The 66,570-nt window shown below is 45.2% G+C and overlaps 2 protein-coding genes across 2 annotated transcripts in view; both read left to right on the top strand.

Annotated features, from left to right (window-relative positions):
• NLK (nemo like kinase) overlaps positions 1-7,098 on the top strand; it is a 143,120-nt gene extending 136,022 nt beyond the window's left edge. The window contains exons 9-11 of the mRNA XM_061604897.1: positions 333-531; positions 3,982-4,075; positions 5,160-7,098. Coding sequence (XP_061460881.1) covers positions 333-531; positions 3,982-4,075; positions 5,160-5,214 — 348 coding nt within the window. The 3' untranslated portion in view covers positions 5,215-7,098. The remainder of the gene's footprint in view (positions 1-332; positions 532-3,981; positions 4,076-5,159) is intronic.
• A 48,110-nt stretch (positions 7,099-55,208) lies between these two features.
• Positions 55,209-59,427, top strand: LOC133374357 (sigma intracellular receptor 2-like). Its single transcript, XM_061605150.1, has 3 exons — positions 55,209-55,514; positions 58,665-58,809; positions 59,088-59,427. The coding sequence occupies exons 1-3, from the start codon at positions 55,395-55,397 to the stop codon at positions 59,336-59,338; spliced, it is 516 nt and encodes a 171-aa protein (XP_061461134.1). The 5' UTR covers positions 55,209-55,394; the 3' UTR covers positions 59,339-59,427.
• The last annotated feature ends 7,143 nt before the right edge of the window (positions 59,428-66,570 follow it).

The following is a 66,570-nucleotide window of genomic DNA, read 5'->3' as shown; positions in this document are numbered from 1 at the left end:
TTAATAAGTTGTCCTCCATGTCCAGTAAAGTCTTGGAGGCTGTTTGCAACAAAGCTATTTAATAGTATCAGAAATACAGTTGCAGAAAGTATTTCTGGTAGGGTGAGGGGGAAGTGCTGTTTATGAGCCAGCTGGTGCCATGTGAGGAAAAGTTGAATTATTCTGGAAGCTGGGTTTTTCAAACAAGCAAATGGTGCCCCCTAGTGGTTTTAGTAGTAGGACATGAAGGTTAGAAAAACGATATAATTGCTATTATATTAACAAATTACGAATACATGTGAGCAAAGAAAAATCTAATATATAATTTTGTTTTTTGTCCCCTCAAATTCCAGTCCAAAAGAATCTCCGCTAAGGATGCCTTAGCTCATCCATATCTTGACGAAGGGCGTTTGCGATATCATACCTGTATGTGTAAATGTTGTTTTTCCACCTCTACTGGAAGAGTTTACACCAGTGATTTTGAACCCATCACAAATCCCAAATTTGATGATACTTTTGAAAAGAACCTCAGTTCGGTTCGGCAGGTTAAAGGTCAGTATTATATTGTTGTTGTTGTTTCAATCCTACAAGATTTTGCAGCTATATTTTTTCACACATGTTCAGAACAGTGTTGTTGTTGTTGTGCATTAGTTCCCAAACTTCCCCCGCATGGACCACTTAATGATTTTTTCTACCTGTTGCAGCAGTTGTCATATACTCTGCTGGATGCTGTTTGATTTTTAATTGTATTTTTATTGCTTCTTTTGTCTCTTATATTGTATTTTTTTGTATTACAATTTGCATTCCATAGAACTGTATGCATTCCATACAATTAAAAATCAATATGAATATTTAAATGCGGATGTGCAGCAGCAGATCACCGGAATGAAGCATGCAGGCCCTGGTAATCAAGGACCATAATTTGGGGACTCCTGTTATAGGGATATCCTATTCCAGTAGTGGTCTGGGGGTGAGGGAGTCTACAGTTGAGACACTACGGCTGCAGTCCAACACATGTCTACTCAGAAGTAAGCTCCAGTGAATTCAATGGGACTTACTCCCAGGTAAGTTTGTGTCAGATTGCAGCCTAAGACAATGAGAGCACCAGAAAGTTGAGTACAGAGCTGTTTGTGCCATGCAGCCTAGACTCCCCACCCCCACCCAAAAGTAGCTGTGTGATGGAGGATCCTGACCCGTCAGCACTGTTGAAATAAGATTCATTTGCCATTCCAGTTGCCCCTGTGGTACCATCTTATCTGGCTCAATCAACAAAATGTCTTGGGCCAGCCCTGCAAGAGGGCTTGCATCTTGGTGTTTGGATGACTTTAAAGTGTTTCTCACAAGCACTGGTCTCTCTATACACTCTTGAGCTTATTTATCTGCTGCTGTTCCACAGTACTCTGTGCCCAAAGTGGCTCACAATAAACACTGAATAAATATCAAAATACATCTTCCTGTCTGGACACAATTCAAAAACATGTCAACAAATCCAAATTTAAAAAAAGCACCTTAACAATTCAACCAATAGAACAATAAATGTCAGGATTACAAATAAGATACAGTCAAACACTTGAAGTCATACAGTTATCTTTCTGCAGTTGTATGGACTATTTTCATGCAGTGTGTCATGAGAGTGCAATGTTTAATCAACTAATTATTTTTATTTTTTATTTAATTATTAAATTTATATCCCTACCCTTCCTCCCAATAGCAGCCCAGGGCGGCAAACAAAAATACTCTACAACATCAATAAAAACAGACTTTAAAATATATTAAAACATCTTTAAAAACATATTAAACCAAACATCTTTAAAAACATCTTTTTTAAAAAGCTTTAAAAACATGTAAAAAAGCAGTTGCAGTTGATAGATGCAGACTGGGATAAGGTTTCTACTTAAAAGGCTTGCTGAAAGAGGAAGGTCTTCAGTAGGCGCCAAAAAGATAAGAGATGGCACCTGTCTAATATTTAAGGGGAGGAAATTCCAAAGGGTGGGTGCGACTACACTAAAGGTCTGCTTCCTATGTTGTGTGGAACGGATCTCCTGATGAGATGGCATCTGCAGGAGGCCCTCACCTGCAGAGCGTAGTGATCAGCTGAGTATATAAGGAATAAGACAGTCTTTCAGGTATCTTGGTCCCAAGCTGTATAGGACTTTGTACACCAAAACCAGAACCTTGAACTTAGCCTGGTAGCTAATAGGCAGCCAGTGCAATTCTTTCAGCAGCGGGGTAACATTTTGGCAATACCCTCCCCCATTGAGCAATCACACTGCCGCATTTTGCACCAGCTGCAGCTTCTGGACCAATCTCAAGGGTAGCCCCACATAGGGTGCATTACAGTAATCCAGCCTAGAGGCTACCAGTGTGTGGACAACACTGGTCAGGCTATCCTGGTCCAGAAACAGCCACAGCTGTCTTACCAGCTGAAGCTGGTAAAAGGGATTCCTAGCCACTGAGGTCACATGCAACTCACAAGTATTTTTTTTTAAAAAAACTGCAAGTGGCATGCCCCATCTAAAGAGGCATCCCACTTCTCTCTTACATAGGAGGGAATACCATTTCTCTGGTGATACCTGGTGTAACACATTTTATGCCATCAAATAACATAACATAAAATGTGCTGTTTTACATAACAGTTACGTATTTGAATGTTTTATAGCCTACTCTTCAGTTCAGTAAGAATTCTTAGAGTGGCTTACAGGAAAGATTAAGAGGTATATCCAACTAAGTTTAATTCAGAGTTAACCCATTAAAATTGATGGACCCAAGTTAGTCATGTTCATTAATTTCAGTGGGTTTACGCTGAGTAGGACTAGCATTGGATACAACCCTAACAATTCACAAACAAAACCATTTTTAGAAAAGCAAAAACACAACAATACTATTTTAGCAGCCAGGGAATATCCATATAAAGCTAGATAGTCTAAAGTCCTGTAAAAATTTAAAAAATATCTTTATGGGGTGCTGAAAATCTCTTTGGTTGGGTGCTGGGTAAACCTCCTGGGAGAGAAGTCAGTAATTGAGATGTCGGCTGAAAAGTCCTGCTTAATCCAATTTGCTTCATATGGTGGAACTTGGAAAAGGGCCTCTGAGGACGATCATTCTATACTGGTGGGTTTGTGGGAGAGAAAGTTGTTTGGGTCCCAAGCCATTTAGTGCCTTAAAGAGTAAACTCAACCTTTAAAATTGTGCTTGGAAGCAGATTATGAGCACATGCAGCTGTTCTAAATCTGGAGATGTGTGTCCTCTCCACACTGGACCACAACCAGTGACCAATTTTGAACCAGCTCCAATTTCCAAGCAGTCTTCAAAGGCAGCCTCACGTACAATTACATTGCCATGACCCAAACAGGATGTTAACCAGAGCATGGATAACTGTGGCCAAGCTATTTCTGTCCAAGAGGGACCTTGGCTGGTGCTGCTTGCAACCAAGGCCCCTTGGGCTTCCAAAAACAAGGCTGAATCTAATGCCATCCCTCAATTTGTGGACCTGATCTTTCAGGGAGAGTGCAAACCCTTCCAGAGGCAGCTATGCACCACCTTCCAGGGCAGACAGACTGCCCACCATCTTTTCTGGATTGAACATTAGTGTATTGGCCCTCATTGAGGCAGGCAACAGCTAAAAATATAAAGTATGCTGCTTGCTTCAGGAGCCTACGTTTACCCATACTCAGGTTTGTCCTAACTTAATTGACTAAGGCTCATGCTATTAACATACGTTTTCTTTAAGCAGATGACTGCTCTAATTTCAGTTCATGTGATTGTTCAGTGTCCATTTCAGCAGGGGGTTGAACTTATGAACATTTTGGGAAAACTCATACTGGAGGTCTTGTGTTCCTGCAATACATCCTTATTTGATGGAGTAAATGTGGTGTTTCCCAAATTTCTTGCAGGCCTGCTTTCCCGCTGTAATGACCCTAGTGTGTGCTATACAGTTGGCATCAGGTTGTGTGTCAAGTTGGCTTTACTTTCTTCCTCCCCCAACCCCTTTTTGTTTTCCAGAAATAATTCATCAGTTCATTTTGGAACAGCAGAAAGGAAACCGAGTGCCTCTGTGCATCAACCCGCAATCTGCTGCTTTTAAGAGCTTTATTAGGTAACTGTATGTAGTCACATCTGATATTCATTCACTTTTCTTTAGTGGTATGGCAACCTTTTAGAAAAAACCTATATTTGAATTAGGGGCTCTGCGACAACTTTAGCTGCATGCAGAAAGGAACAGAGTATGCTTTGCGAGTTGTTCCCGCTGAGTTTTTCATATGGTTGTGGTCTCCTTTGACTTGATTGGGTGTGCTAGAAGTATGCCATAAAGTGGTAATTAGCCACTCATGCAGGTCATCCAGCAGAAGTGATTTGTATTTGATAGAGAAGAGGATAGGAAGCCAGTGGAAGGAACTGAGTTGCATGCTTTGATCAGGAAGAGAGGCGGATGACTCTGACAGGAAAGCTATGGACACAGGCAGAAGGACTAAAACATGAGGAGAAGACCAGAAAGTAGGTTGCAAAGGTCAAGTTTGGAGATGGATAAGACACTTGGGTAAGAACTCAGTGTTTAGCCAAAGGGACTAAGAGGCACCTCCTGATTTTGTAACAAAGGTCCTACAACACAATTCAAACTCAAAATCTGCCAGAGTGAGAGAGTTTGAATTTGGTGGATCTTGTGCTCTCCCAGCTGGTGCTCAGCCAGTGTAAATGTGGGAGGTATGCTAATGGAAATCCCTCATCCCGGCTCAACCAGTGTAACTGAAGCTGGCCTAAGTCCCAGACAGGTGTTCTGGGCAAGCGGTGAGGGCGGGATGGGGAAAGGAGAAACTTAACACCTATTCCAAACCCTGTTAAGCTCAGTTATCAAAACTTTGGCCCATGTTTAGCCAGCAGTAGCCCCTCCCAGAGGCTCCTGGAGTATGGAATAGAAGTACTTTTTGCTAGCCTAAGTTATGCTGGCATCCTATAGTTAGGATTGCTCTGTGACTATCTTACTTTGAACAAACTCGGTCACATACCTAAAATAAGGAGCAATGCTCTCTTTCCCAGGCTGTGGATTCTAGCTGCTGTGGGTCTCTCTATTCACTGAGCCCTCTTCCACAGGCATGTGAAGGAGTGCCTTCTTAAAGTGGCATTGGGCTTCTCTGTGACCTTTTGCAAGTGAACGCTGATCTTCTCTTCCTCTTGCCTTGCAGTTCCACTGTTGCTCAGCCGTCTGAGATGCCACCATCTCCACTGGTCTGGGAGTAAACGTGGAAGATGTACTACTGAAGACAAAATGTAGCTTTCCACTGGATTCTGGGATTTGCAATTATGGACATTTAATCATGCTTGTACTGTAATTTTACTAATGAAGTTTTAAATTAACAACCACTATCCTTGTATGATATATGAATAAGACTTAGAAATGTTAACTAGGCTTTTAAAATTCCTGTCACGGGTGGGGTTGTGCTTTTAGAAGAAAAATATTTTATCCAGAGTTGCACACGTTTGGATTTTTTTTATATGAATTGTAGTGCAGCTGTAATCTTGCTTGGCTCTGAACAAACAGAGGATTGAACCAAATTGGTGGGAAAGTGTTGTTGTTTTTTAAGGGGGGGGGGCTTTTTTCTTTTTCTTTTCCTTTGTCTTCAATTTAAAGTTGATAAGCAGTTTTGATATTGAGCCATTCCTAAGATTTGAGATTTTTCTAAAAAAAAGAAAAGAAAAGAAAAAGTTAGGGAATACACAATTAAAATCTGTGACCAATCATGAAGCCCAATCAGTGGCAACAACCTGTCTTCCATGGGCAGCGTTGCCTGGTGGGTCTGCAGAACCATATATATAGCTTTCTCACTAGCGCTGTGGTGATGATTGTGTGCTCTGTTTTCCAATCAGATGTTGTGAGGAGAGAGAATGAGTTGTGACTAGGAGAGATGAGACCTTCCCCCCCTTTTTAACCCTTCCTCCCCGGTATAAATAAATATATATAAATATATATATTTAATCTATTTTTATTAGAAGTTTTTTCTGCTCTTTTCTTACATAATCCACCCCCTTTTTACCCCCTCCAAAGCATGCATCTGCAAATGTTTGTGTAAATAATTCCAGTTCTGGGCTAATGTCAAAGAGTCTTGATATCCATTGCTGTGTATAGAGAGAGAGAGTGTGTGAGAGAGCGCACAAGAGAGGAAGTAGCTTGCACATTTTTAGGTCTGTGAAATAGTGGTGTGTGTTTTTTTAAAATCCTGCACTGGACAGAAATGAAAAGTGTGTGTGGGGGGGGAAGCACATAGGGAATTATGTTAATTGTATTTGTGTCCTTAGGCAAAGCTGTGGAAGTCTTGAAATGTCACAGTAGTAAATAACTTATTATTTACAGTAGTAAATAACTTTTATTACTTTTTGGCTAACTTTTTTGTGTGTGTTCTGTTCAAACACTGAATTATTCTGTGCATATGTATATATATATATGAACACAAACTGAAAGGCCTCTACCTCCTGGAGTATACAACTTGGTTTGTTTATCTCCACCTGATTTTTTTTTTTAAGTTCAGTGTGGAGACTTGAAACTTGAATGTCCCTTCCAACTTTTATATTTTAAAAAAGGCAAGAAAAATTGAAGAGTGTTTTTCACCTGTACAAATAACGAATGGATGGTCTTAAATTTTGAACATTGGTCTGGGATATTAAGAGAGAGAGAGAGAGAGAACCCTTGGTGTTTGTCATGGACAATTAACTGTTAAAAGTTATTGTAAGTTATCTGTATTTAGCAGAGTATTTTCAAGAAGAGTGATCTGAGCTGGAACTGAATACTATTAGTTTAAGTTATGTTTTTGGAAGTTTTAACTTCAATGAAGTAATTATTTTGCTGTGAAAGAGACATACATTGAATTTTTCAAACAAAGATGATGAAATATCTTTGTTTTTTATGCGGCTCCTGAGGATTTGAAACAACAACAACAAAACCAACTGAAGCATTTCAATTCACTTGAATGAGAAAACATGTTTTAACTTAATATGAGCCCAAGAAGACACTGGTATGAAAGGTAAAATCTCAGAGGTTGGTCTGTTAAATGTGGCACACTTGCGGGTCACTTTGTAAAATGTAGATTTTGAAGTACAGTGGTGGAAACATTAAATGTGATATTTGAAACAAACATAAACCCGTGGCTAAGTCTTCTGTTCCATTCTCCTATCTTCACGAGGTGGTCGTGAATTCTCTTGCTGGCTCAACCCTTTGTGAATCTTTATTCTTGGATTTGGGACTTGTGCAGTGTTTGCTACATGGAGTTGTCTTTTGGGCAAATCATTCATAGGCTGTCACTCAGCTGCCGGAGGCTCAGAGAAAAAGCAGACCTCTAGGGCAGGGATGGGGATTTTTTTTCTGTAGAGGGGAGGGCTGCATTCCCCTGGGGATGCTACCTGTTGTAGGCCTTGTTGTCAGTGGGAGCGGAGCTGGTAGTGGGTGGGGCTACTCCTCTCTCTTTCTAGTGACCCCTTTTCTCCGTTCTTCACTGCCCAGCAGGCTGCCAGAACAGAGAGAGATTGGTCTTGTCAGAGGGCTTCCCTCCCTCTTCCTTTCATCACTCCATCCATGTCAGTTTCCCCGACCTCTGAATGAAGCAGACAGCCACAGGTTGCCCACCCTTGCTCTTAGGGCGCTGTTCTTCGACCTTGGGTCTCTAGGCATTGGACTACAACTCCCATCATCCCCAGACAGCATGGTCAGTGATTATAGGAGTTGTAGTCCATCAACATCCGGGGATCCAAGGTTGAAGAACAGTACTCTAGGGAGAACACATACAACTGATAGTTAGAAGTGGCTTCCTGTTGCTTTCTGGACCCAGACTGAGGTTTGAGTTTTGATTCCTACAGTTCTAACCGGACAATAATTTTGAAACTGCTGCCCCAGCGCAGATTGAGGCTAGTGCTATTCTGTACATTCAGTAGAATCAAGTGTACTGCATGAGGTGAGCTGGCAGAGGGGAGGGAGGGTGAATGTGCAAGAGAAGTGAGGCATTATATTTTAAAAAAAAACACTTCCACAAGAAACTCCTTGTTGTTATGTGCCTTCAAGTCGATTACGACTTGTGGTGACCCTATGAATCAATGACCTCCAAGAGCATCTGTCGTGAACTGCCTTGTTCAGATCTTGTAAGTTCAGAAACTCCTTAGATACAGGTAACAAATACGTCCAGGAAGAATTCAGCATAGCTGGGATATCTGTATGCCATAACTCCATGGAGGTAATGAATTTGACGACTTGAGTATTTCACTCTTTTTAATTTATACACCAGCCCCAATGTTTGCAAAGATCTGATTGATAGTGTGTCAGCAAGGTGTAGAGGCAGAGAGGTGGTTGAATTAGATGTGAAGTAGTTGAGTAATGAGAACTCAGCCATGTTCCTTGTCTCTCTGCCCCCTCCCCACAAATCGTTAACAAAATAAAGTGAGAGAAATTGTGCATGTAATATGTGCAAAATTCAGCACACACGCGTTTGGATCACCTGGAACACAGAATTGTAATTCTCTTAGCACAAATAGACCTGATGTACTATCTTCTATGTGCAGATTGTTGTGAGTTTGGTTTATTGGTAGGAGGAGCATTAAAATGGGATTCCATCTAACATTTAGGTTGCTCATTTCATAGGTGTAAACATAATTCAAAGAAGGTGCATGCTTACCCTGATCTGAACTAGGGAAAAGTGAAAATGCAGTATGCTGGATACTTGCCACTAAGGCCAACTCAGTTGGCATTGATTTATTATTTAACTTTTAAAAAACCTTTTTCAGTACTCTTTTTTAAAATATTTTTCTTTAATGCAGCAGTCATTCTTTAATGCAGCAGTCATTCCATAATGAATTAAAGGGACAACTGCGTAAGATTAGAAGAGCCCTGCTCAATCAGACCAAAAGCCTTGTCTAGTCCAGTATCTTGTTCTTACAGTAGCCAACCAGATGCTTATAAGGAAGTTTGCAAGTGGGACCTGAGAACATTAGTCTCCTCACTTGTGATTCTCAGCAACTCGCATTCAGAGGCATCCCACCTCCATTACTGGAGGTAATACATAGCCATTTATAGCCGCTAGTCAGCAACTTCACATTTGAGTTTTCTAAGAATTCTCAGGTGGATGCTCTCTTGACCCATTTTTTTTATTTGTCAATAAGGCCTAGAACGTAATCTCATGTCACCACTATTTGCCTTGGTCTGTCAGAATACCTTCCTAAGAAAGTTAATTTGGGTGCAAGGATGTACCCTACATCTTGTGCAATGAGGCCGGATGAAAAGAATTTAGCTTCGCAATTTCCTTTTCCTTCTTAAGAACACCTTTTGACTCCCTTATTAGCCAAAGGTCCAAACACAGCTGTACCTGGTTTCCTCCTTCTTAATGTATTTAATCTTTTAATTTTCTTAATGTTTGGTCTTGAATGTTTTAGCTATATACAGTGTCTTGCAAAGGTAATCAGACCCCTAACTAATGCTCTCATATTACTGAATTGGTACAAATGGTACACTAATTTCGTTCTTTATGATATTTTATTTTGAAATAAGTAAGAAACATAAAAAATTGAAACATGTTGCTTGCATACAACCCCCACACATTAATATTTGGTAGAGACACCTTTCGGTAGAGACACCTTAAGTCTTTGGGGATAGGTATGTACCAGCTTTGCACACAGTGTTGGAGGGATTTCATAGAATAGTAGAGTTGGAAGGGGCCTATAAGGCCATCGAGTCCAACCCCCTGCTCAATGCAGGAATCCAAATCAAAGCATTCCCAACAGATGGCTGTCCAGCTGCCTCTTGAATGCCTCCCGTGTTGGAGAGCCCACTACCTCTCTAGGTCACTGGTTCCATTGTTGTCTAGCTCTAACGGAGTTTTTTCTGATGTCCAGTCGAAATCTGACTTCCTGCAACTTGAGCCCATTATTCCATGTCCTGCACTCTGGGACGATCGAGAAGAGATCCTGGCCCTCCTCTATGTGACAACCTTTCATGTACTTGAAGAGTGCTATCATATCTCCCTTCAGTCTTCTCTTCTTCAGGCTAAACATGCCCAGTTCTTTCAGTCTCTCCTCATAGGGCTTTGTTTCCAGTCCCCTGATCATCCTTGTTGCCCTCCTCAACCTGTTCCAGTTTGTCTGCATCCTTGAAATGCGGAGACCAGAACTGGATGCAGATGATCCCTAACCAGTGCTGAATAGAGGGGAACTAGTACTTCACGCGATTTGGAAACTATACTTCTGTTAATGCAGCCTAATAAAGCATTTGCCTTTTTTTCAGCCACATCACACTGTTGGCTTATATTCAGCTTGTGATCAATGACAATTCCAAGATCCTTCTCACATGTCGTATTGCTGAGCCAAGTATCCCCCATCTTATAATTGTGCATTTGGTTTCTTTTTCCTGAGTGCAGAACTTTGCATTTATCCTTGTTCATCATCATTTATTGCTGTCTGGCCATAGGCCTCAGACCGAAAATACACTTTTAAAAGTCAAATAAAATCATGAATATTATTACATACAATGTTGTCTCTTGAGAAATCTAAGTAACGGGCCCTGGTTCGAGTGAACATTTCCTTTGCAACTTCTGCACTGCTAAGGCAAATAGAGCTACCCTGTAAGTTACACCTGGGTCTCTGTCTGAGAGAAGAAAGATAATGCGTGAAGGTGTGTCATCAGTGTAGGCGTGACGCAAGTTTACTGAGGTGAGGAAATCTAAATAGTTTGCTTTTGTTTGGTCTGTTTTAAAGAGATTATACCAGGTTGAAAAGTTGGAGTTTGCTAATGCTAATCTGTGTATCCAGGCTGTGTGGAGAAGGATGGCCTCCTTGAAGCTGGTTTTATTAAAAGGATCTTGTAACGCTTTACAGTCAATGTGGTAAAGTTGACAAATTTTCGTGAGTTGGGCAGAACAAAATTTGTCCGACCATATGTCTGATGCGCTAATTTTTAAAGTTTGGCATGGGGGGGGTTGTTTATCCACTTTCCAAAAATTTATCAGGGCGGAATGGATCATTGCTCTGACTGATGGAGTCCCAGTTTCTGCCTGGATTAAGGCCGCTGGAGTGGCTGAAGGGAGAAGCAAGATTTTTTTTAAAAAATTATTTTGAGCTGTCTCTAAGTGATCAAGTAGTGGATTTTGCCATCCCCAGATTGGGGCTCCATATTGGATCATCGGTATAACTTTGCTTTGGAATAATTTTAAGGCCGGGAAAACTAGATTGCTCCCTGCTGTACGGTAGAAGTTCAGGATAGATCCACTAATTCTAAGTGCGGCCTTTTTTATGTGTTCAATGTGTTTTCTCCAAGAGAGGGAATCGGGAAAAAAAATACCAAGGTATTTAAAGGTCCGACATTGCTCAATTGGATGTCCATTTATTGTCCATTTATGTATTGGTGACCTTTTACCAAATACCATGATTTTTGTTTTGGCACAGTTTATTTGTAGATTTTCAGTGGCACAATAAGATGAGAGCCTTGCCAGGGCCCTTCTGAGCCCATTACGGGTTATTGATAATAGGGCCATGTCGTCCGCATATAAAAGTAGGGAAACTTTCCTTGGGCCCAGGGAAGGAGGGAAAAGGTCCATTCCTGATACTGCCGTTACTACATCATTTAGATAAAAGTTAAATAAAAAAGGTGCCAGAGGGCAACCCTGTTTGACTCCTTTTGTTATTAGAAAAGGGTCTGTTTGGGAACCTGTGGGGCCCACTCTGACTCTAGCGTTGGTATTGGTGTATAGTGATCTTATCAGAAATAATAAGCGACCGTCTGTGTTGGAGTTTTTAAGTTTTCCCCATAGTCTAGTTCTGTCAATTGAGTCAAACGCTGCCGCTAAGTCAACAAAGGCTACGTATAGACGCTTTGTCGGGCCATGCATTGACCTTTTTGCTAGAAAGGAGAGGGTGGCACAGTGGTCTATTGTGCTGTGGCCTTTCCTGAATCCTGCTTGTTCAGGATGGATGATTCTGTTGGCCTCCTCCCATTCTTCTAATTTCATCATTAGGAATTTTGTGTAAAGTTTGGCTCCGATGTCTATCAAACTTATTGGTCGGTAGTTATTCGGATCTGTGCGATCACCCTTTTTATAGATTGGAATAATTATACTGAGGTTCCATCCAGCAGGAAGTTTGCCAGTGTCATTTATTTGGGTAAAAAGTTTAGCTAGGATCGGGGGCCACCAGTCTGGAAAAATTTTAAAAATGTCTGGGGGTAACATGTCCTCACCAGGCGCCTTCTCTTGTTTGAGGGAAGAAATTAGTTCCTTCACTAGAGATGGTGGGACTGGGGGCCAAGGAGGCGATGATGGCTTCTGCCATAGGGGAAGAGAAAAGTGAGGGGATTTTTGTTGGTGATTTTGGGTAGCGTAATGGTCAAGCCATTGTAAAGCTGTGATCTGACATGGCTCCTGTGGGTGCTTTGCTCCACTGGTTACCAATTCCCAAAATCTGCCCTCATTTTTGTCTTTGACAGATTGAGCAAGGGATAACCAGCCAGCTCTTGCGAATGCATGCTTTTTCTGTTTTAGTAGCTGCTTGTAGTTTGATCTTAAGATCACAAGTGTTGCCCGAGGGTAGTTTGTCGGGTCTCTTAGTGCCCCCCTTGTGTATTTCGTTAACTGGTTCCTTGCCATTTTGCAGTCTCTGTCAAACCATGACTTGGCCCATTGTCTATTTGGCTTATTAAAATGGGTCTTTGTTAGCTTTGGTCTAAGAGCGTTAATTATGGTTTGATAGTGAGTCAAAACTTCTCCTGGCCTGGTTATGAGATTTTGTTTGTTTACACTAAACTGGGGGCTAGACAGGAGTAGGGCAATGGAAGTGTTTAGCTCTTGTGACCAGGGCTTTCTTCGTTCTATCGGTAAGCCCTCATCAATCACAGAGCATGATTGGGGAAGACTAGATGGAGACGTTTTGAGAAACAGGATTGAAGGAAGGTGGTCGCTTTCTGGCCTATTGTCTACTTTGAACCCCGTGATCTCTAGATAGAGGGGCACTGAGATGAAAATATAGTCTATTACACTGGTCCCTCTGTTGGTCATGTAAGTATATGTTCCTTTGGAAGAGTCCTGCTTGGAGCCATGGGGACATTGTAGAGTTGTCATGCTCAGAAAATCGACTAGCCAGTGGCCTTGCTTGTTGGAATGGGTGTCTTGTGATGTCCTAGGATCTGTGGGTAAAGGTGGATAAGGGTCATTGTTCGTGGTGGCGATCGCCCTGTGGCTGAGCCGAGTCTGGCATTGAAATCTCCGCAAAGAATGATGTGGGATTGAGGATGTTGTCTCCTTATTTCGCTCATTATATCTGATAATTGTTCCCACGTTGATTCTTGTCGGGCTATTGCGGGCGGGAAATAGATGTTTACGCATATGAGCGAGCCAAATTTGTTATCTGTTAGCCTGATAGCTAGTATGTATTGGGTGTCTCCACAAGGCAATAGCTCAGAGTCCGCTAGGAGATCCACCGAAACTAGGGTTGTGAGTCCTCCACTTGTATGCCCTTTGTTTTTATTTTTGGTTGCCCGGATGTTAAAGCCTCTGTAGCCTCGTAGATATGGGGTGTTCTCTATGGGCAGCCAGGTCTCTTGCAGACATATTATCTTAAATTTTTGTAAATATGATGACCATTCTGCATCATGGAGTTTGTTTTTCCATCCCATGATGTTCCATGAGAGTATCGAGAAGGGTCAGTTGTTATGTGCATTGGAGATGTCACTGTCATTCATCGCGTTACTTTTGGAACTTGAGTTTAATCCCTCCTTTGATCTTCTTTTCAACTTAGAAGGCATTGAATTTAGCTTATCTGGGTCATCTAGAGAAAGTGCCAGCAATGGTGTTTCATTTGCCATTATCACTGAAAGATCAAAGACTTTCTCGTTGCTTGTTTCAGTGGATCGGGATGACTGGAGAGAAAGATTTGGCATAGGTAATTGGATATGTGCACTTACCAGGCGGAATTTCATTAGGTCCAGTCTGGAAAGTATTGCTATTCTTTCGTTGAACGGAAGAGCAGTAAAAGCTTCCAGTGGAGATTTTTCATCCTCATCTAGAGGTTCCTGGGACCAATATAGAGTGTGGTTCAGTTCCTGTGGAGGCAAAGGCAGCGAGGTTTCAAGATCGGGTCTGGCCTCTTCGGGAACCTGAACATGTTGGACTTCTTTTGGGACCGAGGTAATTTGGTCTTCACAAATTGAAATGATTAGGTCTTCCTTCGCTTTTGGTCTCTTATTAATCGTCGAGCTTGGAAGAGAATTGAGCATCTTTGTGTCGGTCAGAGGGAGAGGTGGTGCCTTATTTTCAAAGTAGCGGCGGACGTGTATGTCTAACACTGCTAATGAAGTTCTATGTTGCCAAAAGTTTTTCGCCTTCCACTGTGTGACAAATGAGATGATTGCCCTGGCGGTGACTTTATTGTAATATAAGTACTCGATCCTTGTTATATCTTTCATACTAAAGTTAAAAAGAGAGCTGTGTTGTAAGAGTTTTAAAAAGTGGTGTTTCCTTGCCATTTGAGGCTGGAAACCGAGTGGTTTGGGGTAATTATCGAGAACTATTTTATGTCGGCTCCAACTCAGTTCCCACGTTTTTTGTTGATTTGCTTGTTCATCTGTTGGGTGGCCATTTAGGATCAAAAGATTTGGCCTAGGAGGAGTCATTTTCTGGGTGTCTATGTTTCCCTTTTTTGGTTCGTCATTCTTTTCTTGTTTTTTTTCTTTTGCTTTTGGGGTGTTCTGATCCAGGCTCTTAAAGAGCTTGTTTATATCCCTGTTGAATTTCATTCTGTTGTTTTCAGCCCAATGCTCCAGCCTATCAAGGTCCCTTTGAATTTTGTTTCTGTCTTCCACGGTATTAGCTATGCCCCCCAACTTTGTATCATCTGCAAATTTAATAAGCATGCTTTGTACCTCCTCCTCCAAGTCGTTAATAAAAATGTTAAAGAGGACTTGGCCCAGGACCGAGCCCTGTGGTACCCCACTCATTGCTTCTGCCCATTTTGAGAAGGAACCATTGAAAAGCACTCTTTGAGTACCATTCTGGAGCCAACTGTGGATCCACCTGATAGTTGTTCCATCCGGCCCACATTTAGCTAGCTTGCTAATTGGAATATCATGGGGCACTTTGTCAAAAGCTTTGCTGAAGTCGAGATATATTATGTCCACAGCATTCCCACAGTCTACAAGGGAGATTACCCGATCAAAAAATGAGATGAGATTAGTTTGGCCGGATTTGTTCTTCATAAATCCATGTTGGCTCCTAGTAATCACTGCATTGCTTTCAAGGTGCTTACAGATTGACTGCTTTATAATCTGCTCCAGAGTTTTTCCAGAGATTGATGTTAGGCTGACTGGTCTGTAGTTCCCCGATTCCTCCTTCTTACCCTTTTTGAAGATAGGGACAACATTAGCTCTCCTCCAGTCATCCGGCATAGACAGCAGTTCCGAGAGTTCTTCAGCCAGTTCCTTCAATACTCTAGGATGCAGTTTATCGGGCCTGGAGATTTGAACTCATTCAAAGTGATTAGGTATTCCTTGACCATTTGTCTATCAATCTCAAGCTCCAATCCTGCCCTTTCTACTTCATGTTTCCCAGGAGGGTTATAGACCTTTTTTTGGGAGAAGACTGAGCCAAAGTAGGAATTGAACAGTTCTGCCTTTTCTTTGTCATCTGTTATCATTTTGCCATCCTCATTGAGTAGCTGTGCCACCATTTCTTTTCTCTGTCTTTTACTATGGATGTACCTGAAGAAAGCTTTTTTGTTGCTTTTAGCTTCCCTCGCTAGCCTCAGCTCATTCTCAGCTTTAGCCTTCCTGACACCATCCCAGCAATTCCGTAATACCTGCCTGTACTCTTCCTTTGTGGCCTGGCCTTCTTTCCACTTCCTGCATGTCTCCTTTTTTGTTTTCAGGTCTTTAAGGTTTTTGTGAAGCCACATTGGCTTCTTCTGCTGTTTCCCCCCTTTTTTCCTTGTTGGAATTGCTTGCCCATTGCGCTTTTAGAATTTCCTTTTTTAGAAATTCCCACCCATCTTGGACTCCTTATCTCATTAGGGTCGATTGCCATGGAACTGTACTTACAATTGTTGTGAGTTTATTAAAATCAGCTTTCCTGAAGTCCAGGGTGCGCGTATGGCTTCTCTCAGCTTTTGTTTCTGTTAAAATCAAGAATTCAGGTATGGTGTGGCCACTTTCCTCCAGATTTCCCGTAACTGCCACTTCATCCACCAAATCATCTCTATTGGTTAGAATCAAGTCCAGGATAGCTGCTCCTCTGGTTGCTTCCTCCACTTTCTGTAGGAGAAAGTTATCTCCAACACAAGTCAGGAATTTCTTGGAGGGGCCGTGTTTGGCAGAATTTGTCTCTCAACAGATATCAGGATAATTGAAATCCCCCATTACTCCTTGAGACATTGGCAATCATGCCTCCTTGAGACATTGGCAGTTTGCTTTTCAAAAGTTACATTCTCATCTTCTCCTTGACTGGGTGGTCGGTAGTAGACTCCAAGCACCACATTCCTTTTATTACTTGCCCCATTAATTTTAATCCAGATACTCTCGGTGGAGCTAACAAGCTCATCTTCCTGTATTTCTGTGCAGGGATATATATTTTTAACATATAGCGCAACTCCATCTCCCTTTTTATTCCTTCTGTTCTTCTTGAACAAGTTGTATCCTTCAATTGCTGTATTCCAGTCATGAGAGTCATCCCACCAAGTTTCAGTTATACATATCAAGTCGTAATTGCCCTCCTGTATTAAGAGTTCAAGTTTGTCCTGCTTGTTTCCCATGCTCTGTGCATTAGTATACAGACATCGAAGACCATGTGATTTATGGCTTGGCTTCCTTACTACATTTTTCTGAGGGCTGTTACTGGGCCTATTAGAGCCAATCTCTCTGGTCCTGCTACTGTGCATAAGCCTTCATCAGTCATTACCACCAAGTTTACGTCTCCCTCCCCTTTAGGATTCAGTTTATAGCCCTCCTGATGAACTTCTCCATGCTGTGGCCAAACACATTCTTCCCAGTCCTTGTGAGATGCAACCCATCACTTGCCAGCAGTCCATCTTCCAGGAACCATAGCCCATGGTCCCAGAATCCAAATCTCTCACGTCTGCACCACCTTCGTAGCCATTCATTCACATGGAGTATTTTTCTTTCCCTTTCTACTCTTCTAAGTACTGGAAGGATGGATGAAAAAACTATCTGGGCCCCCAAGTCCTTGAGTTTCCTTCCCAGAGCTGCAAAGTCTGATGTGATTTCTTCATAGCTCCGTTTGGCAGTATCATTTGTTCCCACATGGATGAGGAGAAAAGGATACCTGTCGGTGGGCTTGATAAGTGATGGTAAAGATGATGGCATCCTCCTGGTAGACAGCATACCTAGCAAATCCACAGATGTCTGCATACTTGGGTTTCGATCCCACACAGTAGGGAGTGCTCAGTGGAGACGTAGCTGTGATGTTCCTATATTAATGTATATATGGTAAGTGTTGGTTGTTTAGAAGATACATGGTAAGTGGAGTGAAAGAGGAGGGGGAGTGAATGGGCAGTAGAATGCTAGATGATTGGCTGAGTGTTTAAAATGGCTGAACGTATAAAAGGAAGAGTGAGAGTGGAATCTGGGGGGAGAAGAGAAAGAGTGGGTTGTTTGGTGGGTTTGAGAGAGTGGTTTACCAGGAGAGAGTGGAGAAGGAGGGGGGTGGAGTTCGGATTAGTATTGAGTAAAACCATATGCTTATGTGCCTTAAGAAGAAATCTTGTTAATCTTGTTAGCTTTGTTATCTTTAATAAATACTTAATTTGGTTTACCAAAGGCCTGATCCTTGGCTGGGGTTTCACAGACCAGAAGGGAGGGTAAGGTAATGACCAAGGCTGAAGGGGAACTGTAAGAAATGGTGGCAGCGGTGAAGAGAATAACAATACCAGTATTCAGAGTCTCTGGGAATACTAGTATTAGGACGTGACTGGTGGTTGCCTAGCAGGGGGATCTGTTGAGATCTGTGCTAGAGCGGGGAGAGAAACAATAAAAAAGGACAGTCCGGACTGGTGGAGTCCCTGGTGGTGCCTAGTGACAGGCAGTAGCCACGCGCAGGTAGGAACCTGACAGGGAGAGCCAGGGAAGGGCGTCACACGTGGTGGCAGTAGCGGTGGGATACGAACAACAGAGAATCCAGATACGAATACTAGAGAATCCAGAACAGTGGTGTGGCAAACAGAAATAACAAAACAAGATTTCTTGTGAGAGTGACTGGCAAAGAGTGTGTGGCAAAGAGTGAGTGAACTCAAACACCATGGCTGAATACATAAAAATGAAAAGAGAGGAGCTGGTGGAGAAGTGCATAACATTCAATTTACCTCACGAGGGTAAAGGGGTAGATGAATTGAGGGTAGCACTTATAGGATTTGCTACTGCCCAGCAAAAACAACCTGTCAGAGAAGAGACCCCCAGAAGGATACTTAAGCAATCCCGCTTATATAGAGTACTTGAGAGAGAAGTTAAGATGGGAGGCTGAGGAAAAAGACAAGCAGAGGGAGTTGGAAACTAAGAAGTTGAAGATGGAAACTGAGAGAATGAGAATGGGGTTTGAGGAGAGGGAGAAGCAACGAGCAGTGGATGCCGAATTACAAGTAGAAAAGTTAAAATTTGAAAGAGAGAAGTTTCATTCTGATGAAACAAGAAAGGACAGAGATGGAGCAAAAATAAAAATTACTCCAAAGGACTTTGCTGTCTATGAGCCTGGTCAAGATTCTCAAATTTATCTCAGCACCTTTGAAAAGGCAGCTCAGTTGTGGGGGCTACCTGAAGATAAATACATGCAGTATTTATCAAACCTGATTAAAGGGGAATTGGCTGAGGTATACCAATATTTCCCCTCAGACAGGCCCGTCACCTATGCTGAATTCAAAGAAGCAGTGTTTAAAAGATTCAGACTGGGGCCTGATTATTTTAGAAAGCTTTTCAGAAACTGCCAGATACAGACAGGGAGGTCTTTCGTGGAGCTGGGGGCAAAACTGATGGACATATTTGGGAAATGGCTGACAAGTGCAAAAGCTCAGTCTGTGGAGGAGGTGAAAAACCTCATGATATTGGATCAATTATACCATCAGTTACCACCAGAAATAAGGCTCCTGGTCAAAGACTGTTCCCCTACATCGGTGTAGGAGGCCGCAGAGATGGCGGATCACTTCGCCTCCAACAGAACTGGCTGGGTGGGGAAAACATCAAGAGATTTTAAACCCAGACCATATAATGCTGGCAGAAGGGATGTGGTACCACAGAGAGTGAGTCCTCCAGTAAAATCTGAAGGGCACAGGACACCCCAGAGTGGATCTGTGTACCGTAAAAGTGAGGAGAAATTATGCTACAAATGTGGTAGACCGGGGCACCTACGTTTTCAATGTGTGGTTGCCAACCCCATTAGTAATCCTGCTCAGACAAGGGCAGTGAAAACAGAGCCCAAGGCTTTAGAAACAGCGAAAAAGGTTCAGTTCTGCCAGATAAACTGGACAGAAGTAACAGACCTTGATTCAAGTCTGAGAGAGGAAGTGAGTGTACAAGGGGCAAATTATTGGGCATTGCTTGATACTGGTGCCGCTCAGACATTACTGAGGCCAGATTTAATAAAATCTGAGGTAATATTACCTCAGGAAACTGTGACTATCCAAGGAGTGAGGGGTCAACCAGAAAGTTTGCCTGTGGCCCTGGTGGAAATGACTTGGAGAGGCCGAGAGGGCCGATATAAAGTAGGCATTAATGCCCAGCAACAAGAACCAGTAATACTGGGAAAAGATGTAATGGGAGCCCAAGGAAAGATATATGTAGTGACCAGACAGCAAATTGGCAGAGAAAAAGAAGCCATATTAAGGGGGGCTGAAACAAACAGGGTGGAATCTGTTAGCCAGCCTCAGGTCACCATAGCAACCACTAGCAGGCCTGCTGAAGGAGACAAACTGTATCAAGTGGTCTCTGATAAGAAAGAAGCAGAGCAATTCAGGGAAGAGCTGCATAAAGATATAAGTTTGAAGCAGATAAAGGAACAAGCCCTGACCCAACAGATTCCTTTCACTGACAAACTGAGGAGTCAAGTTGTGTGTGAGAATGGGATTTTATATAGACTGTGGATGCCTGCTGAGAGAAAGGATGAATGTGAACCAGTGAAGCAATTGATAGTACCTAGCAAATATAGAACCAGATTGCTAGAGGTAGCCCACGATGTCCCATGTGCAGGACATCTGGGAATAAAAAAGACCAAGAGGAGATTGGCGGCACACTATTATTGGCCAAACATCTCCAAAGATGTAAAACAACATTGTCTATCTTGTGGAATATGCCAAAAGGTGGGAAAAAGTGGAGTAAAGACTAAGGCACCCTTAAAGCCCCTTCCTATAATTGGACAACCCTTTTATAGAGTGGGAATAGATTTGGTGGGCCCTTTTTCCAAACCCACAAGGCATGGCAAGAAATATCTAGTGGTGGTGGTGGATTTTGCCACCAGGTACCCAGACGCAGAAGCACTAAGATCTGTAGAAGCCCCTGTAGTGGCAGAGGTTTTATTAAAAATCTTTATGAGGCTGGGTTTTCCTCATGAAGTGCTGACGGATCAAGGCAGTGTATTCATGGGAGAAGTGATGCAATGTATGTGGAAATGTTGTGGTCTAAAACATCTAAAGACCACTACTTACCATCCCGCCACTAATGGGTTAACAGAGAGATTCAATGGCGTTTTGAAGGGCATGATCAGAAGCTATGTTCAAGATCACCCACAAGACTGGGATGAACGGTTGGGATGCTTCTTATTTGCATACAGAGAAGTCCCTCAGGAGTCAACAGGCTTCTCACCCTTTGAACTCATGTTCACTAGAGAAGTGAGGGGACCTTTGGAACTATTAAAAAATTCATGGGAAGGAACCCTGGGAGAGTACAAAACATCTGTAGTAGATTTTGTATTGGAATTCCGCAATAAATTAACATCAATGATGGAGGTGGTGGAAAAGAATTTGAGTCAAGCACAGGAGAAGCAACGTTACTGGTATGACAGAACAGCCAGGGAACGTGTGTATGATGTGGGAGATATGGTTATGGTGTTCATACCCAGGAAACATGACAAATTACAGGCTAACTGGGAAGGACCATATACCATCAGAGAAAGGCTTGACACAGTGACGTATGTAATCACCACAGACCAATTAAACAAAAGCAAAGTGGTTCATGTAAATATGTTAAAGCCTTACCATACCAGGGATGCACAGGTGTTGCAAGTTACCTTATTCCCTGAGGGAAGTGGGCCTGAACTTCCAGATTTGGTACAGGAAAGCAAAGACAAAGGAGGGGTAGATCAAGTAGAATGGTCAGAGGAGGTGAAGGAGGAAGTAAAAGAAGAGATTCTGAGAGTTTTGAAAACCTATAGGAATCTCTTTAGCAACAAACCTGGCCGAACCAGTATAGTTATACATTCCATTGATACTGGAGATCATGCCCCAATCAGATCTGTTCCATACCGTGTGAATGGGAAAGTTTTGAATGAGATCAAAAAGGAGGTGGAAGATATGCTGGAATTAGGAGTGATCAGGGAATCCATCAGTCCCTGGGCCTCAAGTATTGTCCTGGTTCCGAAAAAAGATGGAACGACAAGGTTTTGCATTGATTATCGGCTAATCAATAAAATTACTGTCCCAGATGCGTATCCTATGCCTAGGGTAGACGCAATGTTAGAGTTGTTGGGGGCAGCAACCATTATCTCTACACTAGATCTCTGTAAAGGATTTTGGCAAATGGAACTAGACGAGCAATCCAGAGCCAAAACTGCCTTCAGTACACCAGATGGGTTATATGAGTTTGTGACCTTACCCATGGGACTAAGGAACTCACCAAGTTCATTTCAGAGGCTAATCAATACTGTGTTGTGAGGCATGTCAGATTTTGCAGTGGCCTATATCGATGACGTGGCCATTTTTAGCAAGTCGGTGCCTGAGCATGTCCAACACCTGACAACAGTATTGGAGGCCTTAAGAAAAGCAGGCCTCACAATAAAAGTTAAGAAATGCCAGTTTGGACTAAAGGAAGTAATCTATTTAGGACATAAGGTGGGGAGTGGGAAAATCACCCCCTTATGGAGCAAGGTGGAGGCAATACAAGCGTGGCCTATCCCCTTAACCAAAAAACAAGTAAGGGCATTTCTAGGTGTGGCTGGATTTTATAGGAAGTTTGTGAGAAATTTTGGGGAAATAGCAACCCCCTTGCATGAATTAACAAAGAAGAAGTGTTCTGAGCGTGTGGTATGGACGGATGAATGTCAGAAGGCTTTTGATCTACTGAAGCAAGCCTTGTGCCAAGGACCCATATTAATAGCACCAGACTATGAGAAACCATTCATCGTGGCTACAGATGCGTCGGACCTGGCGCTGGGAGTCGTCTTGCTGCAGGAGAGAGAAGGCACCAGACATCCAGTGGCGTACCTGAGTCGCAAGCTGACGCCGAGGGAGAAAAACTATTCGTCGGTCCAGAAGGAGTGCCTAGCGGTCGTGTGGGGACTGAACAAGTTGCGCCCATACGTGTGGGGATGAAGATTCACAGTGACTACGGATCATCGGGCCTTGTTATGGTTGCAGACTATGAAAAACCATAACACTATGCTGCAGAGGTGGTCCTGGGCCCTACAGGACTATCAAGTGGACTTCCAGTTCATAAAAGGCAAGGACAATGTACTGGCCGATGGACTTTCCAGGCAAGTGGCTGGGACTGCAGTGACGTGACCAGACGGAGGAAGAAAGAAAGACATTTTCCCCATAGAGACTTTTATTTGTTAATGCGACGTATAAATCCTGGAACAGGAATAATACTCTGCCATTGTTTAAGGGGGGTAAAATGTGATGTTCCTATATTAATGTATATATGGTAAGTGTTGGTTGTTTAGAAGATACATGGTAAGTGGAGTGAAAGAGGAGGGGGAGTGAATGGGCAGTAGAATGCTAGATGATTGGCTGAGTGTTTAAAATGGCTGAACATATAAAAGGAAGAGTGAGAGTGGAATCTGGGGGGAGAAGAGAAAGAGTGGGTTGTTTGGTGGGTTTGAGAGAGTGGTTTACCAGGAGAGAGTGGAGAAGGAGGGGGTGGAGTTCGGATTAGTATTGAGTAAAACCATATGCTTATGTGCCTTAAGAAGAAATCTTGTTAATCTTGTTAGCTTTCTGATGTATTTTAGTACGATCTTTGGTAATCAATCTACCTATAAATCGGTAGTTAATATAGAAGCGTTGGATGATCTACCACCTTGGCCCCCAGTTACAACGCATGATATTGGGACACTGATATTATCTCTGAAAGCTGGGAAAGCTCCAGGAGAGGACATGCTTCCCCCTGAATTTTTTACCCAAAATTTGTCCTGGTGGGAACCCCTCCTAGCTTCTCTATTCACGCACATAAACAACACGGGAAATATTCCGCAGGGCTGGTTAACCAGCATCGTGGTACCAATTTTTAAAAAAGGTAATCCTGCAAATCCAGCAAATTACCGTCCTATAAGCCTCCTAAATGTATCTTTAAAGCTGTACAGCCGATTTCTGTTAAATAAATTAATGGACTGGGATGAGACTGAAACAATAATACACGATGCACAAGCTGGCTTTAGACCCAAAAAGTGCACTATCGACCAAGCATTTATATTACAACATCTATTAAGAAATACCAGTTCAAAAGCCTCTTCATCTTTATACATCGCCTTTATAGATTTCTCGGCGGCTTTTGATACAATAGATAGAGAGCTGCTTTGGCAAAAATTGGCCCGTACTAACATAGACCAAAGATTGCTATGGTTGATCAGGGCCCTTTACCAATCTAACGTCATCCAAGTTCGACAAGGGATCAAAGGCATCTTGTTAACGAAAATCCCCGTATTCAGAGGAGTAAAGCAGGGGTGCCTATTAGCTCCATTTTTGTTCAATTTTTTTATAAATGACATAGTGGATGCATTATCATCTCCCTCCTTCTTCCCACCCTCTATTGGAATAGAAAAAATCTCCATCCTCCTATACGCTGATGACGTGGTTTTATGTTCTCAAACCAAAATAGGCCTTAAAAGAATGCTACATAAATTGAAAGAGTATTGTCAGTCCCAGAAACTTAAGATAAACCATTCTAAATCAAAGGTCATGGTGAGTGGAAAACATATGAAAGCAAAGAATTCCTGGTCACTAAACGGGGTCCCAATAGAACAGGTTAATTCCTATAAATAGGCATATTGCTGACAAATAACCATTCCTGGACCCCACAGTTAAAAGCAGTGACCACAGCAGGCGCACGCGCCCTAGGTATAGCCAAAAAGTTTTTTTACACGCGAGGGGGCCAATTGATTCCCCCTATGATTAAAATATTAAAGGCTAAAATCCTAGCTAAGATACTATACGGCGCAGAACTATGGGGCCCAGCCGCTAGATCCACCTTGGAGCCCACCCAGAACGCCTTTATGAGGATAGTGTTAGGCCTCCCCCCGGGCACTCCAGCTGCCCACATGAGAGCTGAACTGGGACTCTCCTCAGTAAGGGCACATATAGATATGGCATACCTACTATACTGGCTTCGAATTCTTAATATGAATAATACATCTATGACTAAGAAATGTTGGCAGGTACAAATGGCGAAGGGAGGTTGGGCGAAGGAATATCAATCAGTACTCATAAAATACGACCTTACATTAGATAAACTTTTAGACTTAAGCAAAATGGCTCTCCGCAATTGGATTTATGAATGTGATGCAGCCCAGGACCGAGCCTCAATTGTGATGGCCCAGTTTTCAACATGGTACCCTCATATTAAACTTAATCACATGTTAGCAAATTATTTAGACTCACTTGACAGAGCCCACATTAGAGGAGCCTTTACAGCTCTGCGCTTTCAAGTTATGTCATCGGCCTATTTGGAAGGCAGATATCGAGGCATACCAGTGGCTCAACGTCTATGCATCTTTGGATGCATGGCAATAGAGGACATTACACACTACATACTCCATTGCCCACTTTATGACAATCCTAGGCGGAAATTTTTATCCACTTTTTTAAACCTTTTAATACCTTATTCAGATAGGGAAAAGATTATAATGCTTTTATTGGATGAATGTAATTATGTATCACTAGCGGTTGCCAATTTTGCCATGGCAGCACAAAAAATGAGAGATTCCTATGTTAAGAGTGTCTCCCCCATGAATGAGTCACCCAAAGAAATGTAAATTGTAAGATGATACGTATCAATGTATGTTTGTATGTTTTAACATGTATTCTTGCACATGGCCCATGGCTAAGCATGCAATAAAGATTATTTATTTATTTGTTAGCTTTGTTATCTTTAATAAATACTTAATTCGGTTTACCAAAGGCCTGATCCTTGGCTGGGGTTTCACAGACCAGAAGGGAGGGTAAGGTAATGACAAAGACTGAAGGGGAACTGTAACAAATGGTGGCAGCAGTGAAGAGAATAACAATACCAGTATTCAGAGTCTCTGGGAATACTAGTATTAGGACGTGACTGGTGGTTGCCTAGCAGGGGGATCTGTTGAGATCTGTGCTAGAGCGGGGAGAGAAACAATAAAAAAGGACAGTCCGGACTGGTGGAGTCCCTGGTGGTGCCTAGTGACAGGCAGTAGCCACGCGCAGGTAGGAACCTGACAGGGAGAGCCAGGGAAGGGCGTCACAGTAGCACTTGAAACAAATCTTGTGGTCCTTCAATAGGGCCTTGCGTTCTTCAAGTGGCTTCTTTCTGAAGGCTCTGCACCTCTTTAGAGGATGGGGCTGTGATGTTCCTGCTTATATTGTAAATATGGTAAGTGCTGGTTATATAGAAGATATATGGTAAGGAGTGAAAGAGGAGGGGGAGTACATGAGCAGTAGAATGCTGAATGATTGGCTGAGCGTTTGAATGGCTGGGAGTATAAATGGAAGAATGACAGTTGAATCTGTGTGGAGGTTTGGTGGTGAATTGAGGTGGTGGCTGTGAGGTGTTTGGAGGTTGTTGTTGTTGAGAGTGAGTCGGAGTTCTGAGGCAATTAGTAAGAAGTCAAGTACATAACAGAATATAGATGAAACCATACGCTTGTGAAACATTTCTTAAGTAATCTTGTTATTTCTAATTCTTAATAAATATTTCTTGGTTAAACAAAAGCCTGATCCCTTCAGCTGGGAAACACAAACCAGGGGGGATAGCAAGTAACCAAGGCTGAACAGTTGTATCAAATGCTGGCAGCGGGGGAGGAAAAGATATTGTATCCAGTACCACAGAGGAACCCAGGGCTGTATGCTTCAGAGTCAAGGGGCTGCAGGAGGGTTTACACATTACCTATACCCATTGACACAAGGTATTGGAATAGCCAGGCAGAGACTAGGCACAGTCTATTGGCTAAAAGGGTTACAGAGTGTCGGGTGGTGCTGCCTAGCAGTGGGATCTTTCGAGATCGGTGCTAGTGCTGTAAAGGGTAAGAATAAACCTGACGTTCCTGTCTGCTGGTAGCCACAAAGTGAGAGCTTCACAGGTGGTGCCAGGGAAGGACGTCACAGGGGCCTTTTGTGTAGTGGGCAGATATGGCCTGGGCCTTCTGCTTTCTTGGGTGTAGACATGAGATCTGCAATCTCTGTTTTGTGGAGAGTTGCAACTGCTCTAGGTTTTGTGTCACGTGCAGATGTCTTCCCATGAGTAGGGTCAATGGTACTCGATGCGGAGCGGACACAGTAGGGGTCATTCATCTGTTTAGCAACTCTTTGGACAAAGCTGACAAGGAAAGAAAAAGGAGGGTAGATGCCTTGGTACCTTTCCCTATAGTTGGCGAGTGCAGAGTTCCATTTCTCCTGTATTGGGTATGGCAGCTTCATTATGATGGGCTTTTGGGACAGGCAGTGGTCTAGACATGAGATTCCTGGAAAATGTGGGTCTGCCTTGGCAGCTGCAACCTCCTCCCAAGAGATTCGCCAGGTCCCACAGCCTGTGGTAGTCTTTACTGATTACCTTGGGGAAGCTTTCCAGTTTTGCCATAAGGGCACTTTCAATCTCTGCAGGTGCACCATAGTGTGTCTCCAGCCTCTCCCAAACTTGTCACAGCGCTTCCTTGGGGTTGCCTATGCATGCTGCCCGGATACACTGCACTTGGGCTGCAGAATCAGGCCCCAGCCAGGCTGTCATGAGGTTAAGCTCTTCAGCAGCTGACAGCTCCAGACCTTGGGTGGTGGTTAGGAACACATCTTTCCAGGGTCTGAAGTCTTCTGGTCTGTTGCTAAATGTTGTAAGCCCTCCAGATAACAGGTTCCGTCTAGATAGCTGGGCAGCCAAGTTGGAGTAGTTGACAGCATGCCCTGGAGTATCCCATAGCCTCTGATGGCTTGCATGGGGGGCAGTGTAAGTTTCTGCAGGGGTTTCCTGTGAAGCCTCCCAGGGTGCATAGGAGATGAGCCTGTTTGGTGGAACCGTCAGCAGGGGGTCCTCGTCAAGGAGAGGTTGGATGTCATCCATCTTGGGCAGGTATGGCTGTGAATGGCTCCTGAACTCCAGCTCTCTCTCATCCAATGGATTGCTCCCAGTGCATGCATCTGCTGTACGGGCCCAATAGGAAGCTTCAGTGTCTTGAGACCTACAGGAGTCAGGCTGGCAGGCATACTCTGGGCCGTGGCAGGGCTCACACATTATGGACTCAAACAGTGAAGTTGTCTGGTCTGATATGTATCCTGATATGCGCTGAGCATAGTCCACCTTTTCCAGCTTCTCAGAGTGGAAATCTGTCTCTTCCCTTTTCGGCGCTGTTTTCAGGGCCTTGGCTCGTGGAATGGCCTGGGCAGCTACCTTTTCTTCTGCAAGCAGAGCCAATTCCCCTTCCATCTTTGCCTTCCCCTGAGCAGCTGCTACATGCAGAATAGCCTCTCTCCTGGCAAATTCTGTGTGCTCTTTTGCTGCTGCAGCTTCAGCATCCGCCTCCGCTGCGGCAAGGGTTAGGGCAATTATGGCTGACTTCCCAGAACTACTGGTAAACTTGGAAGAACCTTTGGAGCTTGATGTTGTGGAAGCTCTTGATGAAAGAAGGGCCTTAAGGTTTGGTGCTTTCCAAGGCTCAATCCCTTTGACTGTGTCACCAGCTGATGCAGGTGTTGACCCATCTTGCATTTCTAGTTCCCTTGAGATTAGGATGCGCTGCTCCAGGTCCTCCTGAACGTCATCAACTAGTTTATGTCACTGTTTGTTTACCTGTTTCCGTTTCCTTTTCTCACTCAGACTTGTATCTGAATTCAGTCTGTCTAGGATGCCGTAGTGGTTTTGTGTCAGGCCAAGCCAGGTGATGCAGTGCTTTGCCAGGTTTTGCTGACTTTCTGCATGTCTTCCAGGATGGCAGCTATTCTGGATACTTCCAGGTCAGTCTCTACCTTTCTCCAGGCTCTGCTGCACTTCATGTAGAGTTAAGCCTCTTGCACTTCTAGAGACTCCCTCATCTTAGAAGTTAGTTTCACTTTTCTTTTGCAGCACTTTCAGCCTTAACCTGACTGCCTTCATTGCAGTTTGCTCCATTGGGAAGTGGCATTGTGGAAACCTGTATTTTGCAGTTTGCAGAAGCTTTCTAAAATGGCTGCAGTTTCTAATGTGGGTAGCGGGACTGCAGTTGTGCTTGGAGTCCAGCAGGTGGCGCTCTGGTGCTCATTCAATGTGGGGAAACAACAGGGCTGGCTCCTTGTAGGCCAATCTGTATTTCGCACCCAGAGCTTGAGTTTGAATCCGAGTACAAGGTGGTCTGAGGACTTACTTTTAGCAATCAGGCTTTGTGAATAGCTGGTGGGCTACTGCCTTCAGCGTGGCTGGAATACCCGTGTGCTTTGTTCCAATTCCAGGTACCTTGGGAGCCTGGTACACAATTTCCAGGGTGCCTAACAGGACTTCTTGTGCTTGGGATGTGGCTAAATTGCTAGATTGGGTGGGGGAGAATGCAGAGTTTAATTCTGAACTGAGGTGAATACACCCTGACTAGTTATAGCAGTGATCTTCAGAGTAAACAAGATTTTCCTTCCAGTTTATATAAAAAAATCATTATATGGCCCAGGGCAGGGGTAACATTGTGCTCTCTAGATATTTTGGACTACAGCTGCCATCAGCCTCAGCTAGCAAAGGTAATGGTGAGCAATGATGTCAATTGTAGTCCAAAACATCTGGAGAGCAACACTTTGGCTACCCCAGCCCTAGGGACATATCCCAAATTACCCATAAGTCTATGTATCTCTGATCATCAGCAAATGTTTAAAAGTTTTGTTAACTTTCATGGAAATATTTTGAGTTGTCAAACAAAAGAAACTGAGATTCAAATCTGGTGTAAGATGACAGGATTCTTATCTATCTTGGGAATACTGGTGTTATGTAAAATAATAATGTGTTAATTGTTAATTCACAAAGGCAAGACGAATCTGTATTCATAGAAGAATGTTTGTACTAGCTAGAAAACTACAATAACAAAAGGATACAGGTTTTATCCCATTTTAGAAAGGATATTGGAGGGGAGGAGCAAACAGACTATCCTTCCCTTGAGTAAAGATTATTTATTGCATTTATATACCGCCCCATAGCCAAAGGTCTCTGGGCGGTTTACATCAATTAAAAACATTAAAAACAAATATACAAATTTAAAAACGCATTTTAAAAAGCAATTTAAAAACACATGCTAAAATGTGTACATATTATACATACGCAAGTATTGTGGTGGGGAACAGTGGAGTCAAATTTCACAAAATTCCAAAAAGTACCTAAAATTCAATATAAGCCTAAATGTATGCATAATTAACAGCAGCAGAATTAGTGGTAGCAAAGTTTGAATGGTTGTGTTAAGTTAATTAACACCTGCAATGGGATAGGAAACCATTCTCTCTGTTCAAACCCAAATAAACTCAAAAGCTGGCGGCTTGCAGTCTTCTCTGAGGAGCTGCCAGTCCAGGCTCTGCCAAGCTCAAGATGATTCCCAGAACTTACTGCCCTAGGCCCTTTCCAGTAACAGTTCTCAATTAAACTTCAGAACTAAGAGCAAAAGTTCCTCTGATTATAAAAGCCTCACTTTTGCAAGTTGCCAAGCAGCTGCCATTCATGGATTTATAGGTCAAAAACTAAGTCATTAAAAATTACAACCAACTGCTAACTGGGTACCATCAAGGACACTTGAAAATTGGTTCCAAGCTAAAAACTAGGGCTATAGCCCAATTAAACAACATTAATTGATTAATTGTATGTGCTAGTTGATCAATTAGTCCATCAATTATCTTTGTGTAAATCTGTATATACGTGTGAGCAGGGTACAAGGCCCCTTCCAACTCTATGATTCTATGATTCTATGAAATTGTATTTCTGAAGCAAGAAGCATCGTTTTGTTTTTAGGTGGTAAGCAAATTTGTCTTAGTAGGCATCTTAGAACAGGTGTTCCTCCTGCATAAGAGAAGGAAGATGCCATAGGTGCTTGCCATCTGCGGCTTTTTAAAACACTTACATTAAAAATAGCATTTCCAAAAATCTTATGTCCAATTCGTAGGATTAACTTCATTTTAAATTTACTAAAATAATCTACTCAATGAAACATCACAGCTCTATTTAAAATGTCTCATTTGGAAAACAAAGAACAAATGAGACAACTTCCTTCTGAGTCAGCCAATATTCTGAATGCTATAAGTGAAAGCTTTCAAATTACACAACTCACTTCTTCAGGTGTGGATGTTCAGAGCAAGAAAGTCTGAGTGGCTTAAGCTTGAGTGAGTCCTGAATATGACCCCACGAAGCTGGCATGCAGCAAATTAAATTAAGGACCTGTGTAATAAAACTGTAGGCAGATTAGTCCTAAAGACAGCATCTTCTCAACTTGGCCTTGGGCAAGCCATCATACTGTAATATTGATCCCACCCCTCAGGCAAACAAAGCTTGACAAAGCAGCATTGGAAAGTTCATCGTATGAGAATCCCCCAAAAACTCCCTTGTAGAAGTTAGGAGCAACCATCAAAAGGTTAGGTATAAACTACAGTACTTAGAAAAGGAGAAATTGTTTGATGTTCAGGAAGAAGACTTTGAAGGCGATTCCTTTCTATTCAAACTGCTCATTTACTAAGGACTGAACCTGTCTCCAGAAATTCACAGCTACTTGAGGCAGCTGAAAAATCAGAAGTGACTTTTTGTTTCTCCACACACAAGCAACCATGAAAGTATCAGAGCCGTTCCAGAGTCACTTGACTACCGTTTGGGAGAAACTGTAAATAACAGGAAGATCACCACTGCTTGGAAACTCAGAATCATAGAATAGTAGAGTTGGAAGGGGTCTATAAGGTCATCAAGTCCAACCCCCTGCGCAATGCAGGAATCCAAATCAAAGCATTCCTGACAGATGGCTGTCCAGCTGCCTCTTGAATGCCTCCAATGTGGGAGAGCCCACTACCTTCTAGGTAATTGATTCCATTGTCGTATGGCTTTAACAATTAGGAAGTTTTTCCTGATGTCCAGTCGAAATCTGGCTTCCTGCAATTTCAGCCCATTATTCCGTGTCCTGCACTCCGGACTCAACTCTGCAACTCAATTGCTTGCAGTAGGACGAGTGAGGGAGTGAGGGGGTGGGGGCAGCAGGACGAGTGAGAAAGCGGGGGACAGGCGGGGAAGAGAATGGGGGGGCAGCAGGGCAAGCGGGGGGTGGCAGGGTGAGTGGGGTGGCAGCAGGGCAAGCGGGGGACCGGTGGGGGCAGAGAGAGAAAGTGGGGGGCAGCACGACAAGTGAGCGAGCGAGGGGCAGGTGGGGGGAGAGGGCAAGGGGCGGCAGGGCAAGCAGGGTGTGTGTGGCAGGGCAGATGGAGGGGGTGGGGGCGGCAGGATGAGTGAGAGGTGAGAGTGGGTGGGGCGAAAGAGTGGGGGTGGGGGGCAGTAGAGCAAGTGAGGGAGTGTGCGAGTGGGCGGGCAGGTGGCAAGAGAGGGAGAGCGGAGATCCACCATCTGGAATGAGTCCGGAGTTCACCCCTGCAAGCCAGAAAGGGTAACACACACACACACACACACACACACACACATCGCCACTCACCTCCACAGCTCTTCACCTTCATTCTGCTGCTGCCTTCTCCTCCATCCTTGCTGTCCGCCTTCCTTCCTCCACCGTCCATTTTCGTAGCAATTTTCTCTCTCTCCTCTTCCTCCCTCGTGCCTCCTAACACAGAGAGCGAGGGAAGAGCAATGCTGCGCAGAAGCCCATGCTTCTGACACATGTCTTTCATCCTCCAATCAGAGGAGCAGAAGACTTCCCCTGCTCCCCCCCCCAAGTAACTCTCCAAAGTAACGATGGAATCGTTACGGTTGCTGCTGAAAAGTGAGGAAATTGCTAGTTCTATAAATTACAAGTCACTTGTTATTTGTAACAAGTTACTTCCAAGCTCTGCTTCTGTCTCCTGCTTGGCTTCGTCTGCGCCATCTGGGGGTTGGAGAACTCTGCGTATGAGTTTCCACTCTGCTTTGGAGTTACATACAACAAAACACAAGTCTCCTGATCACTCACAATGGGCCCAGCTACTTTGTGAGACAAGCACGCCAGAAACTTGTAAGAGAAGCTGAGTGGATTTTTTAGCAGGAGGGTTAAATGCTAATTCACTTGCTTTCAAGACTTCAGAGGAAGTGTAAAACGCTCCTTTTTTACTATTCTGAGCCCGTGGTTCTGAAACTCACTTTGCCAGACGGTCAACTCAATCTCTCTCTTTTAATCAGAACTATGTTATCAAACCAGAAAAAACAAAGGTATACAGAAACTTGAAAGAAAATGTAGTCTCTGGGGATGGTGAACTTATGGTGATGATGATGATGAAGGCTGATGGCCAGGGCCGGATTATCCATTAGGCTTAGTAGGCTGAAGCCTAGGGGCCCGGAGCTCTTGGGGGCCCGTGCATAAGCTAAAAAAAATTATTGCGGGACAAGAGCTTCCAAACCGCCCACCATCCCCCCACTTCACTTACCTTTTTCTCCGCTGTTTTTTGCAGTTTGCCATCAATCAAGATGGCGGCTGAGGTTTCCCTAAGGGGCTGAAGCCTCTGCTGCCAACTTGGTTGATGGCACGCATGCGTGCTACACAAGCGCATTGCTGCCATCAACCAAGATGGCAGCAGACACTTCAGCCCCTTAGGGAAACCTCAGCCGCCATCTTGATTGATGGCAAACCTGCGGGGGGGGGGAAGCAGAAAGGTAGGGAGAAGGGCCCCCCAAACACCAATCAGCCTAGGGCCCTGTGATGTTCCTGTATTATTGTAAATATGGTAAGTGCTGTTTAAATAGAAGACATATGGTAAGTGGAATGAAAGAGGAAGGGGGAGTAAATGAGCAGTAGAATGCTGGATGATTGGCTGAGTGTTTGAATGGCTGGGAGTATAAATGGAAGAATGACAGTTGAATCTAGGTGGGATATAGTCGGTGGACGTTGTTAGGAGGTGGGTGTTGGTTAGTGGATGTGAGAGGAAGGTGTTTGGGGTTGGATGTCAGGAGAGTGTGGAGAAAGAGGGAGTGAGAGTTCGGATTAATAATAAGTCAAGTACCTCAGGAATAGATGAAACCATACGCTTATGTAACATTATAAAAGTAATCTTGTTATTTCTGTTATTTAATAAATACTATTTTGGTTTACCGAAGGCCTGATCCTTGGCTGGGGAATATACAGACCAGAAGGGAGGGCAAGGTAATTACCAAGGCTGAAGGGAAACAGTAACGAATGGTGGCAGCGGCAAAGGGAGGATTAATAACATTTCAAGTATCCAGAGCAACCCAGAGTTATATGTGTAATCTATATAGATACAAAGGGGTTGGGGACAGCATACGCACGCAGTCACAAAAGTAACCAGATAGAGAGAGGCAAGGTCTCTAGGAATATTGGTTACAGGACGTGACTGGAGGTGCTGCCTAGCAGGGGGATCTGGTGAGATCTGTGCTAGAGCGGAGAGAGAAACCATAAAAAAGGACAGTCCGGACTGGTGGAGTCCCTGGTGGTGCCTAGTGAAAGGCAGTAGCCACGAGCAGGTAGGAACCTGACAGGGAGAGCCAGGGAAGGGTGTCACAGGGCCCTCCTCAGCTTAATCCGGTCCTGCTGATGGCAGGTAATTATATTGTAGAATTGTTGAAGAGGTAGATTGAGCAGAGGAGAGGTAACTTCTGAGAGAGAGAGAGAGATAAAAAAGGAGTGTTGTTCTCTGGGGCTACTAGGCCTGCTGCTAGGTTCACTGATGACTGAACCAAACTGAGGTAGGTTTTGGAGGGAAAAACTAACTAACCAATTAAAGAAAGGGGTGATGTCACCTGACAGGAAGTTACTGTAAGGCTAAGGGAGCATAGAGACAGACCTCTAGAGTTCTATAACTTCTTTAGCACAACAGAAGGAGTCTCCCTGCGGAGGCAGCACAGTGACCCTATGAATCAGTGACCCCCAACAGCATCTGTCGTGAACCACCCTGTTCAGGTCTTGTAAGTTCAGGTCTGTGGCTTCCTTTATGGAATCAATCCATCTCTCGTTTGGCCTTCCCCTTTTTCTACTCCCTTCTGTTTTTCCCAGCATTATTTTCTTTGCTAGTGAATCCTGTCTTCTCATTATGTGTCCAAAGTATGATAACCTCAGTTTCATCATTTTAGCTTCTAGTGATAGTTCTGGTTTAATTTGTTCAAACACCCAATTATTTGTCTTTTTTGCGGTCTATGGTATGTGCAAAGCTCTCCTCCAGCACCACATTTCAAATGAGTTGATTTTTCTCTTATCTGTTTTTTTTGCTTTAGATGCTACCTTTTGTGTGGGCCAAGTCTGAAGTAGATGTACACAAGAGTTGGAGTGCAAGATTCTGCTTTGAACACCTTTGACCCAGTTTCCTTTTGCTTTACTATCATGTTAAATTTTTCTGTCCATTTTTTCACATCGGCTCAGTGAGAAAAAGTCTGTTGCTTTCCATTGTAGTTAGTATATACATTTCCAGAGATATATGTATAACTGGTATAACATTCTGTGTGTGTCCGTATATATTGTTTGCTGTTATGTGCCTTCAAGTCAATTATGCCTTATGGCGACCCTCTAAATCAGCGACCTTCGGTAGCATCTGTCATGAACCACCCTGTTCAGTTCTTGTAAGTTCAGGTCTGTGGCTTCCTTTATGGAATCAATCCATCTCTTGTTTGGCCTTCCTCTTTTTCTACTCCCTTCTGTTTTTCCCAGCATTATTGTCTTTTCTAGTCAATCGTGTCTTCTCATTATGTGTCCAAAGTATGATAACCCGAGTTTCATTGTTTTAGCTTCTAGTGACAGTTCTGGTTTAATTTGTTGTAACACCCAATTATTGCTCTTTTCCGTAGTCCATGGTATGTGCAAAGCTCTCCTCCAGTACACATTCTAACTGAGTTTTTATCATTGTGGTTTTGAAAACCGCCGCAGCATTCTAGGAAAAGGATGTGGCCCTCTTAACTTTCCCTTTCAACTTTTTTTACCATTCCCCTCTATTTATTTATTAAATTTATATACCACCCCATAGCTGAAGCTCTCTGGACAATTTAAAGCAATTAAAAACAATAAAAACAAATATACAAATTTTAAAAACACAATTTAATTTTTTTAAAAACAATTTAAAAACACATGCCAAAATGCCTCAGTTGTGAGAAGTTTCCTCATTTGAAGTCAGATGTAACTATATCGGACTTGACAATTGTCCACTTACAAAAATGTTGAATTTGATAGCACTGTGGTCACTGTTTCCACTTATATCTCACACCAGGACCTAAGCAATATTTTAAGACTAATTCCAGGGTTGCCTCTCCTGTGGTTGGTTCCATGATCAGCTGTTCTGGAGCACAGTCATTCAGGGTAGACTTCCCCAACCTTCAGGTCCCCAGATGTTCCTGCACTACACTTCCCATCAGCCCCAGCCATCATGGTCAGGAATTATGGGAACTGCAGTCCAGCAACATCTGGGGGCCCAAAGGGTGGGAAATCTAGAAATTTTACCTCTTTGTTGTGAATGGTTTACACATTTAGCCACTCTATGGGACAGTAATTGCAGCCAGACTGCCTCCTTTGGGTGCCTCCTTCATTTCATTCTCCATCTTGGGCATTTTGGTTGCTGACAGGGCGATGGTATGCCCCCAAGAGTAAATTGATTTTGAGACTTGGTGTCACCACCCAGGCAATTCTGTGGAATCTCCCCCTTATATGATTTATTTATTTATTATTAGATTTATATCCCAGTCTTCCTCCCAGTAGGCGCCCAGGGCGGCAAACAAAAGCACTAAAAACACTCTTAAAACATGATAAAACCAGACTTTAAAATATATTACAAGAAACCTTCCTTTAAACAAAACAAGCTTTAAAAACACCTTTAAAAGCAGTTCCAACACAGAAGCAGACTGGGATTGTTATGTAAATTTGTATAGATGTTATCAGAGATTGTCAACAGTCTGAGATGCGTGTGTGCCAGTGTGTGCGTTTACCTAATGGCAGGCTTTTACCCTGCATTGAGATCACTGAGACTTAAGGTAAAGGTAAAGGTGTCCCCGCACTTATAGTGCGAGTCGTTTCCGTATATATGGGGTGGGATTGCCAGTTCCTTCCCTGGCCTTTCTTTACCCCCCAGCATGTGCCGGGTACTCATTTTACCGACCACGGATGGATGGAAGGCTGAGTGGACCTCGACCCCTTTTACCGGAGATTCGACTTCCTCCTTCCATTGGAATCAAACTCCGGCCGTGAGCAGAGCTTCGCTGCGTTACCGCCGCTTACCACTCTGCGCCACGGAACATCTTTGAGACTTGAGACTTAGTAAAATAAGAAAAGCTACTTTATTTATAGAAATACAGAGTAGATAGAAAGACATACCTAGTTCTAACGAAGTTGGAGGAGCAACACCAACGTGTGCGAGTTGCCTTCGTGGTTCAAGAGGGAGACAGCAAAGACAAAGGTGTCCCCTCTCTCTTGGACAGCCGAGGGAGAGAAGAAGGGAAAAGGCCAAGGGAGGAGGGGCAGATAAGCTTCCTTAAGCATATCAGGAAGGAAGGAAGTCAGAGCATCCCAGGTAAAGGTAGGCAAGCCTAGCCATCTGAAGGACCCTAACTCTATCTCCCTTCTGGCACATGAACAAAAGAACAAAACAGGAGCTGCTCTTGCCCCACTTCCAACAGGGATGAGGTTTAATTGATGCACACCTTGACGTAGGTCCATCCCTACCACATCCTTCTCTGTCTTTCCTATAAATGTTTTATCCAAAGGTAAGTGTCCTGTGTGATGTTCCTGCTTATAGTGTAAATATGGTAAGTGCTGTTTATATAGAAGACATATGGTAAGTGGAGTGAAAGAGGAGGGGGGAGTACATGAGCAGTAGAATGCTGGGTGATTGGCTGAGCGTTTGAGTGGCTGGGAGTATAAATGGAAGAATGACAGTTGAATCTGGGTGGATGTTGGGAGTGTGGAGAAAGAGGTGTTTGAGGGTGGATGTTAGTAGGGTGGAGAAGAAGGTGTTTGGTGGTGGATGTTAGTAGGGTGGAGAAAGAGGTGTTTGGGGGTAGTGGAGGTCAGGAGTGTGGAGAAAGAGGGAGTTGGAGTTCTGATTAATAATAAGTCAAGTACAAAACAGGAATAGATGAAACCACACGCTTGTGAAACATTCTAAAACTAATCTTGTTATTTCTGATATTTAATAAATACTTATTTGGTTTACCAAAGGCCTGATCCTTGGCTGGGGGATATACATACCAGAAGGGAGGGCAAGGTAATTACCAAGGCTGAAGAGAAACAGTATCTAATGCAGAGCTTGGAAAAGTTACTTTTTTGAACTACAACTCCCATCAGCCCCAGCCAGCATGGCCACTGGATTGGGCTGATGGGCGTTGTAGTTCAAAAAAGTAACTTTTCCAACCTCTGATCTAATGGTGGCAGTGGTGAAGGGAGGAATAATAACAATTCAAGTATCCAGAGCAACCCAGAGTTGTATGCGTTATCTATAAAGATACAAGGGGGTTGGGAACAGCATAAGCATGCAGTCACAAAAGTAACCAGCTAGAGAGAGACTCAGGCAAAGTCTCTGGGAGTATTGATTATAGGACGTGACTGGTGGTGCTGGCCTAGCAGGGGGATCTAGTGAGATCTGTGCTAGAGCGGAGTGAGAAACCATATAAAGGACGGTCCGGACTGGTGGTATCCCTGGTGGGTGGTGCCTAGTGAAAGGCAGTAGCCACAAGCAGGCGGGAACCTGACAGGGAGAACCAGGGAAGGACGCCACATCCTGCTTTTGATTTCTCCATTTTGCCTGGTTTCTGTTGTATCTGCTGTCTATACTGTTGTTTAAAACCAATCATTCCAGCTTGCTCAGCTTGGCTCGGAGGCTTCTAGAACTTAGAATGTTTGCGGAGTCAGACCAATGGTCTATCTAACTCAGTACTGTCTACACTGACTGGCAGGGTCTGTCCAGGGTTTCAGACTGGGAATCTCTCCCAGTCCTTCCTAGGACTGGGGATGCTGGGATTGAACTGGAGATCTTCTGTATGCAAAGCAGATGCTCAACCACTGAGCTACAGCCCTTCGGTATGCATTACTGATCATTTATTTATTGAATTTATATCCTGCCCTTTCTCCTGAAAAAGCCCAGGGCGGCAAACAGATCAACAAAAACAACTGAAAAAAAGAAAAGTATTCCGAAAACAGCCAAAAAAATTCTAAAACACGGTTACAGTTAAAAACATTTTATACACAGTCACAGTGAAAAAGACACATGTGGCGTCCTTCCCTGGTTCTCCCTGTCAGGTTCCCACCTGCTTGTGGCTACTGCCTTTCACTAGGCACCACCAGGGATACCACCAGTCCGGACCGTCCTTTATATGGTTTCTCACTCCGCTCTAGCACAGATCTCACTAGATCCCCCTGCTAGGCAGCACCACCAGTCACCAGTCTCCCACAGACTTTGCCTGAGTCTCTCTCTAGCTGGTTACTTTTGTGACTGCGTGCTTATGCTGTTCCCAACCCCCTTGTATCTTTATAGATAACGCATACAACTCTGGGTTGCTCTGGATACTTGAATTGTTATTATTCCTCCCTTCACCGCTGCCACCATTAGATACTGTTTCTCTTCAGCCTTGGTAATTACCTTGCCCTCCCTTCTGGTATGTATATTCCCCAGCCAAGGATCAGGCGTTTGGTAAACCAAATAAGTATCCAAATTCAAATTTATTGCGGTCAAAGACCCATAGAGAAAAAAAAATAAAAAATAAAATACATATGTAATACATTGAGTAACATGTAATGAATCTGCATAAAATATGACAAAAATACATATGTAGAATAGCACAGTAGGTAAAATGAAATACATCTGCATAAAATAGGACAAGAATATAAAAACTGTGCCAAAAGTTTCATAGAAAAGATTTGGACCGTTTGAGTTGGGCTGCATATACATATTTGGCAGCAGACCACGTATGGGACCTGTTTGAGCTGTTCAAAAGACAAGTTAGCAGCCACTCAGGAGATTTACTGGGATACTTTTTTGTAATTGGAATAATGTATTTATTGCGTTCAGATAAGTATAGTGGACAAACAAAAAAAACATGTAAGAGGGTTTCTAAATCACCTGCGTTGCAAGGGCAAATGCGTTGGTTGTATGCTATTCCCTGATATCTCCCTTCTAGTATTGCTGAAGTTAAACAGTTAAATCTAGCCTTGGTGAATGCATGTCGATATTTGGGAACTATTAAGAAGTCCAGATATTGGGCGTGATTCAAAGGGTCAAAACTCAGATTGTGATGCAAGGGGGAGCAGATTTTGGATGCTGCAGCGATTGAGCTTTGATGATCTATATCTTTAAGTTGGGTTCGAATAGTATGTCTAACCATTGCTGGGTCTAGAAAGGCTAAGTGTTCTAGGGAGAAGCCTAACCTAGGGAGTTTAGCATGGAAGGTTTTCATCCACGTGGAAAAATAGGAATCTTTCCATAGGAATGCTAAATATCCTGTTGGACAGTTATAGGTAAGTTTGGTCCAGTAATTGAACGCAAGAGACCATGCTTGACATTCAGTTGAAGTTCAGTCAACTTCTAACCTGAGAGCGGCATTTGAAACACATCTTGGCACACCCAAAATTCGACGCAAGAAGTTTGAAAATACTGATTCTATAGAGGGTTTGTAGGCGCTGATCCAGAGAGGGGCACCATAAAGTAATTGTGGAGTGATCTTAGTTCTGAAAACCTGAATAGCTGCGGGAATAAACTGCCCCCCTTTAGTGTAAAAATAACGTAGAATATTTTTCGTTGTGGTCCGCGCACTCATAACTGCAGCTCGAATGTGTGGAGCCCATGAGAGAGAGGAATGGAACATAATGCCAAGGTATTTGTAACACATAACTTGAGTGATTTGTTGGCCATTGATTGTCCATTCGGATACTATAGGTCTCTTTGTAAAAGCTATAATTTTAGTTTTAGAAAAGTTTATAGTTGGATGATTGTCAGTGCAGTATGACATAAAGACACGCAGCAGGCTTTAAGGCCGACTTTAGAGAATGATAAAAGGGCTGCATCATCTGCATATAGCAGAATAGGGCATCTGTGTTCACTAACTTTAGGTGCATGGAGATTTGGGGAGAGGCACCTTGTTCTCAAATCATTCAAGAAGAGATTGAAGAGTAGGGGCACCAGGACACAGCCCTGTCTTACCCCTTTTGTTGTGGGGATCGGGTTGGTCAGACCCCCATCACATCCACAGCGGATGCGTAGTGAGGTGTTCAGATGGAGGTTATAGATTAGAAGAAGCAGTCTTTTCTCGATTGTCATTTTTGCCAATTTGTCCCATAGTTTGTCCCTCGGGATGGAATCAATGGCAGATTTTAGATCCACAAAAGCGACGTATATGTCAGCTCTACACTGCATCAGCAGTGTCAGGGGGGGCTGGAAATTCCTGGGTCTTTGGCAGGGAAGGAAAGTCCTTAGCCAGCAGTCGGGTTGTAAATCTGCCAGGCCTATCCGAAGCGTACTTGCCGAGTCAGAAGTCCAGAAGCGAGGTCAGTGGAGGTCCGGGATCAATTGCCAAGGAGGTCAGTCAAAGAGATGCTGCAGGGAAACTAGGTCTACACAAAGCCACGCCTGACGTTGCAGTCAGCAACAAGCTGCAGCCAAGGTGTGCCTTATAAAGAGCAGGATGGACAGCAGGTGTGAGCCCTCAGCGTTTGGGCCTGAAGGAGACAGGCCTGCCTCTCTTCTGCCTGACCTTCTGCTGTCTACGTTCTGCAGGTGAGGGGGGAGTATCCTGTTCACTGTCTGTGTCTGGCTGCAGGGCCTCTGCTGTCCCTGGGGTGCTCTGCAGCTGAGGGGCAGAAGGAGCTGGATTCTCAGGAGGCTCCTCCGTGTCTCCTGCTGCTCCTGGGTCTGCTGCCGTTACTCCCGAGTCATCCTCATCTGAGGAGTCCTCTGACGGGGCCATGACACTATCCCCCGCCCCACGACCAACCCTCCGCCTCCCGCCGGGGCCCGTCTTATCCGGGTAGCGCTGGTGGAAGCGCCGGACCGGCCAAGGGCTATGCTCCTGCGTCGCCTCTTCCAATGAGCGTTCCTCAGGGCTGTACCCCTGCCAGTCTATGAGGTACTGGAGGCGGCCCCGATGCCTCCGGGAGTCCAGGATCTGTGCCACTTCGAATTCCTCTTCCCCGTTGACTTGTATCGGTGGTGGGGGCCGTGGTTGACTACTCAAGGGGTGAGGCGGGAGAGCGGGAGTCAGCAGTGATCTATGGAAGACAGGGTGAATGCGGAAGGAGGCAGGGAGTTGGAGCCGGAACGCCACCGGGTTAAGTTGCTAGGTGATCCGGAAGGGACCTACGTTCCGAGCCTCCAGCTTGTGAGACGGCCGTTGCGACTGCAGGAATTTGGTCGAGAGCCATACCCGGTCGCCTACCTTCAGCGGCGGGCCTGGTTGGCGGTGGCGATCAGCAAAGCGCTTATACGCGTCCTTGGCCTGCTCCAGCTGCTCCTTCAGGACTGCCTGCAGGTCTTGCAACTCCTGCAGCATGACATCCGCAGCGGGGACCGGCGACGGGGGTCGCACTGAGGGGAAGAATCGGGGGTGGTAGCCGTAGGAGGCAAAGAACGGGGTCTGGCGCATGGAGGCATGCACGGAGTTATTATACGCGAACTCCGCCAGCGGTAACAGATCCACCCAATTGTCCTGTTGGAAGCAGGTGTAACACCGCAGGTATTGTTCGACGGTGGCGTTGGTACGTTCTGTTTGTCCATCTGATTGAGGGTGGTGGGTGGAGGACAAGTGGATCTGGACGTTCAGGGCCCGAAACAGGGCCTGCCAGAACCGGGCGGTGAACTGGGCTCCTCGGTCAGAGATCAGGTGGTCAGGGAGGCCGTGTAACCGGAAAACCTGGCTCAAGAACAGTTGTGCAGTTTCTGGGGCAGAGGGTAGGCCGGCACAGGGGAGGAAATGGGCCATCTTGGTGAACAGGTCTACGACTACGAGGATGGTGGTCATTCCCTGGGAGGCCGGTAAGTCCGTGATAAAATCCAGGGAGACCGAGCGCCAGGGCCCGGGGGGGTAGGCAGTGGGAGCAGGAGCCCCGGGGGCTTGCCGGGGTGGCTCTTGGCTCACTGGCAGGTATCACAGGCCACTACATAGTCCTTGATGTCCCCTTGGACCCGGGGCCACCAGAAATCCCGTAGGACCAGGTGGAGGGTTTTATACGTTCCAAAATGCCCTGCCGGCTGGCTGTCATGGCAGAGGTGGAGCACCTCTCCCCGCAGAGCTCCTGGGAGAACGTACAACCGGTTCCGGTGATATAAGAGGCCCTGCTGCAAGGAAAAGGGGCTGTCCCGGGCGGGCATCCCTGACTGGAGCTCTCGCTGCTGGGCCAGGGCGTAGGGGTCCTTTCGCTGCTGTTCCTGCACCCGGTCCAGGAGGGGTTGTGGCTGGTGGGTAGAGGCGAAGTTCTCTGGGCGAAGAATTGGGCGAAGGGGGCGATCGACCTGCTCGGCTCGGTATTCTGGCTTGCGAGAGAGCACGTCTGCTAGGGTGTTTTGGCGGCCAGGGAGGTAGGTGACCGTGAACTGGAACCGGGAGAAAAACAGGGACCACCGGATCTGGCATTGGTTCAGCCGTCGGGCGCTTTGCAGGTGCTCCAGGTTTCGGTGGTCCGTTCATACCTGGACCGGATGGCGTGCCCCTTCCAGGAGATGACGCCAGGTCTCGAAGGCTATTTTGATGGCCAGTAACTCCTTCTCCCAAATGGTGTAGTTCTGTTCCGAAGCATTGAGTTTCCGGGAGTGGAACGCACAGGGGAGCAGGGACTGCTTGCTCCCCACCGGCTGAAGTAGGACCGCTGCCACTGCCTTATCCGATGCATCGGCCTCCACTATGTAAGGTCGGGTAGGGTCGGGTTGCTGGAGGATGGGTTCAGATGTAAAGGCGTGTTGGAGGCGCTGGAAGGCCTGTTGAGCGGCCTTGGTCCAAACAAACTTCTCTTTGCCTCGAAGCAGGTCTGATATGGGCGTGGTGAGTTCGGAGAAGTGGGAGATGAACTGGCGGTAATAGTTGGCGAAGCCCAAGAAGCGCTGCACATCTTTGGGGCTTCGCGGAGCTGCCCAGTGGAGGATGGTCTCAATTTTGGCGGGGTCCATCTGGATACCCGAGGGCGAGATCCGATGGCCTAGGAAATCCACGGTCGTGAGGTCAAAGGCGCATTTTTCGAGCTTGGCGAAGAGGCGGTGCTCCCGCAGGCGCTGCAGCACCGCTCGAACGTGCTCCTTATGTTCCGAGGGGTTCCGCGAGTAGATCAGGATGTCATCCAAGTAGATCACCAGGAAGCGGTCTAGGAGGTCCCGGAAGATGTCGTTCATGAAGTGCTGGAAGACGGCAGGAACGTTGCACAAGCCAAACGGCATCACGGTGTACTCAAAGTGCCCATAACGGGTGCGGAAGGCCGTCTTCCACTCATCGCCCTCCCGCATACGCACCAGGTTGTAGGCCCCTCTCAGGACTAGTTTGGTGAAAATGCGAGCGCCCCACAGCCGCTCTAACAGTTCTGGGATCAGGGGCAGAGGGTAGCGATCCTGAACTGTAATCTGGTTGAGGGCGCGGTAGTCATTGCACAGCCGGAGTTCCCCACATTTCTTTTTGACAAAGAGGACAGGGGCGGCTGCAGGGGACGTGGAAGGGCGAATGAACCCTCGGCGCAGGTTCTTGTCGAGGAACTCTCTGAGGGCTGCCAGTTCGGGTTCTGACAGGGAATAAAGCCAGCCCACGGGAATCTTGGCTCCGGGGAGCAGGTCAATGGGACAGTCGTAAGGACGATGGGGCGGCAACTGGTCTGCCTCTTGCTTCCCAAACACATCCGCGAACTCCCGGTACTGTTCCGGTAAGGCCTCGGGCACGGAGCTTGCCTCCTGGGTCATCAGGATGCGCTCCTTTGACCTCCAGCAGTTGGCTTGGCAATAGGGGGATCCGAGGGTCAGTCAGCCCGTGGACCACTGGATGATGGGGTCATGCCGCTGGAGCCATGCCAGGCCCAGCACGACCGGGAAGTGGGCTGCTGCAGCCAGGTAGAACTGGAGGCTTTCCTCATGCTCCCCCAGGGCCATGTCGAGCGGCACTGTCTCCTGTACTACAGGGCCCGAGGCGAGAAGCCGGCCATCAATAGTCTCCACCAGGAGGGGGCGGTGAATGGGTTGACTAGGAACCCGGTGGAGCTTGGCAAAGGACACGTCCATAAAATTGCTGGTGGATCCTGAGTCCAGCATGGTGGGTACTTGTAGGGTCCCCCTTCCGGGGACTGTCAGTGCGATCAACACGGTCAGATGCTTGGGCGGTGAGGAACTGAGGTGGCAGGCCCCTTGAACCATGAGGGTGCCCCGGCTCAGGGGCCTGTGAAGGCTGGGGCATGGGCGTTTCCCGAGGCAGGGGCTGTGGGTCGTTTCGCGGAACACTGGGCTGCAAAATGTCCCGGGGCCCCGCAATACAGGCAGAGGCCCTGTTGCCGGCGTCGCAGCTTTTCGGCCGCAGAGAGACGTGGCCGAGCCCCTCCCAGCTGCATCGGTTCTGCCGGGGGTGTAGGGTCCTTGCCGACAGGCTCCAAGGGCCCAGCCACTGGGGCTGATGCTCTGTAGACTGGCCGGGGTTGGTTGGCAGCACACCTGCTTTCCAGCCTCCCGTCAATCTGGAGACACAGGCGTATGAGGGCTTGCAGGGTTCCAGGGCGCTCCACCCTAGCTAGCTCATCCAGGAGCTCATCCGACAGCCCCTCCTGAAACTGGTCCATGAGAGCGGCTTCGTTCCAGCCCAGGGTTTGTTGCAATAGACGAAAGTCTGTTACATATTCCCCCAAGGGGCGTCGGCCTTGCTGCAGCCTGCGTATCCAGCGGTTGGCTGTGGCAGATTGGACTGGGTCCTCGAACATAGCCTTCAGTTCTCTGGTGAAGGTGGCTAGGTCATTGAGCACGGGGCTCCGCTCGAGGAGCAGGGGCGTGGCCCATCTAGCTGCCGCCCCGGTGCAGAGGTTAATCAAGAATCCCACCCGGGTCTTATCATCTGGGAAGGCCTCTGGGCGTAACTCCATGAAGAGCTGGGCCTGGGCCAAGAAGGCTGAGAGCTGGTCGGAAGCCCCAGTAAATTTCTCTGGGAGAGTCACAGGGCACTTGGCTCTCCCTGTAGGGAGAGGGGGTGAGGCTGCTGCTAGCTGGGTTTGCAAGCCTTGGACGGCCAACAGCAGCTGGTCTACTTGTGAGTGCAGGAGCAAGTTTTCCTGCTGGAGTTGCTCCATGGTCAGCACTTCCCCCACTCCTTTGTTGCCTGCTTTGTTTGGGCTGACTGCAAACTGTCAGCTCTACACTGCATCAGCAATGTCAGGGGGGGCTGGAAATTCCTGGGTCTTTGGCAGGGAAGGAAAGTCCTTAGCCAGCAGTCGGGTTGTAAATCTGCCAGGCCTATCCGAAGCGTACTTGCCGAGTCAGAAGTCCAGAAGCGAGGTCAGTGGAGGTCTGGGATCAATTGCCAAGGAGGTCAGTCAAAGAGATGCTGCAGGGAAACTAGGTCTACACAAAGCCACGCCTGACGTTGCAGTCAGCAACAGGCTGCAGCCAAGGTGTGCCTTATAAAGAGCAGGATGGACAGCAGGTGTGAGCCCTCAGCGTTTGGGCCTGAAGGAGACAGGCCTGCCTCTCTTCTGCCTGACCTTCTGCTGTCTACGTTCTGCAGGTGAGGGGGGAGTATCCTGTTCACTGTCTGTGTCTGGCTGCAGGGCCTCTGCTGTCCCTGGGGTGCTCTGCAGCTGAGGGGCAGAAGGAGCTGGATTCTCAGGAGGCTCCTCCGTGTCTCCTGCTGCTCCTGGGTCTGCTGCTGTTACTCCCGAGTCGTCCTCATCTGCGGAGTCCTCTGACGGCGCCATGACAGTATAGGCCATTCCCCGCTCGGTTCCTGTACTTTTCTGCCAGGTGATTTAAAAGTATACAGTGATCTAGGACAGATCTTCCCCTCCTAAATCCTGCCTGTTCCCATCCCAAGATATTATCCTCCTCTATCCATGTGACTAGTTTTTCTTTCAGGTAGCTGGCATAAAGTTTCCCTATTACCGAGAGAAGGCTAATTGGTCTATAGTTAGTGGGATCATCTCTCGGGCCTTTTTTGTAGATAGGAATAACTATAGCTTCGCGCCAGGCCTCAGGAAAATGGCCCGTGTTATTTATAAGAGTAAATAAGTTAGCCAGTATGGGGGCCCACCAGTCTTGGTGACGCTTCAAGAGTTCCGGGGGTATATTGTCAGGGCCCGGGGCCTTCGTAGATTTTAAGCCCCCGATTAAATCTGTTATTTCTTTCTGGGTAACAGGTGGCCATGCTGGAAGATTTTCAAAGTCAAAGGAGAAGGGATACTTAGGGGGATTGTGGGACGTACCTACTTGCGTATCTGTGAAATATTGTTCCCATATGTAAAAGGGGATATTACATGGAGCGTAGTTGGTGGACCTCAAGGTCCCAGAAACAAGAGACCAGAATCTTTTGGTGTTTTTGGTCTTGGCTGCATGTATTAGGGACTTCCAGCCCTCGTGCTGTGCTTGCCTCTTTTTGGTGGCTATTAAGGACTTATATTCTCTTTTAATGATGTAATACTCAGAAGGGAGAATGCTGACATTATGCTGTCGGTATTGTAAATATGACTGTCTTAATTTCCTCTTGGCGGTTGTACATTCTTTGTCGAACCATCTTGGGAGACCTACTCTTGAATTTGACCTAGTGGTATGAATGTTGGAAACTAGGAAAGAGTTTAAAATCGCTGTCAGGGAGTCATAGAGGTTTAGGGCCGTTGAAAGAATGGGGCAATTCCCTAGATGTTCTTGGATAGCCAGGGCTGAAGAGGAGGAGATAAAAGTTTCTATCCTAGAAGCTGTTTGAGGAGACCAGATAGATCTCCTGTATGTGTGGTGCGCTAAGTTGGCTACCAGGTTGTACTCCACATCTAATTGGCTCTTCTCTGTTAGTTGGACTAAGAGGATTAAGGGTAGGTGGTCACTGTCTTGTCTCATACCCACAGAGAAATTGACTATTGCGTTCAGTAACTGGTGGGAAATTATTGCGTAATCTATTACACTGCTTCCTCTGTTGGAAATATAGGTGTATTCAGCACATATATCCAAAGGTTTTAGTCCATTGAGGATAATGAGGTTCCGACTTCCAGTTAGGCGGGTTAGGCAAATTCCCGGGTAGTTAACCTTGGGATCCTTCGAGGTCCTGTTGAATGGATAGACATAATGTTCGTTATCCTCACCCCCCCAGAGATTCGATGCCATGAGAGTATCATTATTGGGACCAATCCTGGCATTAAAGTCTCCCATAATAATTAATAAGGCTTTGGGGTACCAGGCCTCCAACTCTTGTTATATAAGAATCTAAATCATCCCATATTTGATCAGTGTGTACTCTTGTCAGGGAAGGGGGGATATAAACATTAATTAAGAGAAGGGATAGAGTATGAAACGACAACAAGACAGCCATGGCAACATTATTACATGGGTGGATGTTTCTAAGATGCGCAGTCAATGAAGTGGAGATTAGAATTGCCATACCTCCTTTGGCTGTACCTTTGCTTTTGCCCGAAGATGACACTGCTGGTAGGTCGATAGAGGTATAGCCATTCAGGAATAGATTGTGGGTGTTCCAAGTCTCCTGGAGGAAAATTATGTCATATTGATTCAGGTAGGTAATCAATTCTAAATTGTTTTGTTTGGCACTCCATCCTGCTATATTCCATGATAGTAACTGTAAGGGAGAGTTGGACGACAGTGCTTTTCGGCTGGAACAGGAGGCTGTTAAAGAAGGGGCTGTTATAGATTCGTGTTCAGTGGTTGTTATAGGGGGAGGATGTCAGTGTAATTCCTCTATTCGGTTTAAGGAACCTGTGAAATCCACAAATATTGTGCCCGAAGTCTTAACGGGAAATGTGTAATTATTTATCGTATGGCTTGGCTTGGCTGGAGGAATGTCGGTATCCAGTGGGGAAGAATAGGAGTTTTTTTCCAGTGGGCTCATATTAGGGTTCAAATCCACTAATCGTTGAGTTAGGTGGTGTAGCTTGTTGATGATCATCGCTCGCTCTGTATCCGATAATTGGGAATATAATTCCGTAAGTTGGAGCTCCTCCGGCTCCAATTCATACATTAGGGTTGACAGAGTTTGGATCCGGCTAGGAAGATCAGAAGAGCGAGTTGGCATTAAAGGACTTGGCTGTAAGGAGGACCCTGTGCTATCATAAGTTGATGTCATCCCTGTCTCGGAGAGGGTCACGTCGGGTGATTGAGAATTATAGGTCACTAATGTTGTAGGAGGAGCAGAGTTTACATAGTAACTCTGTATTATTAAGCCCCTGGTCTGGAGGTTTTCCCTTATGCAGTAAATCTGGTTAGCGATATCTGAAGAGTGCAGGGTGAGAATCAAGCACCAATGGTCGGATTTAAAGGACACATTAACCATGGACTTGATATAGTTCATGCGATATAGAGGGTGCAAAAATTGAGCAAAGCAGTTATCCAGAAATGGGATGCTTGGAAAAGAGGGTCAGTGTCCCGGAGCCCTCCGATTGTATGACACTACCAATTTATCCAGTTGGAGTACAGGATTCCACAGTTGGGTATTGCTAAAAGTTGTCCTTGTATTCAATTGTGGCGTCGGTGGCAAAACGTTTGGTTCTCCAGCCTTATTTTGGAAGTTGTCTCTAAAGATTTGCCCCCTTGTTTTGAAGAGGTGCCATTCTTTTGTGAGCAGATGTTGTTAGATTTAATCTGGGATTGTTCCCTGGGGATGTAGTTCGGGGTCTGAGTATCGAGGAGCTTAAATAGCAGCTTAAAGTTCATTTTTCTTTCAGGGGTAGGTTTGGTGTTTTTAATATTCTTTGATTTCTTGGATTTGCTTGTTTGTTTCTGCCTTCCAGCTCCTGATGAAAATTTCTTTGAGGGCTTATTGTTGTTTTTACCAGCTCCTCCAGCTTTCCGTTCCTGTTGTACACTGGTAAGTGGCGAGGTTGCTAAAGTTCCATGTTCCGACGTACTCTGGGAGAGGTAAGGCCCGAGTGTTTTCACCAGTGTGGTGAGTAAATTATTTGTTTCTGCGATGTACACTTTGACTAGGCTCAGTTCTTCATACAGGAGGGCTTGCCAGCCAGAGCCAGAAGTCTTGTACGGGGAGAACGATGTAGACGTTAAGTGGAGTGCCTCTGTATTCCTCTCAGGTGAACATGGAGGTTGTCTCTGAGATTCATGATATGAGTCAATAGTGATCACCTCGGAGGGAGGTCCATCATTCACTGAATTTGTAGTGCAATTGAAGCCAGTGTCTAGCAACTCCTCAGCCAAGGTTTTAGCAGCTGTATTGGCAGCATATGCTTTTACTGAGAAGGGTTGCTCTAAAGTCCATTCATGTGACACCGACGATATAGGATTTGTTTCTTGCACAGTTCGAGGGTGTGATAAAGAGTGCGACGTGCTATGACTATATGGGAAATATTTCGTAATTTTGACTTGAGATTTGTTAGTCAAAATATCCTCCTCCATATCTGTTCCCCACTCCTGGTGGTGTCTCCTTGATAAGGCCATTTACATACAGAGCTTGGAGAGTTTGTAAGGTTTATAGAAAAGTTGGCCCGAGTGAGACTGTAATTGGTAGATTTATTATAGTGCTGAGGCAAGACCTTTGTGCCTGGCGTTACAGTTTGTCTGGTGAGATAATTAATGGCTGTGGCTGCAGCCAGAGGTTAATAGTCTTTCCACTCCTTCGGATTGTTGCTGACTTTAATAAACTTTTAATTAACAAAATTCCGAGTGTATGTGTTTTAGTGCTGTAGAGGCTTGTAATCACATACTCAGAAGTGTTAAATTCCTGAGAGCAAAGGCTAATTGCAGGACATTAAGAACCAAGCGTTGAGCGTACACAAAAGCGTGTCTTACCGGAAGAGAAGTCTCACCGGAAGTCCTGCCAAATAAGTATTTATTAATTTAATCATGGATGAGGTGGCTGATCTGGCATGCATTACCGAAACCTGGGTGAGCGATCTGGGAGGTATTAATCTCTCCCAGTTGTGCCCACCTGGGTATTCGGTTCAGCATCTGGGTAGATCCGAGAGTCGGGGAGGGGGAATTGCTGTGGTCTATAGAAGTTCCATCTCTCTTGTTAGGCACCCCATCCAAGTGGCTAATGGCCTGGAGTGTCTGCACATTACCTTGGGCCAGCGAGACAGACTGGGAATACTGTTGTTGTACCGTCCGCCCTGCTGCCCAACAGCTTCCCTAACTGAGCTGACAGAGGTGGTCTCGGACTTGGTGTTGCGATCTCCCAAACTTTTGGTATTGGGGGATCTCAACATCCATGCCGAGGCCGCCTCTGGAGCGGCTCAGGACTTCATGACCTCCATGACAGCCATGGGGCTGTCTCAATTTGTTGCTGGCCCGACGCATGTGTCAGGACATACTCTAGACTTGATTTTTGCCACTGGAATGGGGGAAGGTGATCTGGGAGTGAGGAATCTTACATCTATTCCTTTGTCATGGACAGATCATCGCCTCTTGAGATTTAGACTCACATCGTCTTCTCCCCTCTGCAAGGGTGGAGGACCAATTAAGATGGTCCGTCCCTGGAGACTAATGAATCCTGAAGGATTTCAGAGGGCTCTGGGGGATTTTCCGGCTGATAAAACTGACGATCCTGTCGAAACCCTGGTCACTCTGTGGAATACGGAAATGACCCGGGCAGTTGACACAATCGCCCCGGTGCGCCCTCTCCATTGCAGAGCTCAATTGGCCCCTTGGTTTACCGAGGAGCTAAGAGTGATGAAGCAAGAAAGGAGACGGTTGGAGGGTATATGGAGATGAACTCCCGACGGCTGTAATTATGCACTTGTGAAGGCCTCCACGAAATGCTATGTGAAGGCGGTGAGGATGGCGAAGAAGCAATACTTTGCTACCTCCATTCAGTCATCTTGTAACCGCCCAGCGGAACTTTATAAGGTTGTCCGGAGACTTTTACACTCTGGTTCTCCGGACACAATATTACCATCAATAGCCCGCTGTAATGAGTTTGCGAGGCACTTCCAAGACAAGATCATAAACATCCGTCGGGACCTTGACTCCAATATTGTAACAGTTGAATCTAATGAGGTGTCCAGAACACAGTCTTGTCCTGTTTTATTGGATGAGTTTCAGTTGGTACAGCTCGAGGATGTGGACAAGGTGCTTGGACAGATACGGGCGACTACTTCCGCTCTGGACCCTTGCCCCTCGTGGCTAATAAAAGCTAGCAGAAATGGAACGGCTGGCTGAGCCAAGGAGGTAATTAATGCCTCGTTACGAGAGGGAGTGGTCCCACCTTGCCTGAAACAGGCGGTAGTGCGACCACTCCTAAAAAAGTCCTCCTTGGACCCTGATAACTTTAACAACTATAGGCCGGTAGCAAATGTTCTATTTCTGGGCAAGGTTCTAGAGCGCGTGGTCGCTCGCCAACTCCAGGCCCTCTTGGACGAAACTGATTATCTGGATCCATTTCAATCCGGCTTTCGGCCGGGGTTTGGTACAGAAACAGCCTTGGTCGCCCTGTATGATGACCTCTGGTTGGCGGTAGCTGTGCTCTTATCTTGAGAATCGTCTCCAGAAGGTGATGCTTGGGGAACACTACTCGAGTCCCTGGGTACTCCAGTATGGGGTCCCGCAGGGCTCAGTTCTGTCCCCCATGCTTTTTAATATCTATATGAAGCTGCTGGGTGAGGTCATCAGGAGTTATGGAGTGCGTTTCCAGCAATATGCTGATGATACGCAGCTCTATTTCTCCTTTTCATCTTCTTCAGGTGAGGCTGTTGCTGTACTGAACCGCTGCCTGGCCGCGATAATGGACTGGATGAGAGCAAACAAACTGAAGCTCAATCCTGACAAGACTGAGATGCTGCTAGCTGGGGGGCCCTCTGCTCAGATGGTTGATGTCAGACCTGTCCTAGATGGGGTTACACTCCCCCTAAAGGAACAGGTCCGTAGATTGGGGATCTTATTAGATCCGCTTCTGTCACTTGAGGCCCAGGTAGCCTCGGTGGCACGAAATGCGTTCTACCAGCTTCGGCAGGTAGCCCAACTACGACCCTATCTGGACAGGGAGAACCTAGCCTCAGTTATTCACGCTCTGGTAACCTCTAGATTGGATTACTGTAATGCTCTCTACGTAGGGTTACCTTTGAAAACGATTCGGAAACTTCAGCTAGTGCAGAATGCTGCGGCCAGAGTTCTTACTGGGACGAAGAAATTCGACCACATAACACCTATTCTGGCCCAACTGCACTGGCTTCCAATATGTTTCCGGGCCAGATTCAAAGTGTTGGTCCTTACCTATAAAGCCCTTAACGGCACTGGACCGCAATATCCGATGGAACGCCTCTCCCGCTATGTTCCTACCCGTTCACTCCGCTCGACGTCTAAGGCCCTTCTCCGGGTCCCAACCCATACAGAGGCCCGGAGAACAGTAACAAGATCTAGGGCCTTTTCGGTGGTGGCCCCCGAATTATGGAATGCCCTCCCAGATGAGATACGCCTGGCGCCTTCTCTGTCATCTTTTCGGCGCCAGGTAAAAACCCACCTCTTCACCCAGGCATTTTAAAGTATTTAAGCTTTTAATCTTATTTTTTTTAGTTTTCTTTCACTTTGTTTATATAATGTTTATATTGTCTGCGCAATACACACTTGCTATATTTTAAATATTGTGGTTTTATCATGTTGTACACCGCCCTGGGAGCTGCTAGCTATAGGGCGGTTTAGAAATGCAACTAAATAATAATAATAATAAATAATAATAAATAATAAATATCAGAAATAACAAGATTAGTTTTAGAATGTTTCACAAGCGTATGGTTGCATCTATTCCTACGTGGGGCTGCCTATGAAGACGGTTCGGAAATTGCAGCTTGTGCAGAATGCAGCGGCCAGACTGCTAACGGGGACCAGACGGTTCGACCATGTAACACTGATTCTGGCCCGCCTGCACTGGCTGCCTATTTGTTTCCGGGCCTGGTTCAAAGTGCTGGTTTTGACCTACAAAGCCCTATACGGCACAGGACCACAATACCTGTTGGAACGCCTCCCCCGCTACGAACCTGCCTGTACACTACGCTTATCATCAAAGACCCTCCTCCGAGTTCCTACTCATAGGGAAGCTCGGAGGGCGGCAACGCGGAAAAGGGCTTTTTCTATGGTGGCCCCCGAACTGTGGAACGATCTCCCAGAGGAGATACACCTGGCGCCAACGCTGCTATCTTTTCGGCGCCAGGTTAAAACTTTTCTCTTCACCCAGGCTTTTTAATATGTTTAGTATGCGCTGACATTGTTTAATTTTTAACATTTTAAACTTTTAATGTGTTTTATATTGTCACTTGTTTATTGTATTTTTGATGTTTCTTGTCTTGTGAACCGCCCAGAGAGCTTCGGCTATGGGGCAGTCTATAAGTTTAATGAAATAAATAAATAAATAAATAAATTCCTGTTTTGTACTTGACTTATTATTAATCAGAACTCCAACTCCCTCTTTCTCCACGCTCCTGATCTCCACCCTCAAACACCTCTTTCTCCACACTCCCAACATCCACCCAGATTCAACTGTCATTCTTCCATTTATACTCCCAGCCACTCAAACGCTCAGCCAATCACCCAGCATTCTACTGCTCGTGTACTCCCCCCTCCTTTTTCACTCCACTTACCATATGTCTTCTATATAAACAGCACTTACCATATTTACCCTACAAGCAAGAACATCACAACACACTTCTGTGGAAATTCAATTAAAGCTTAAAGGTGTACAAAGGAAGCACAGTGACTGTTCAGAGCATTGCTAAGTAAACACCTGAAGTGGGACAGGAAACCATTATCTGCATCCAGATCCACATGAATCATTTTCAGTTTGGCTACCCACTCTTTTGAAATGCTCCTTTTGGGCAAGAGCAAAACTCACAGCTCTCTGCTATTTCCTGAGTCCCTCCTTGGCAAATGCATAGTTCAGGAGTTCCCAAACTGTGGACCGCAAGCGTCATTCCGGTGTTTCATCTCTGTGGATTTGTGGTTGAGGATGGGAGATGACACATCCATCACATTTAATATTATTATTATTACATATGGTGGTACATTGGCTTGATACCTGTCATTTCAAAATATAAGGAACATCTCCTGTTTTTCCATAAATCTATGTGGCTGATTTATACTTGCTCTTTTAAAGTAAGTTAGTTTTATAATTGTTACAATACCCTATAGTTTCTCAATTCAACCTAGTAAAAATGATGCATTCCTCTTTTTTTTTTGTTAGTGATTTTTGCGACTGTTAATAAATTGATAGCCACCTCTAACACTTTTTCCCGGGATTGTGTTTTTTTACGAACCCCAAGTCTTAGGCTCATACAGTATTCCTACTTTTTCGTGATAATATTATGGATTTCTTTAAAAGAAAAAAACCCCGGATCCAAGGGCATTCCCAGAATATATGGATAAAATCTGCTCGATATGTTGATTGTGTTTTTATTCTTTTATATCGCATGTTGTTGTATCACCATTTGAATTTGATGGCGTTCAAATTAATAAAATACAATAGATCAGAAACAAAGGAAGAGTAATGCCACTAAAAGCCATGCAGCATGGAGCGCACAGTGCCTTACCAGTGCTACAAGGGGCAGAAACATCACTGAGTCCACAAAGATCCCCAGCCATTTTATTTATTTATTTTTTGATGATTTCATTTATATCCCGCCCTTCCTCCCAGCAGGAGCCCGGGACGGCATTTTTCTCTTGGTCGTTGGGGCATTGTTCAACGACATTTGGCAACACCTCGGCGAGGGTGGGGTCAAACTGGGAAAGAGCCAATAGATGGTGCTGCCGAAATGGGGCCTCTTCCTAGATAAAAAAAGCTGCAGGAAAGCGAATCGATTGGCAGAGAGGGCGAGAGAGAGGAAGAGCTGGCGATGGCCAACGTGACTCGCCTGCTGGAATGGATCTTTGCTTTCTATTTTCTCACGCGCATTCCGGTCACTGTCTTGCTAGACATGCAACTGCTCCTGGGGCCGCTGTTTTACCCCCCCAGTGTAAGTAGCCCGATGCTAACGTGGGGGGCTGTGGACGCTCTCTTACCTGAGGGGAAACGAGCTCTGTTGAACCCGGGGTGAGAGGACTCAACTCCCGGGAGAGACATGCTTAGGATCTGGTCTGAAAATGGACATGGACTGCCTTCAAGTCGATCCCGACTTAGGGCGACCCTATGAATAGGGATTTCATGGTAAACGGTTCCCATTGCCTCCCTCTGAGGCTAGTCCTCCCCAGCTGGCTAGGGCTGGCTCAGCTTGCCGCAGCTGCACAAGCCAGCACCCTTCCTTGTCTGTCTAGATGGTGCTATTTTCCTGCGTGGTTTTTAAGATTTCAGAGATCTGCGCACGCACCATACATTTAAAGCACATTTGCGTGCGCTCCCTTGTACACACGCACACAAAAATCCTAGGAGCTGTAGTTTGTGAAGGGGTGCTGGGAAATGTAGCTCTGTGAGGGGGTAGCTACAACTCCCAGGATTCTTTTTTGGGGGGGCAGGGGAGAATGGGCTTTAAATGTGTCTCAGATTCTAGCACAGAGCTACAGGACATCTGCTTTGAATTCAGAAGGTTCAGTCCCAGGTGCCTCCAGTTAGAGCTTGGAGAGGAATCCAGGGGAGCTGCTACCAGTCAGAGTAGACAGTACTCAGTTAGATGGACCGTCTGACTCTGTATATGGCAGCATATTTTTAAAACATGGAGAAAACTTCCTTTGTCTGTGTTTCCTCCCCCCAGTTCTGGTGGATAATAGAGCCACGTGGAATATTTACAGCAAGCCTGTAGATTTGACCGTCAGGTCAATGTGCCAGAACTCCTTGCTCTGGCTGCTTGGGGCTTGACTGCTGAAAGATTTCTGAGATTTTAAATTATATTACGCAACAGGCAACAAGACAAATTACACAATTTGAACAATTACTTCACGGTATGTGCAAGGGTGATAAAGGCTTAGTTGCTAAAATAGACTCAATATTACTTGATACATCTCTAAAATCTACCCTCTTTTTTGAAAAATCAATGGGAATCAGATTTGGGGTCCGAAATACAACCTAGTGACTGGAACAAGTTGTGGGAGAAAAGCCCATTTAAATCCGTTTGTAGTTATGTAAGAGAACATTCATTAAAACTGGTATATCGTTGGTATTGCACACCGGTCCAAATTTCTCGTATGTTTTCAACTGCCTCTCCGCTTTGCTGGAGGGGATATAAGAAAACCGGAACCTACTGTCACTTATGGCGGGAATGTGATCAGGTACGAAACTTTTGGGTGTTGATTTATAATGAAATGTTAACAATTTCCTGGGAGCATTTTTCATTCTCTCCAAAATTATTGCTACTAAACATTTTTGATGATGTACATACTAAATTGCTGTCTAAAGAACTCATCACCTATATGGCCTTGGCAGCAAAGCTGACAATTGCATCTCAATGGCAATCAACAACAAATCTTTAAATTGAACATTGGTATAACTCCTTGTGGAATATTGTCATAAGCTAAGACTAGGACAACAAACACCAGACTCCTCCTATATTGTTTGGCATGCATTTATTGAATACACCTTTGTGAACTCATTTGCCCATCATCCATCAGTGGAGGCCTGGCAGATTTGGAGATGTGTGTAGATTTGGAAATTATTGTAGGATGAGTCATGTTGAATCACTTCCTCGCCAGATGGGCATCACACCAAACCTGGTCTCAGACATATATCTTGGAATTTTCAGTTTCCTTGGTTATTTTTTGTTATATTTGGTTCATGTTTGTTTGACTTGGTATCAGCATGTAACGTACAAAAAATCTTGTTGTGACATGAAAAATTGATACCTGCAGAGAAAACAAATAAAGTGTTTACAAAAAAAAAAGATCTCTGAGATTGTGCAGCAACTAATAGCTTGCTGTGAATATGACTATTGAGGGGACTCTTCTGCAAGGCTCACAGGAAGGAGGGTCCCCAAAGTGGCGACCTCTCTCTGTCACCCCTGCAGTAGTGGTCAAGCGCCATTGTTGTTGGGAATCACAAGGGTGTTGCTCCCTTTGGGCTCTGGTTGGCCACTGTGAGTACAGGTTGGACTAGATGGGCCCTGGCCTGATTCAGCAGGGCTCTTTGTACATTCTTATGTCTGCTTAGGTGACCCATAATGTGCCTTTTCTGAAATGGGGGTCAGCTGGGAGAAAGAAGGGGGTGTTCTCGGTCAGCAGAGGAGTGCAACATTCTGGAAAGGGTTAAATCCTCTTCAAGGAAAGCACGGCCCAAAGTGCTTCCCACTCTTGTATACAAGACAGTTAATTTAATCCTTGCACCATTGGATTGTAGCCTCAAGATTAAACCACAGTTTCCCAATCTGCACTAGGGTGGGTAATGTTTCCCTGTTGCAAGTTGGGCAGTGGGGCTGAGGCCAATCGAATCCTGGTTTCATATCCCAAGTTGTAACCCAATGTTAACAGTCTTCTGGTTGAAATATAACAGGAAACTGTGGTTTAACAACAAAAGGAGCACGCAAGCACCATGCCCAGTCTAAGAAACTGTGGTTTATTAGGTCAAGATTGTTATGGCTGGACCAGTCCTGTATCACCTGGATTTCATGTTTAACTGCTGTTATATAGCTTTTTTCCTGTGATTTTTGCTTATGTCCAGGGGTGTAGTCATCCAGGGTCCCAGGAGGTCTTAGACCCCTTATATTTTTGGGGTCAGGGTCCCAGCAGGTCCCTATGTCTTCAGCATCCTACAAGCTGGAGGAGCTAATAAGCATGAAAGGGGATTGTTGGCCACTGAGAAGAGTCTTCTAACATGCTTCCTTGTCTTTTCCTGTTGATTGGAGCCAATGAAAGTGAAAGGAGGCGAGTCAGCCACTGAGAAGACTCTTTTCCGTAGCTAACAGTCTCTCATTTCATGCTTATTAGCTCCTAGGGATGTCTGTTGTTGTGGGAGAAGGCATTAACAAGGATCTCATTCTCAACCTATCAGCCAAAAAAGTGTGTGTGTGTGGCTGAAGGGAACCTGCACGCCCAAATTTGCCACTACACTGCTGCTTATGTTCCTCTTTAAAGAGCCATGTGCACGGATGACATACTAATAATGGTCATAATAAGTGACAAAGGTTTTATCTGTAGCTGCAGTTAATCCTTCTCTCTCTCTCTCTCTCTCTCTCTCTCTCAAGCTGACAGAATTCCGAACCTGGTATGTGACTAAGTTTAAGGACCCCATAATGTTGGAACCACCTTCCTGGTTCACGCCATTCATGTTCTGTGAAGCCTTCTTACAGCTGCCCTTCTTCCCTGTTGCAGCTTATGCGTTCTGGAAAGGTTGGTGTGTGCCGATGGGGAGGCATGGGGGAGACCTTGCGAAGGGGCAGTGCTGTTGCGCTCAGGTTAGGAACATCGGAATTTACTCAGCCTTCCACTGAGGCAGCCAGTCATCTAGCTCTGTTCGGTCTACCCTGGCAGTGGTTTCCAGAGGTTTCAGGCATTCCCAGCCCTCTCAAATCTGGTTGACTGGCGTGACCGTACACATTAGGAAACATGGAGTGCAGAGATTTGAAGAGCATTTCCATTTTTTGTTTGTGTCCCTTTTTTTCACCCAGGGAACTGCAAATGGATCCGGATCCCGGCCATCATTTACGCAACACATGTAATTACGACGCTGCTTCCCATCCTGGCTTACATCCTGCTCAATGATTTCTTGAGCTGCAAGTACCCTAGCCCTCAGACGGTGCAGGAACGCGTGACCCTCTTCGCCGTATACAGCCCGTATCTTGTGATCCCTTGCCTCATTCTCTGTGTGATGCTCTTCAGCCGCCAGTATCACCAGGTGGAGAAGAAGAAAAAGAACTGACCTGGTTGGGAGTTCCTCCGTAGGGAAGAAGGAACACGCCTTGGCCTGCGGAGCTTGCAAACTTGGTCAATAAAATACTTTTGTGTGGGGGGCTGTGTCATCAGTGGTACATGCTATGGTAACCTCGCATCTGGACTACTGCAATGCGCTTTACGTAGGGCTACCTTTGAAGACGATTCGGAAGCTACAGCTAGTGCAAAATGCGGCAGCCAGACTGCTAACAAGAACTAAGCGGTCTGAGCATATAACACCTGTGCTAGCCCGTTTGCACTGGCTTCCAATATGCTTCCGGGCCAGATTCAAAGTGTTGGTACTTACCTATAAAGCCTTATACGGCGCGGGACCACGATATCTGTCGGAACGCCTCTCCCGATATGAACCGGCCCGTACACTACGGTCTACTACGAAGGCATTCCTCCGGGTTCCGACTCATAGGGAAGCCCGGAGAGTGGTGACAAGATCTAGGGCCTTCTCAGTGGTGGCCCCCGAAATATGGAATGGTCTCCCCGAGGAGGTGCGCCTGGCGCCGACACTATCATCTTTTCGGCGCCAGGTTAAAACGTTTCTCTTCTCTGAGGCATTTTAATTCCTGTTAATTGTAAATTATTATATTTTGATTTTAGACTGTACAGTTTTGTGTACAGTTTTGTGTTATTTTTATTGTATTTTTAATGTTCACCGCCCAGAGAGCTGTTGCTAGTCGGGCGGTATATAAGCTTAATTAAATTTAAAAAAATAAATTAAAGCAAACGCATCTGCTGAAGCCTATCTATTTAATGAGAAGGAGGTTGGGTTTGGCCCTATTAAAAGGGGAGTGGAAAAACGTGTTCAAGAGTCAAAAGCAGCCGGTTGATCTAGTAGAACGGGTAACTTCACCTTATCTGTGTTAAAAAAACATCAGTACCGAGAAGGTACATCTCCTCTCGGGGAGTTTCCAGCACCTTTTACACAAGGAAAAAATTCCGGAAGGAAGGTTACCGCTGCTTACCCACACGCTGTAAAGATCTGAGTGGAAGATTTGTGTTAAGAGTAGCTTTGTTTTCTGAAGCATTTAGCCATTGTCTGCACTATCCAGCTTGCAGGCCAAGGTGCCTGACTCAGCAGAGTTGCATGTGTAAAAGCTTGGGCCTTATTGGGCCATCCATGTACATGATGTTTTACAAAATAGGAGAAAACAAGTCTCTGCCCCAAGGAGCTTCCAAACTATAAAAAATGACAGAAGAGTAAAGAAATGCAGGAAACGGATAAGGAAATGTAGATTATTAGAACAAGATTGTAATCCTATCATACAGGAGTGGAGGAAAAATTGGTCCATCAACCCCACCCCTAGCAGGCCAACTCTGACATTTGGGTGGCGCCACCCTCCTGTCACTCACCTGACATCACTGTGATGGCAGTTGATGCTGTGCTTTGAAGCCCCAATGGTTGACACTTCAAAGTGCAGTACTTGGCTACTTGAACCTCCAGTTTTTTGAGGTTCAAAGAACAGTGCTGGGCTGTTTTGAAAGCCCTCCATTTTAAAAGATTCTGATGCAACCCCCTTCCTGAATAAGGAAGGGGTTTGTTTTGCCAAACTGAGCAGGATTTAACCCCAGCACATCAGCTGAACAGGTGTGCGCAGTCAATTCAGGATTTAACCATAAGTGACATCAGCTGATGGTGGGTGTGGTTTGAGGAAAAGGGCTTTGTGGCCCAAATGGGGGATCCCTTGGTGGTCCAAGATTGGTCTGTGGGCCATATGTTCCTTACCCCTGCTACAATAGGAACCACTCATTTTCCTATGGGCTATGCTGAGTAAATGCAAATGTGCCACATACCATGTTGGTATTTGATGCATGCACATTGGGCCAGCCAGATGCCTATGGGAAGCCCACAAGCAGGACCCATATGTACTAATCTACTTTCTCCATGGCATGCCTGATTTCATATGCCCTTATCATGTTTCCAGCCCACACCAGCAAGTACTCTGTGCAACTTGAAAAGAGGCATTTTGAAAAACAATTTATTACCTGATTTCCTTGAAAGTATTTTACAGTTTTTAAAAAACAAGAACAGTGGGAAAAGCTGTGTAAAAACATTGTAAGAATTAGTTTTAAACTTTGACTAGAAATGCCTGGACATGAAAAAAAAACTTTAAAAATACAATAGTTGTTGCTGTCCCTATAGCTTTCAGAAATGTTTTATTGCCAACCTGAAAAGTAGATCCAAAGAATATTTAAAATGAAGCTCTGAGCTTTTTTCTTCTTCTTGAGGTGTGATCTCAGTCAACTTTAAAAAAAAATGTGAAAATTGCCCCTCCCCTTTTTTAAAAAACAAACAAACAAACCCAAACAAAACATGAGGCAGCTGGAACGGTTCAAAATTTCCCTGGTCTTAAATTCTCTCTCTATTTCTGGAAAATGAATTGGTCGATGAATTCATTCTGGTCCGCTTCTATTTTACATAGCGTTTGATATTCAACTTGATACCTGGAGAAAGAAGAGAGCAGATGGTTAGCTCAGCTTTTCCCAACCTGGTGCCCTTCAGAAGTTGCCAGACTCCAACTCCCATCAGCCCCAGCCAATATGGCCAACGGGTCAGAGATGACGGGAATGGTCCACTTTATGTGGCTGACAAAGCAGGCTCTAGTCCGGGCGTGGGGAACTGTTGGCCTGCCAGACGTTGCTGAACTACAACTCCCATCAGCCCAGGCAAGCATGGCCAATGGGCAGGGATGATGGGAGCTGTAGTTCAGCAATGTCGGGAGGGCCCAAAGGTTTCCTGCACCTGCTTCAGTTGGATGGCTAACCTGTGGATTTCCAGATGGTGGTGGGCACAGAATGCACAGTCCTGATTGCTTCCTCATCAGCCCCAAGCGACATGATCAATGGCTAGGGATGGTTGCCTAAGGTCCTTGGAGTGAGGCTTGAAGGAGGATGGCAAAGGGGAGAGGGCCTTTTCAGCTGTGGCTCCATCAGTGGAACGCTCTGTCCAGTGAGGTCCACCTGGCACCTTTGCTGACATCTCGGTGCCAGTTCAAAACTCGCCTCCTCACCCCCACACTTTTGACGGACTGGGATGGTGATGTTTTTGCTGAGAGTGGGCTGCCAAAGAGGCTTGCGGCTGCTGTGGAGGGTACCTTTATATATGTATTTTTAAGTGAATTGCATGCACTTTTGTATGAATGAGTCAGTATTACTATTACGTTTGTTTTTAAAAGCAAGTTGCTTGGAGGCCTTTGTGTAACAAGCAACTAACCAGCCTAACAATAACATGGTGGGAGTTGCACTTCAGCAACATCTGGAGGTTCACAGGTTAGCCAACCCTGCTTCTAGCACATGGAAGCTTTTACCGTGAACGATCTGGTAGCCACAGGAACATAGGAAATTACCTTCTACTGAGTATAGGGGCATCTCAGTATTAACTACACTGACCAGCAGCTGCTCCCCAGGGGTTCAGACTGGGAGTCTCTGCCAGCTGTACCTGGAGATGCTAAGAACTGCACCCGGGGCCTTCTGCAGGCAAATCATATGCTCCGCTACTGAGCTACAGCCCATCCCTGAAGGTGTACAATAAATAAAAGACTCAAATATATATTTGTCAACAGAATCTATCTGATAATGAATACAAAATATCAACAACATGGACGTTTGAGTTGAAATTCCCAGAGGGGTTTAACAATCAGCCCCTCTTCCCAGAGAATTCTGGGAATTAGAGCTCTGTGAGGGGAATAACGGTCTCCTAACAACTCCCAGAGGCACGTTACCAAATTCTTCCAAGCTACACAGCAAGTGGATTGGACTGTGAAAGACCAACCCAAATGGTGTTTGCATTTTGACCAATTTGTAGGGCAGTACAATATCTCAGAGAGGAGGTCAGGTCTCCTGCTCCCCTGGTGCATTCACTATAGCGGCCCAATTTCCCTGCTTTTTAAAGTTTGGTAGAAATATCTGTTGGCCATAGGTACGTTCTTAAACAGCAAGGTTTTTTGCCTATTAGTGAATTAGGACGGTCCGGACTGGTGGTATCCCTGGTGGGTGGTGCCTAGTGAAAGGCAGTAGCCACAAGCAGGTGGGAACCTGACAGGGAGAACCAGGGAAGGACGCCACATCCTGCTTTTGATTTCTCCATTTTGCCTGGTTTCTGTTGTATCTGCTGTCTATACTGTTGTTTAAAACCAATCATTCCAGCTTGCTCAGCTTGGCTCGGAGGCTTCTAGAACTTAGAATGTTTGCGGAGTCAGACCAATGGTCTATCTAACTCAGTACTGTCTAAACTGACTGGCAGGGTCTGTCCAGGGTTTCAGACTGGGAATCTCTCCCAGTCCCTCCTAGGACTGGGGATGCTGGGATTGAACTGGAGATCTTCTGTATGCAAAGCAGATGCTCAACCACTGAGCTACAGCCCTTCGGTATGCATTACTGATCATTTATTTATTGAATTTATATCCTGCCCTTTCTCCTGAAAAAGCCCAGGGCGGCAAACAGATCAACAAAAACAACTGAAAAAAAGAAAAGTATTCTGAAAACAGCCAAAAAAATTCTAAAACACGGTTACAGTTAAAAACATTTTATACACAGTCACAGTGAAAAAGACACATGTGACGTCCTTCCCTGGTTCTCCCTGTCAGGTTCCCACCTGCTTGTGGCTACTGCCTTTCACTAGGCACCACCAGGGATACCACCAGTCCGGACCGTCCTTTATATGGTTTCTCACTCCGCTCTAGCACAGATCTCACTAGATCCCCCTGCTAGGCAGCACCACCAGTCACCAGTCTCCCACAGACTTTGCCTGAGTCTCTCTCTAGCTGGTTACTTTTGTGACTGCGTGCTTATGCTGTTCCCAACCCCCTTGTATCTTTATAGATAACGCATACAACTCTGGGTTGCTCTGGATACTTGAATTGTTATTATTCCTCCCTTCACCGCTGCCACCATTAGATACTGTTTCTCTTCAGCCTTGGTAATTACCTTGCCCTCCCTTCTGGTATGTATATTCCCCAGCCAAGGATCAGGCGTTTGGTAAACCAAATAAGTATCCAAATTCAAATTTATTGCGGTCAAAGACCCATAGAGAAAAAAAAATAAAAAATAAAATACATATGTAATACATTGAGTAACATGTAATGAATCTGCATAAAATATGACAAAAATACATATGTAGAATAGCACAGTAGGTAAAATGAAATACATCTGCATAAAATAGGACAAGAATATAAAAACTGTGCCAAAAGTTTCATAGAAAAGATTTGGACCGTTTGAGTTGGGCTGCATATACATATTTGGCAGCAGACCACGTATGGGACCTGTTTGAGCTGTTCAAAAGACAAGTTAGCAGCCACTCAGGAGATTTACTGGGATACTTTTTTGTAATTGGAATAATGTATTTATTGCGTTCAGATAAGTATAGTGGACAAACAAAAAAAACATGTAAGAGGGTTTCTAAATCACCTGCGTTGCAAGGGCAAATGCGTTGGTTGTATGCTATTCCCTGATATCTCCCTTCTAGTATTGCTGAAGTTAAACAGTTAAATCTAGCCTTGGTGAATGCATGTCGATATTTGGGAACTATTAAGAAGTCCAGATATTGGGCGTGATTCAAAGGGTCAAAACTCAGATTGTGATGCAAGGGGGAGCAGATTTTGGATGCTGCAGCGATTGAGCTTTGATGATCTATATCTTTAAGTTGGGTTCGAATAGTATGTCTAACCATTGCTGGGTCTAGAAAGGCTAAGTGTTCTAGGGAGAAGCCTAACCTAGGGAGTTTAGCATGGAAGGTTTTCATCCACGTGGAAAAATAGGAATCTTTCCATAGGAATGCTAAATATCCTGTTGGACAGTTATAGGTAAGTTTGGTCCAGTAATTGAACGCAAGAGACCATGCTTGACATTCAGTTGAAGTTCAGCCAACTTCTAACCTGAGAGCGGCATTTGAAACACATCTTGGCACACCCAAAATTCGACGCAAGAAGTTTGAAAATACTGGTTCTATAGAGGGTTTGTAGGAGCTGATCCAGAGAGGGGCACCATAAAGTAATTGTGGAGTGATCTTAGTTCTGAAAACCTGAATAGCTGCGGGAATAAACTGCCCCCCTTTAGTGTAAAAATAACGTAGAATATTTTTCGTTGTGGTCCGCACAGTCATAACTGCAGCTCGAATGTGTGGAGCCCATGAGAGAGAGGAATGGAACATAATGCCAAGGTATTTGTAACACATAACTTGAGTGATTTGTTGGCCATTGATTGTCCATTCGGATACTATAGGTCTCTTTGTAAAAGCTATAATTTTAGTTTTAGAAAAGTTTATAGTTGGATGATTGTCAGTGCAGTATGACATAAAGACACGCAGCAGGCTTTAAGGCCGACTTTAGAGAATGATAAAAGGGCTGCATCATCTGCATATAGCAGAATAGGGCATCTGTGTTCACTAACTTTAGGTGCATGGAGATTTGGGGAGAGGCACCTTGTTCTCAAATCATTCAAGAAGAGATTGAAGAGTAGGGGCACCAGGACACAGCCCTGTCTTACCCCTTTTGTTGTGGGGATCGGGTTGGTCAGACCCCCATCACATCCACAGCGGATGCGTAGTGAGGTGTTCAGATGGAGGTTATAGATTAGAAGAAGCAGTCTTTTCTCGATTGTCATTTTTGCCAATTTGTCCCATAGTTTGTCCCTCGGGATGGAATCAACGGCAGATTTTAGATCCACAAAAGCGACGTATATGTCAGCTCTACACTGCATCAGCAGTGTCAGGGGGGGCTGGAAATTCCTGGGTCTTCGGCAGGGAAGGAAAGTCCTTAGCCAGCAGTCGGGTTGTAAATCTGCCAGGCCTATCCGAAGCGTACTTGCCGAGTCAGAAGTCCAGAAGCGAGGTCAGTGGAGGTCCGGGATCAATTGCCAAGGAGGTCAGTCAAAGAGATGCTGCAGGGAAACTAGGTCTACACAAAGCCACGCCTGACGTTGCAGTCAGCAACAAGCTGCAGCCAAGGTGTGCCTTATAAAGAGCAGGATGGACAGCAGGTGTGAGCCCTCAGCGTTTGGGCCTGAAGGAGACAGGCCTGCCTCTCTTCTGCCTGACCTTCTGCTGTCTACGTTCTGCAGGTGAGGGGGGAGTATCCTGTTCACTGTCTGTGTCTGGCTGCAGGGCCTCTGCTGTCCCTGGGGTGCTCTGCAGCTGAGGGGCAGAAGGAGCTGGATTCTCAGGAGGCTCCTCCGTGTCTCCTGCTGCTCCTGGGTCTGCTGCCGTTACTCCCG

The sequence above is a fragment of the Rhineura floridana genome, chromosome 21, assembly GCF_030035675.1.
Source record: "Rhineura floridana isolate rRhiFlo1 chromosome 21, rRhiFlo1.hap2, whole genome shotgun sequence".
NCBI lineage: Eukaryota > Metazoa > Chordata > Lepidosauria > Squamata > Rhineuridae > Rhineura > Rhineura floridana.
The sequence above is the reverse complement of the archived record's forward strand: the minus strand, read 5'-3'. Positions and strand labels throughout refer to the sequence as shown.

What these genes read in the sequence shown, in the direction of transcription:
- LOC133374357 (XM_061605150.1), top strand. Translation starts at nt 55,395, where the DNA reads ATGGCCAACGTGACTCGCCTGCTGGAATGGATCTTTGCTTTCTATTTT. An exon ending in CGCTGTTTTACCCCCCCAGT is followed by an intron (nt 55,515 to 58,664) that starts GTAAGTAGCCCG and finishes CTCTCTCTCAAG; the next exon opens with CTGACAGAATTCCGAACCTG. An exon ending in AGCTTATGCGTTCTGGAAAG is followed by an intron (nt 58,810 to 59,087) that starts GTTGGTGTGTGC and finishes TTTTTCACCCAG; the next exon opens with GGAACTGCAAATGGATCCGG.